This window comes from Peromyscus eremicus, chromosome 8a (assembly GCF_949786415.1).
Source record: "Peromyscus eremicus chromosome 8a, PerEre_H2_v1, whole genome shotgun sequence".
Lineage (NCBI taxonomy): Eukaryota > Metazoa > Chordata > Mammalia > Rodentia > Cricetidae > Peromyscus > Peromyscus eremicus.
The window spans coordinates 42,346,891-42,415,773 of NC_081423.1; the positions used below are offsets into that span (position 1 = coordinate 42,346,891).

At 51.0% G+C, this 68,883-nt stretch overlaps 1 protein-coding gene across 1 annotated transcript; it reads right to left on the reverse strand.

The window, feature by feature from the left end:
* Positions 1 to 12,140: 12,140 nt before the first annotated feature.
* Positions 12,141 to 58,423, reverse strand: Wnt3a (Wnt family member 3A). Its single transcript, XM_059270773.1, has 4 exons — positions 58,353 to 58,423; positions 42,782 to 43,023; positions 20,712 to 20,977; positions 12,141 to 14,185 (listed from the first exon to the last, which is right to left on the reverse strand). The coding sequence occupies exons 1-4, from the start codon at positions 58,421 to 58,423 to the stop codon at positions 13,706 to 13,708; spliced, it is 1,059 nt and encodes a 352-aa protein (XP_059126756.1). The 3' UTR covers positions 12,141 to 13,705.
* Positions 58,424 to 68,883: the final 10,460 nt, after the last annotated feature.

The window sequence follows — 68,883 nt, forward strand, 5'->3', positions numbered from 1 at the left end:
CCACTGTAAGAGCTTTTATTAGGGAAGGGAAAGGGTGGCCTATTGAAAAGAAGGTGTGGGGGTGGGGAGAGAGAGAGAGAGAGAGAGAGAGAGAGAGAGAGAGAGAGAGAGAGAGAGGTGTGCATCACCTCTGGTGATAGGGAGAGAGAACAGGGAGCCTGCTTTTATAGGTCACCTCGCACATGCATATATGGGCTTGTGTAGCTACACCACACGTGCATAGATTATGTGATCATGCTACGCACAGATTATGTAGGGGGTAAGCATTCTGCCTGACAGCTGACAGCACATGCATGGTCATGTGACTCTAGAAGTGGCTAGGAATAATAACAACCTCAGACCAAAAGGGAGGTGATCCTGTCTCTACGAATCCTCAGACTGAATGGCTAACATCCTGTCTCCACCTGCTTTATCTTTCTGTCTCCACCTCCCTAGTGCTGGGATTAAAGGCGAGTACCACCACCACCAGGCTCTGTTTCTCTTTTAGACTGGCTCAACCTCATGTAGCCCAGGGTGGCCTTGAACTCCTGATCTTCCTGCTTCCTCCTCCCAAGTGCTGGGATTAAAGATGTGTGCCACCATTGCCTGGCCTCTATGGTTAACTAGTGGCTAGCTCTGCCCTCTGATCTCCAGGCAAGCTTTATTTGTCAGAACACAAATAAAACATACAACAAGACCTCCTAGTCTTTTTCTAGGGCAGGTGTCTACTAGCCAGGACCTTCAGAAGTCAGAACACCCCCTCAGATTCCACAAAGACAGCAACTTAGTACAGGGCCTGAAGTTCCTCAACCACCTGCCGGGTAGCCAAGGAACACAGAGCAAGTAAATCCAGGCCTCTCTCATGACCTCTCCTGACCCAAATTACCTCCCCAACCCACTGCCTTCAAACACTATTGATAACGATTTGAGGGGGTAGGTCTCCAGCACACTTCCACACCATAGCCGCTCTTGTCTGAGTCCCACTGCTTACTGACAGGTACGTGCAAACCTCAGGGCTTCAAATGACAAGCATGCTTGTCCCCCACAATATCCTGTCTTTGGAGTCAAGGCCTTGGGCTGTCTCAGTAGCATACTTCTTGCGTTTCCATGTATCCCCTACCCGCAGTAGCCACAGAGTAGCAGATTGCTCACAGACAGCCATCTGGCCTGCTCATGTGGGCATTACCCACTAACTGGGCAGCTGGGAGCTCCATTCTGAATGTGAGCTGTTGCTTTAGTGACTAGTGCAGGGGCCAAAGCAGATTCCTGCTGGGGAACTCCTACCTAGAACCTTGGCTAAACCAGAGGAACATCACCTGGCACAGGCCTTTTTGGTGACCAGTACTTGGGCACTCAGGTTTGACAGGGCTGGGTTGAGGGAGCCTGAGTCTCTCAGGCAGGTGAGAGGCTCACAGTAGCCCTGGAGAAGCGCCCCCACATTCCACATCCCTCATTCATCACTCCCCAAAGTCCCATGTCTGGAGGAAGCCAGGCGTGGAGAATGTTGGCCCGTAGCTGCGGCTATTCGAAGCTGTTGGAAGAAATATGGGAGGCCGTGGGGCAGGACATGCACACCTACCTGGTAGCCTCCAGCCTGAGAATGCTCTCAGAGGCATGGTTAGGGTCAATTGCATCAGGGACCTGCGCTTGGGCCAAGGTCCTGGGGGACTTCCTGTCTTCCTAGCCAGTGAGATTTTGAGAGGGTCAGATGCCTAGCAAATGTTTCTCCTTGCAAGAAACCCCATGAAACCCCTGTTCTTCAGAGTGAAGCTCAAAAGTCCTTATTCTCCCTGGTGTTCATTCTCTCTCTCTCTCTCTCTCTCTCTCTCTCTCTCTCTCTCTCTCTCTCTCTCTCTCTTTCTCTCTCTCTCTCTGTGTGTGTGTGTGTATGTGTGTGTGTGCAGTAAAATACCTATAACAAAAATTTTTATGTCAGCTCTTTTTTTTTTTCATAAAAAAAATGATGAGACAGATCTTCTTTAGGATCATTGTGATAGGTGAAAGAATAACAGCTACCTGGAATTTGCACCAGGAAGGAGGCTGGAACTCACCTTTCACCTCAGCATCTGATTTTATTGTTGCTGCTGTGACTTTGAAACAAGATCTCATGTAGCTCAGGCAGGCCCCAAATCCTATGTAGTTGAGGATAAATTTGAACTTCTTTTTTGGTTTTTCAAGATAAGATTTCTCCGTGTAGTTTTGGTGCCTGTCCTGGCTCTTGCTCTGTAGACCAGGCTGGCCTCGAACTCACAGAGATCCACCTGGCTCTGCCTCCCAAGTGCTGGAACTAAAGGTATGTGCCATCACTGCCTGGCTAACCTTGAACTTCTAATGTTCCTGCTTCCACTTCGAAGTGCTGGGATCACAGGCATGTGCAACCATCCCCTGCTACTTTACTGGTGTATCAGGCATCCTAGGAAGCAAGGGATGGTATCTTCTCGTTTTTAATTTTTGTTACATTGGTTGCTTGATTGACTGTGTGCACGTGTGTATAAGCATGGGCAAGCATTTTGTGTGCAGAGGTCAGAGGGTAACTTGAGGAAGTCAGCTCTCTTCCTCTCACTCTGTGGGTTCCAGGTTTTCAGGCTTGATGGCGAAGCCCCTCTTTAGCTGCCCAGCTAACTCACCAGCACTCTCCCGTGGTTTGACCTTACACTTCCTGGAGAGCTGATTGTGTTGAGAGTGAGCAGGCTTCTGGCCATTGGAGAAAAGTCTGGCTTTCCCTTTTACTTGTGCTTACAGACTTCGGCCTTGCTGGGACCTCAGCGACCCAGCCCTGCTCTGGATTTTACCAGGCTCTTCTCTCTCCAGGGGAGCTCCCTCCCCTTCCTGCTGCTTTCTGCTCCTTTACAAGGCTGAACGGCTCTCTCCGCTGTCCTCCACCCCTCCCCGTCTCGCTTAATTCCATTGCCCGTGCACATTTGATGTAATTATTTGTTTTATTCTTTTTGCTGCTTCTGAAGTAGACATACCACAGATGCTTATTATGCCAGGGACCTGCTTATTGAACAGGTAGCAGATAGTTATTCCAGGTCAGGTGACGAATGAGAAGAGGTCAGAGGGGACAAGGTGGCTCAGAGAGGGGCTGCCTGGTAGTGGCCACACAGGCTAGACAAGGCAGCCCTTGGTTCTGTTGTTATCTAGTGGGATCTCAGCCAGACAAGACTGCCGAGTTCTCTGTCATCTGTCTGTCACGTGACTGCCTTTGAGCGGAGCAGGACCTGTTGAGGAGGCGGTCAGGCGGGGGCGCTCCTGCCCAGGCCACTGCACTTTAATTAAAACCAGCTCCTCTCTTTGACCCCACTCTGCCATTGCATTCTGCACTTAATTGGGGCCCTTCTGAGCAGCCAGCAGAGGTTAATTAAAAAGCCCAGCTGAGGCATCTGCACCCAGCACTCCTGCCAATGTGAGCCCCACCCCTAACACCTGTGCCCCAGGCTGGGTCTGTGGTAAAGTCTGGACTGTGCCCAGGGGCTGGCCCTTCCATGTCTCCTCAGGTGGTCTCCAGAGCCTGGAGCTGTCCAGTAGCCTTGACAGTGACATCAATCTCACATGTTGGGGGTCTTGAGGAAGCTCTTGTCCTAAGATCCTCTGGTGTTCTAATTGACTCAGTATCCCCACTATGGCTTACAGGTCTCGCTCTGGGGACACCAGACAGACAGGTCCTGACTCTCACCATTAGAGTCCAGATGCTGGATGTGACTTTGGGGTCACTTTTGGCCCACTCTGCCCTCCACCTTCGGGCTCAGCTGAGCCCCCACACCCGTCGCCTAGGATGAGCGGGGTTTCCAGCATTTACTTGGGTTGGCCACTGTGTCCCAGCCCACACTGGTTAGGGCTGTCAGAGAGGCCTTAGTCAGAGCCTCCCAGAGGGTATTGCAGAGGCAGGGATGGACAACCACATGGAAGGGAAGGGAAAGGGGGAGGCTGTGTTACCCGCACAGTGCTGCAGGCCAAGGGCCTGAGGGGCCCATGATCCCCTGAGTTTGGTTGCAGTGAGGGAAACAAGATGGGAGGAAAAGGAGGCAGAGGGAAAGACACGGGCCAGCAGGGACTTCGGTTGACAGAGGAGACAGCAGATGACTCCGCTAGAATCCGCAGGATGCCTGCCCGCCCAGAGCCAACACATCGGTCTAGACAGTCTGTGGGCTGCCGCTCAGGCCAGCACCCCCGGCAGAGCTGGGTTGTGAAATAGGGGTAAGGTAGGTAGAGCAGAAGGGTGGGTTGTGTGAGAAGGCCTAGTGATACCCGCACCTCCCTCGGGATTACTTCTGTCCCTGAAGAAGACGGGAAAGATCCCCAAGTGACAGAAGCTGGAGTATGGACCACATTGTAGCTGGAACGGATGTTTGCTGGCTGAGCTTGTGGCGTCACTGGGTGTCAAGCTGCAGCTGACTGGGACTGCAGTGGGCTCATGGAGGACACCCGACCCCAGGCAAGGCTCGGCAGCACTAGGCTGTGGGGTTCAGAAGCCCCTCCAGCCAGGGCTACTCAAGTATCACAGACCTTTGGTTCCGAACCGGCTGGCTCACGGAACAGGTTCGAATGGACAATGGCCTTTCTGCTCTCACCTCAGAGGTTCATCTGGGTGCAGAGTTGGGCAGGGTGCACAAGACTTGCCTGTGGTTAAAGCACAGAAGAGCTAGGGAAGGGGTACAGACTTGTTTCTTTACATTGATGACTTCCAGAAAGGGAGGGCAAGGTGACCAGAAGCATGTGCTTCCAGTACCCTCCCCGCACATTCCAGCGTGCATTGTCTGGTCACAGAGACCATGGTCAGGCTCACCGTTCTGTCCCACCTGCCCGGTGACATATACAGGGTCCTCCCCGCACCATCCTCATCCTCACCTTCTCCACCTGCATCCTCCCCACCTGCACTTCCTCTACTTGAACATTTTAACTTGCACCTTCCTCACCCGCGCCATCTGCAGCTACACCATCGTCTCTCTGCACGTTTCTCACTGCGCCTGCCTTCTCGATTGACATCTCCTCATCTGCACCTTCTCCACCTGCAGGGTCCTCTCCTGCGGCGTCTTCGCTCGCATCATCCTCACCTGCAAGGTCCTCTTTTGCACCTTCTCCACCTCCACAACCCTCATACGTCCCTTCTCCACCCACGCTGCCCACACCTGCCCCCTCTCCACCCGCGCTGCCCACGCCTGCCCCCTCTCCACCCGCGCTGCCCACGTCTGCTCCCCCTCCACCCGTGCTGCCCACGCCTGCCCCCTTCTCCACCCGCGTGCCCACGCCTGCCCCCTTCTCCACCCGCGCTGCCCACGCCTGCCCCTTCTCCACCTGCGCTGCCCACGCCTGCCCACTCCTCCACCTGCGCTGCCCATGCCTGCCCACTCCTCCACCTGTACCACCCTCACCTGCACTGCCCTCAATTGTGTCTCCTCCCTTCCATACTTGCCACATGCATTGAGCACCCATTGTATCTGTCAAGCAACCTTCCATTATATGATAGCAAGGACCTGGCAGGGCCTTCGTTTTTCGGCAGCCCCTTCCTAACCTCAGGGATGTGGGCTCCTCTGGCAGATGGGTCACTTGGAAATGCAGGCCCTGTGTTCAGCTGTGTATGTTTTGAAGCCCCTAGGGATGAGCAAAGTTGCAGTGACATTAGAATCGCCCCCCCCTTTATTGTCACGCAGGTCCCTGAGGTCAAGCTGGTACTTAGGATGTCCCCAGGGACAGTGATGGGTTCCTGAATGTGGGAAGAGGTGGGTCAAGGAATTGGAATCAGTTCCAGAGTCAGTTAGGAGCCATTGAAAATTTAGGATCCAGGGGAGAAAAGGCTAAAAGACCTGAGACTTCTTTCAGAGGTGGTGAGAAGACCAGTACAGAGGTCAGGGAGCATCTGAGGGACTGAAGGACATACGTGGGGGTCAACTGCAGTTAGACGAGTGATGTGTGTAACAGCTCCTAGGTAGGACAGTCTCTCACTCCATAGGTCAATGACTCATTTAAAGAACCAGACTGTGAGGTGCATAGGCTGAGGAGTTTCATTTCATCTGGTGGACACTAGGGAGCCATGGAATATCCTTGAGCAGAGGACACATGGGATCAGGTCCCCACGGCATATGGAATGCTGCCTGGGTCATGACACCCACAAGATTAGCCCCTGGTCCCCGAGGTGCAAGCTGGCACTTCACTTTATTGCCGCAACCCAGACCTGGACAATAAAAACAGTCGGGGGAGAAGCATGTGCAATCCCCAGGGTCTACTCCAAACTACAGACGTCAAATGGCCCTCTTAGAGTTTCGGGACTTACCCTTCCAGAGCTGTGTATCTAGTGGACCGGTCAAGGGTCAGCTTGCTTTAGAAAGACTGGTGCTGTGGGGTAGCAGAGTGTCTCATGTCTGTGCCAGGGATGGAGACAGGACAGAGGGAAGCTGCAGGAACATCCGGGCTTCCTGCAGCAGAGGGAGCCGAGGAGCTTGGGGTGAAGGGAGCCTGCTGAACCACCATTGCCAAGGAGCCTGAGGGTTCTGCACAGGCCTGCCTGCTCTCCACAGTGAGAGGTGAACAACAGGGGAAGTCCCCTTCTCCCAAGAAGCCCTCCCAGCCATCTGCTCAGGCTTGGAATTCCTCTGGCACCTGCCTTCCACACCCTGCACCCCACAAGCACCATACAGAAGCCATACATTCCTGTCTCAAATCTGTGAGGCCACTGGGTAAGAAGGGCCTATGTGCATGGATATTTTTTCCTCCCTCCCCCCTCCCCCCTCCTCTCTCTCTCTCTCTCTCTCTCTCTCTCTCTCTCTCTCTCTCTCTCTCTTTCTCCCCTTTCCTCCCTCCCTCGCTTCCTTCATCCCTCCCTCCATCTCTCCCCTTCTGTCCTATGGTGCCTCCTGCATGCTAAACATGGGCTCTGCCCCAGTTCCTGCAACTGCCAGTCTCCCCACCTCTAAGTAGCTTAAGGAGCCTCTTCCTGGAAGCTCCCCTGGATCAACCAGCAGGGCTGGGCCTGGACAGGGCATAAAGGGTGCCTAGTCCCCGCAGGACCCATGCCTCCTTCGCTTTCTCCTCCCTCCTTACTGGCCTGTGTTTGGGTGGACTAGTCCTGGGTCCTCCTCATCTTCACACCATAAACACCAATTTGCAGGGCTCTGAGAGCCAAATGACTATTTACCATGAGTTCTAGACGCTCAAATAAAAAAGAGAGAGAGGGTGGAAAAAAGACCAGAGCAAGGAGCTGGCTCAGAGCTAAACAGCAATTAGCACCTTCTGACAGCTTGCAGCTCCATCCCAGCTGCCTGGCCAGGCAGAGCAGGGCAGGGCAGGAAGGGTGGGCAGCGCCCAGGCTCCTGGAGTCCGGGCCCTTTCCAAAGGCTTCTTGCTGCCCTGGCCACTACTCCTTGTCTTGGCATCTGTGTGGCATCTCAGAATTAAAGACCATCAGGGGGCAGAAACAGCACCTTGCTGGGCTCTTCTTGGAAGCCTTCCCACGTGGCCCAAGAGTAGCAATGAGAATATAGTCCAGTTCAACTCTAGAGGCACTAGCCAACTGGGCTATGCGGGACTCATGCCTCTCTCTAATACTGGACTCCAGTAGGATGGTATGCTGGTCCCCTAGGGCTTCAGGGGCAGTAAGTGGGTGTACCTTGTTTCTACTCTGGCTCTGGAAATCGAAGGTCATTGAAGAGATGATGGTCCTAAAAAGGCTATGATCCCAGAGTGTGTTGTTCTTGGGCACCTCATGGAGAGGGTTTCTGAAAGGAAAATGGGGGACTCCTGAAGCAACCAGGCTGTGGGAGAAGGTGAATGACTGGTAGGAGAAGGTGCGACCTGGGACCCATGGCATGCTGCAGGGTACAGCCAGAGGGAGAAGAACCTGTTCCAGGGCACTAGCTGGACTCCAGGGAATTACCATGCCCCACAGTTCTTTCTGGGTAGTGGCTGGGGCATGCTTGGCAGGACTTGGAATTGATCCAGCTGTAAGAATCCATCACCACAGCCACACAGCAGCAGTGGGACATCAGGTCAACTGGGACCCATACAGCAAGCCAGGCTTGGCATCATCTGTGGGACATGCCAGGTCTGGGAGGGGTTCCTAGGGCTGTGGTACTCCTAATCTTTGTTTTCTCTCACCCCAACAGTGGATGGTTGGCTTTCAGGAAGGCCCTAGGGACTTCCCAGTATTTCTTCCTGGCTGCCTGTTTGTCCCCAGGCATTCCCTGGAGGAGACTATACCAGACCCTGCAGCCAAGACTGCTTGGGTTGAGAACTCCAACTTCTTGCCATACACTTGCCTACACCATCACCAATTATTCATGGAAAGCTAGTCCTCAGGTCCATTTTCTCAGTCCCAAGCCAGGTGTGGGAACCATAGCTGGCTGCAGCCCAGCTGTCCTGAGAGTAGGTTGTCTTGGAGGTCAGGCCATGGTGACAGCCTCCAGTCTGTCTCTGAAGAGAGGAAACTGAGCCCCAGGACCCAGAAAGTGGGCGTCCAGGGGAGGGGGTGACAGAAAGAGGGAGGGTCAGTGGGGCCTCAAGGTGGGGGCTGGCCACACCCTTTCCAGTACTTCAAAGCTACTGGGTGTGAGATTTGCAAGGGGATGGCCAAGCTTGTCCTGGCTGGGTGGGGCCCCCAGCCTCCGGCCCTTTTATATGGTTATTCGGGGGCTGTCTCAACTACCTGTGAACAGGCCCCCAGCTCATTTCCTCCTTCTTTGGGGCAGCGGGATGGGCTGTAAATTCACCAGAGAGGCAGCTTCTGAGGCCCACAGCTGCAAGCTTGGATTTGAGTGGGGCCTAGGACTTCCCACCCCTAGGCCTGGGGGTTGCCATTCATCCCATTTCTTTCTGCAAGAAGGGAAACTGAGGCCCAGAGAGGAGTGGAGCTTGCTTTTGCCAGGCAATGAGTTCAGGGTTTCACCTTCTAGCTCCCCATGGCCAGGCCACTATCTGGGGTCTGTCTCCTGTTCCCATGGGCTGTGGATGCTCTTATTCATGGGCTCTCTCCCTTTCTTCTTACACTGTAGCCATGAGGACCACAGCCTAGTGTGTCTCCTCTGGACAGCCAAGACCATCTTCATGGTAGTCTGAGAGATACTGGGCCTGTGGGGCTGCTGCTCAGAAACTGGCACCTAGATGCCAATGCCCACCTGGGTCCCTGGCATGCCCTCGGGCCAATGCTGTTTGGTGCTCCAAGCTTCCCAGACTTCTATCTCAAGGTATGTGGGCTCTGTAACCCTCTAAAGTGCTTTGTCTTCTGCCTGGGCACATGGGCTCTGCATCCCCAAAAGCTGTGTGGCACCTGGACCCTGCTAGGGTCTTGAGACAACTGTCCTCCCAGTACCCACTGGACTCTGACTTCTCAGGTCCCCGTGACCTGTTGGTTGTGCCACTGTCCTGCCGCCTCCCAGTCGAGTCTGTCCCTTTCATCTGGGCACTAGGGCAGCAGGTACCAATTAGGGTGGCTCCTGCCCGGGGTGCCAACCAGAGGAGCTACTCATCTGTCGGACCAGCTTAACTGAGGACTCTCATCACCGCCCTAGGGACTGATGGCTTTATTATTGTTAGCACCCGAGATGGCCCAGCAGGCTGAGTGGACTCTTCCGGAACCTGCCCCCTTGCCCGCTAGTGACTCACTCCCCTGAGGGGAGAATGGGCGCCTGTCCTTCTGCCTTGGCTGGCCCTGAACATGGCATCCTCTTTATAACGTGTTCACCTGCAGCTGGCTGGCCCCGCTGACCCTTGCCCTTACTGGGAATTCCTAGGTAGTCCTGCCAATAGTAGGTCAGGGCCTGGTGTACACCTGCAGCCCCGAGAGTGGGTGGCCTGCCTGGAATGCACCTGGAGGGGTACAGAAGTCCCCGAGGCTGAGGAGAGAGAGCTCTGTGTAGGCATAAGTGAAATTAGGGTGCCGACTGCCAAGATGCAGAGAATCAGAAGGCTAAAGAAGGGGTACCGACAGTTCGGAACCTGGGCCTTCACCCTGTTCCCCCATAAGCCCTGAACAGACCTGGCCAGCTCTCCAGGGGCCAGAGAGCTCCCGCACTGTACTCCTTCCCTGAGACCACTCAGCTGCCAGTGTCCCTCAGAGCCTGTGATTTTTTTTTTTCCAGTGCTGTGGTGGTGTTCAGGGCCTCACACATGTTAGAAAAAGCATTCTGCCACTAAAGTACACCTCAGCCCTTTATTTGCATTTTGAGACAGGGTCTTACTAAATTACTTTAGCTGGCCTTCACCTTGTTCTGTATCCCAGCCAGCCCTGAATTTGTGGTCCTTACCTTCTGTGGCAGCTGGGATCATAGGCCTATACCGTCAGGCCAGGCTGGCTATTCCTTTTGTACCCTACTAGGACTCTGGTTACCTTGATGTTTTGAGTATGACAATGTGACCAAGGAGGGCCTGTATATTGAGGTGGTGGATTGAGCTGTCTCAGGCCATGGATTGGCAGCCCACAGGTTGAATCTGTGCCCTGGAAGGGGTGAGTGCTCAGAGCATCCCAAGGCTTAGCCAGCAGGTTAGGTGGACAAAAGATGTACCTGGAACATGCAGGGGGAGCCATGTACAGACCAGGCACATGTCTGGTCCTATCTTTAGGCCCTAAGACATGGGGGCTCCCTCCCGGTATACTTCTTTAAGGGTACAGAGGAGTCTAGTAGGGTCTTAGGACTGCTTGTGACTGCTTTGAAGGTTTAAGGACCTCCTTAAGTGGCCCTGCCACAAAGCCAGTGGCAGGGTGCTCTGATAAATGGCATTCAGAGTGTAGTGTCAGCCAATGTGACATAATGTTGGGCTACCAGGCCTATGGGCAAGTTCATGTGGCATGTAGACAGCAGCCTTGGCTTTTAGCAGTCAGCATGGACCAACCCCACAGAGTCAACACAATGTTGGGTCAAGTGGGCCTGGAAGGCCCTGCCTGAGTCTTCCCTCACCCCACCGCCTCTTTTCCCAGGTCGGTTTTTTTTTTTTGGGGGGGGGGGGATGAGCTTAGGGGAGTTGAGACAGGATTTCCCTGTGTAACCACTCTGGCTGTCCTGGAACTCACTTGGTAGCCCAGGCTGGCCTTGAACTCACAGAGATCCCCCTGCCTCTGCCTCTCGAGTGCTGGGATTAAAGGTGCGGGCCACGACGCCAGGTCAACTTGGGTTTCTGAGAGGTAGGACCCTGCTGCTCCCAGCCTCCTCAGGACACTCATTGCTCTGGTATCGGACATCAGGACAGGACCCCGAGGTGTGGACGGTACAGGGATGGATCTGGGGAGCAGGGGAAGGAGCAGAGACATGGTAGGCCTTGCTTAGGCAGAGTCGTGGCCTTGAGAGAAGTATGGCTTTGAGAGAGGCATTCAGCCTCACTTCCGTGGTGCCCCTGAACCCCAGCCCTGATCACTTGGTTCACTGACAGGATGGTTCATCCTACCTGGCTCGGCTGAGGCCTTGGGCCCCTTGTGAAGGCAAATGGGAGGATGGTGGCTCCTGAACAAAGACCATGCCCATCCAGAGCTTCCTTTGGGTGGGAATCTCAGACACTTCTGGTGTCCAGCCCCATCTGAGGACTTGAGTGTGCTCCTCAGATCCAGTTGACCCTGCACTTAAAGGCCACCAGCAGCCAGCCAGACCACTGTCCTCGAATGCCAAGGGCTGCCTTACCCTAAATACAGTGATCTTGGACTGTCAGCTATGTGACTATGGATTAATGGGGAGATGGTTTGTTCCGTGTTTCTCCGGCATCACCAATGTGTGAGGGGTCGAGCTGCTTCTCCAGTGGCCGAGGCTCTTCTTCTGTTCACTGGGGCTACCCAGGTACCCTAATCACTGTCTGGATCCCCAGCTCCCTTACTTAAAGCCCCATCCACATCTGTCTATCCAAACTCTTCTATACCAGATTTTGCTACAGTTGACTGCTCTTTTCCTGACTTAGCTATTTCTACTTCTTCTTCTTCTTGGAATTCTGGGCCCACAGACTTCCCTGGAGGCTTGTTTATGGTCTCTCCTTGGTTCTGAGACCCAGCCCCCGAGCTGGTATCTTCAGGTCCCCAGCATAGTGCAGACACACTACAAATGACAGGGACAGGGAAATGTGAATTACCCTCAGGGGATCAGCACAGGATGTCCTACCAAACTCCGTCAATATGTGCAACTAATACATGTTAATAAAAGGGAGAATCTAGTACAAACCACAGACTTGGTTTTTTTTCTCTCTCTTTTTTTTTTTACTTTCCCCATTATTTGAAACAAACACACTATAAACTAAAATAATTTCTTTCATAGAAAGAAAAGAAAAAAGAAAAAAGTCACGTTTATCTAATTCCAGTGATGGTGGATATAGCAGCATTGGAAATAAAATTACAACCCCAAACGCCAAGTTCCAGGCCGAAGACAGTCACCGTGTAGAGCCTTTCTTCGGCACTCTTGGGGCACACTCCTATGTGGCCACATCCCCTGCCCTGCCTGGAGGTGGGGACAATTCACAGTGGCAGCACGTCGGAAGCTCTTGCGGCAGATGGCCTGCAGCATCTCACTTCCAGGCCAGACAGACGCAAGAGAAGCTTGGAGACAGGCTGGTGGCCAGCAGATCTGGTGGCCGTCGCCTCAACAGCAGGCTCTGAGGGTTGGTCTTGAACGTGGGGGTTGGGGGGGCTCCAGGAGACACCTTGTCTCTGCAGCCTGACTATGCCCTAATGTCCCTGAAGTTCATACAACTCAAAGTGAGGCCAAAATCTCTGAGCACCTTTGGGGCCTGGGCATCACTGCCAGATGAACTGGGAAGGTTTCCTGGGAGGAGATCTGAGTGTTAGGTGTCAGGGCAGAGAGGGAGAGGCTATGGTGGTAAGATGCCAGGCTCCAGGATCCTTCTTAGCAGACCCCATCCTCTAAGTACCCTCTCTACTCAGGATAGAGCTCTGTTCCATGCTTGGTCACTTTATCTCTGGGGGATTGCAAATCTCCCTCAGGAGAGATCTGGTAAGGAGGGTAGGAATGCCCAGGCAGAAGGGGTGCAGAGCTTGGGAGGGAGTTCCCAGGCATGGGAGTGAGATCTGGTGTCACCCCTGAGTTCTCCATGGCTCATTCCATCAGGAGATCCTGCTATGTACAGATGAGGCTTGCAGTTGGAACCGTACATGGGGACCGAAAAGGAGCCGTAGAGTAGCTGAATTGCCTGCTCAGAGCCTAGGCTTCCTTAGGATCTCCTCCCTCCCTGGAGTTTTGTTCCATGAGTCCTCGGTGAAGCCTTGCCTCACCCCAACGGAAGGGGGTCTCCTTCCTTTCTTCGTGCTCAGAAGTTCTAACCACTCAGGGTGAAGTCCCGCCCCCGCTGGATCCCCAAGCCCAGTAGGGCCCACCCTGAAGCACCCTCTCAATCTATCTAGAGCAGCGCCTCTGGGAGGAGGGACCCCAATCCCTCCCCGCCCATCCACGAACCCCAACTAGTTGAGGGAATTGCTCACCTGTACCGATCTGAGCCCTGTCGGGGTCAAGAGAGAAGCCCAACCCATATGGGGTAGGACCCCCGTCCCAGATTGGAATTCCATCCCTAGGTGGAGCCCCACCCTCGGTAGAAACCTGTATCCCAGGCAGGAGCCTCTCCGCTAAAAAAGGAACCCAGACCCCAAGTAGGAGCCCCGGCTGAAGGCAGAAACCGGGTCCCTAGATAGGAGCCTCTCACAAGGAGGAGCCCTGCCCTCAAGTAGGAACTGGATCCTCAGGTATGAAACCCCTACAAGTAGGAACCCTGCCCCCAAGTGTGAACCCTGCGCCCTCCGTTAGGAACCCTCCTATTTGCAGGTGTGCACGTCATAGACGCGTGTGCACTCCTGGCAGCTGACGTAGCAGCACCAGTGGAAAACGCAGTGGCACTTCTCCCTTCGTCGCTCAGTGCGCGCGTTATGGCCGCGCCCGCAGCACAGCAGGTCACAGCCGTCTATGCCGTGCGAGCTCACGTTGCAGGTGCGGTCGCGCGTCCCAAAGGAGCCGGTTTCAGGGTTCGGCTCACAGAAGTTGGGCGAGGCCTCATAGTAGACCAGGTCGCGCTCTGTGGGCACCTTGAAGTACGTGTAACGTGGTCTCAGGGTCTCCACCCAGCCACGAGACTCGCGGTGTTTCTCCACCACCATCTCCGAGGCGCTGTCGTACTTGTCTTTGAGGAAATCCCCGACAGTGCGGAAGTCCGGCTGCGACCACCAGCAGGTCTTCACTTCGCAGCTGCCGGATAGTCCGTGGCATTTGCATTTGAGGTGCATGTGGCTGGCGATGGCCTGAGGAGGCAAGCACAGAAGCCGGTGTCTAGCCCTGGTGTGACTCAACCAGGGGGTCCGCCCTTTGCTTGCAGCCCACCTACTCCAGAAAGCCCCTGAGACTCCTCTCTGTGGGCACTTAGTGCCTTCACCTTCCCTATGGTGACCTAGGTCTTCCCTGCCAGATCCAAGGCCTCAGGGGCCTGGGAGCTTCTTTCTCCGTGTAGGTCCCACTAATTCTCTTTCCAGGGGTGTTTTAGGATAGAGTGCAGGAAGCAGGGAGCTTCAGGTGGACAGTGTGGAGATGCTGGAGGGGCGGTGTGGGGTGTTGTCTGGAGCAGATGCTATGGGCTTGTTGCAAAGACTAGGAGTACCGAGCAGGGGCACTTAGAGTGGTCCCTAAACTCACAGGGTCCTGGATGAACAGAAGCTTTCCCTATGGACAATGGAGACCTTGCTTCTTCTTTAGGGGAAGGAGCAGAGTTGCTTCAAGAAGAAGGGAAGGAATCCTGCCTCCCTTTCTTTAGGGAAAGGAGTGGGGACAAGGGAGCGTACGACCACCAGAACTGTCTAGAGTGGCCCTGTCCATTGTCCTCAGTTTCCAAGCCCTCCCTACCACATACTCCCTGTTCCTTTGCTCCAGACTTGTAGCCTTCCCCACCCAGCCCATAAACATCTGCTCTGGACACCTCCTTGTGTCTTTCCTTTTACATTCCAAGAAGCATTGTCTGCAAAACACACACTGAGTCTTTAAGTCTCATTGTAAGAAAAGCATGCAGGATGTTGCATTCATAATTTCAACATCCACTGCACTATGGAAATAACAAGCTGGCCATGGGGGTAGCTACTGTTTAGATCTGGCTCTGGTCGAGGTTCTCATGCTGGATGCCTGGTCCCAAGTATGGTGATGATGCTAAGAACGTGAAGAGGTCTTCATTGGAAGGGAAGAATGTACACCCCTTGATAGTCTATAGCACAAAGTGACCACCACAGTAGACAAAGAGCCACTGCAAATGACCAGTGGGAAGTTTTGAGTGTTCGAACAGAACAAAAAAAAATTTTTTTTTCATTTTGAGACATGTTCTCACTATGCAGTTGCTGGCTGCTCTGAAACTCAGTACATAGCCCAGGCTAGCCTTGAACTTGTGGCAATTCTGCCTGTGCCTCCAAGTGCTGGGATTGCAGATATGCACCACCGTGCTCAGTTAAAATAAATTTTCAGGTGATAGGAATGCTTCCTACCCTGATCTGGTCATGATGTTTTATAGTCGCATATTGAAAGGCCTCACTGTACCCTGTAAGTAGGTTCAGTTATGATGGCAGTTAAAATAGTTTAAGTGGAGGCAGGGAACTGTTAGGTTGTTAGAAGCTTCCCTCTCAAGGACCTTGTCTGCTGCTCACCTGCTGCCCACTTGCTCTGTAAAACTACCGGGAGTCTGAGACACAGGCCATCTTCATGTGTCCCTTGGCCCCCTACCTTGCCTAGAGTGACGTTCACCTGTCAGACCCCAGGAGTCAAGAGCATGGGTCTCTCTCTCTCTCTCTCTCTCTCTCTCTCTCTCTCTCTCTCTCTCTCTCCTCTCTCTCCATCACTCCCCTTTGTTCATTCTGTATACAGTCTTGAATGGGAGGAAGGAGGAGAGAGGGTTGTGACAAAAGAGGAAGACCAGTCCATCATGATGGCACAGGACTATAATCTAAGTGGATGCTGAGGCTGGGGGATTGAGAGTAGGCGGCTAGTCTGAGCTACACAGTAAGACTCTTTCAAAAGACTCCAAGTGTATTTTAACTGGGTATTCAAAACTACAACTACCTGAAAGCTAAACCACCCAAGCAGCTCTGGCCGTGGTGTGCAAGGATTTGTATCGGAAAGCATCGGCTTAAGTCCTCGATCATTCTGGGTTCAGATCTGTTTGCGCCGGGTGGTGGTGGCGGCGGCGGCAGCGGCGCACGCCTGTAATCCCAGTACTCGGGAGGCAGAGGCAGGTGGATCTCTGTGAGTTCGAGGCCAGCATGGTCTACAGAGCTAGTCCAGGACAGGCTCCAAAGCTACAAAGAAACCCTGTCTCAAAAAAAAAAAAAAAAAAAAAAAAAAGATCTGTTTGCACCTCATCTAACTCTAACTCTCGGCTGCTTCTTCACCCTTCCTGTCGAACCGGCCCATGAGCATGGTCAAATAACACCATGCCCGGCTGGTCCAGCTTGTCCAATACCCACATTTCTCTCTTTCGAAGCCAGGCTTTCTGAGAGAGACTTTTTCCATCTCTCCTTTCTCAGTCTCTCTTGTTTTTGTTTTACTTGGTCAAAGATCTCCATAGCAGCTGAGACCTGCTGGTTAAAGCAGGGATCCTGGCCAGTGCTTGCCTGGCGTAATTCCTGACCGTGCAAGGCAGTGTGTCGAAGTATGCAGGGCGGCCCCAGCACTTGTCTGGCTGCTTCTTTATTTTTGAATGGAAGGTGTGTCTGTTGCTTTCTTATTGTAAAGTATTGAAATTTACTACTTTCTTTCACCTCTTACTGCACAGCCGAACCCTCTCCCTTTCTGCCCTAAAAACCATAGGATGATCTGTCCCTTCGGTAGTCATTGCCAATGGCACTGGCTGTGTTAGCAAGCATATTCTTTTTTTTTTTTTTTGGTTTTTCGAGACAGGGTTTCTCTGTGTAGTTTTGGTGCCTTTCCTGGATCTCACTCTGTAGACCAGGCTGGCCTGGAACTCACAGAGATCCGCCTGCCTCTGCCTCCCGAGTGCTGGGATTAAAGGCGTGCGCCACCACCGTCCAGCAAGCAAGCATATTCTAAGGTGACACTTCCTTTCCCACACAACTTCTGTTCCGTGGTTAACACACCCATCATGGGTCAGCCCTGTATTTTCTCACCTCTAAACATCCTCTTAAGATGCCCAAGCATCAGGGCTGGGGATGAAACTCAGTTGGTGGGGCACTTGCCTAGCATGCGGGGCATGAAGGGCCTGGATTTGATCCTTATCGTCTCTCACAAACCGATTATGGTGGTACACATCCACAGTCCCAGCACGTGGGAGGCAGAAGCAGGAGATTGGAAGATGGTCACTCTCAGCTACAGAGAATTCAAGGCTAGCTTGGAATACATGAAACCGTGTATCCAAAAACAAGAAGGGCTGGCGAGGTAGCTCCGAGGGTAAAGGGCTGGCCGCTAAGCCAGCTGACTCATGTTCCTTCACAGGGAACTACATGGTGGCATGAGAAAACTGACCCTGAAAGTTGTCCCCTACACACACTGTGGAACATGCATCTACACACACACTAAATGTAATAAAAATATTAAAACAATCCCAAAAAAATATTTACTCATTTCACCTTCAAGACATCTTTTTGCCATCCGGTAAATTTTGTGAAATGGTGCTGTCTGAAGACAAATCTTCTCTACTGTACCACTCCCTTTCATAGAGTAGCTGGGAACGAAATTCCTGATTTAAAATCATTTCGTCACTCAGAATTCTCAAAGTGTTCCTCTATTTTTCTCTAGCTTCCAATGATGCCTTTTTGATACCCCTTTGTTTGCAGGAACGCCAAGTATTCTCTTTGAAGCTTGGAGGGTTTCTCTAGGTTACAGGCTCTGAATTTCATAACGTCTCTTGGGCAAGGGGGCTTTCTCATTTTTTTTTAAGGTTAAAAATTGTGTGTGTGTGTGTGTGTGTGTGTGTGTGTGTGTGTGTGTGTGTGTGTGTGTTTGGGTGTTTGTATGTATTCAGGTACCAGAAAGGGCAGCAAGTGTCTTGGAGCTGGACTTACAGCCAGTTATGAGCCACCCTGTATAGGTGCTGAGAGCCAAATGCTAGTCCTCTAAACTAGTGGTTCTCGACCTTCCTAATGCTGCGACCCTTTAACACAGTTCCTCATGTTGTGGGGATCTCCCCTCCCCAGCCATAACATCATTTTCGTTGCTACTTGATAACTGTAATTTTGCCACTGTTATGAATCATAATGCAAATATGGTCTTAGGTGACTCTTGCGAAAAGGGTCATTCCACCCCAAGGGATCGCAACCCACAGCTGAGAACCACTGCTCTAAAAAGTGCATCAAGGGCTCTTGACCCCTGAACCCTCTCTGTCCGTCTTTCCCCATCCTTGCAGCAGGGTCTGTCTCTGCTAGCATCCTCTTCACGCCCTCCCTTGTCTCCCATGAATATACCTCACAAAACTCTCAATGAAATGTTTGCTCTTGGTTTTTTTACATTATTATTATTGGTTTTTGGTTTTTTGTTTTTTGTTGTTTTTTTTTTCCCCGAGAAGGGTTTCTCTGTGTAGCTTTGGGTTTTTGGTTTTTTAAGACAGAGTGTAACAGTGTCACAGTTCTGGCTGTCCTAGAACTCACTCTGTAGACCTGGCTGGCCTTAAACTCACAGAGATCCACCTGCCTCTGCCTCCCAAGTGCAGGGATTGAAGACATGTGCCATCACCACCCAGCAAATTTTTTTAAAGTACTTAAGGCCAGGCATGGTGGCACATACCTTAAATCCCAGCATTCCAGAGCAGAAGCAGGCAGATCTCTGAGTTCAAGACCGGCCTGGTCTACAAAGTGAGTTTCAGGATACCACCAGGATTACAGAGAGAGACCCTGTGTCAAAAACAAACAACAAAACCTCCACCATGTATTCATTTGTTATGTCCATATGTAAATGCACACATGCGTGTCACAGGGTGTGAAGGTCAGAGGACAACTTGCAGGAGAAGTCTGTTCTTCCTTCTACTTTGTGGGTTGTGGGGATCCAACTCAGGTTGTCAGCCTTGGAGGCAAGTGCGTTTATCCTATGTAGGCACCATATTTTTAATTTCTAAGAGCTCTCTCTTCTTTCTCACTCCTTTTTAAAATTAACACATTGTTCCAATGTCGCAGGGGCAGTGTTTGATCTCTTGGGGAGACTGATAGTTTTTGTGAAGTTTTTTTTTTTCTTACAGTGCCTATTTTATGCAAATTGTTTGTTTTTTTAAATAAAAGGATTTTTTTTTGAGACAAGGTCTCACTATGTAACCCAATCTGGCCTCAAACTCACAATATATCCCAGGCTCAAACTGATGATCCTCCTGCCTCAACCTCCCAAGTACTAGGATTGCTGGCCTGAACCATCACATCTAGTTAAACTTTTGGTTTTTGTTTGTTTTATTGTGCACTTCCTGGAAAATTTGTTTTATGTGTTTTTGTTTTTTGTTTATTTGTTTGTTTGTTTTGGTGGGGTTGGGGTCAGGGTCTCTATATGCAGTCCCAGCTGTCCTGGAACTCTCTATGTAGGCCAGGCTGGCCTCAAATATACAGAGATCCACTTATCTCTGCCTCCCCAGTGCTAAGATTAAAGACTTGCACCAACACTCACTATAAAGTGATCCCACTGCCATGTTTGAGAAACCCCCTCCATTCATTCTGGGAGAGCTGAGTTCCCCAGAGGAGAATATCCTATCCTTTGTCTGAAAGATAAGTGGATTGGAGCTAGTGTTGAGCTTTAGAAAGAGGTGGAAATGCCGGGCGGTGGTGGCGCACGCCTTTAATCCCAGCACTCGGGAGGCAGAGGCAGGCGGATCTCTGTGAGTTCGAGGCCAGCCTGGTCTCCAAAGTGAGTTCCAGGAAAGGCGCAAAGCTACACAGAGAAACCCTGTCTCGAAAAACCAAAAAAAAAAAGAAAAAGAAAAAAAAAAGAAAGAGGTGGAAAGTCTGAGGGTCTGAAGTTACTGATGTACAGAGGTAAGTTTCACTGTGATAACTTGTCCTCAGGCATGCTTGGCATCTCCAAATGTCTGCTACAATGAAGGACAGGCAGGTGCCTGGCCACAGGAGCTGTGCAGAGGAGCCAGCAGTTATGAAATGCATGCTTGCTGACTTGCTTGCTTTTGGACTGACTTGTTGCTTTTGGAGACAGGGTCTCATGTACAAGGCTGGCCTTAAACCTTATGCAATAGAAGCTGACCTTGAATGTCTAATCCTCCTGCCTTGCCTCCACTGAGTGTTGGGATTACAGGCCTGCACCACCATACCCAGTTTAAAATGCCTGTAAAATACACTTTCAAGAAATGTCTCTGTTTTCACCTCCGTAGTCAGCTCTGTTTCTCAAGATAGCTGACAGACATTCCTGGGTGGTGCGAGGTCCCTCTTCAGTCGATGACTCAGTTCTTGGCTCTGCTATACCACTGAGCACTACCTATCTGGACACTCGTGCTCTGAGAAGGGAAGCAGGGCTGTATGTGAGGGACACTAAGCATATTTGAGGATAAGCAGCTGCAGTGAAACTTATCTATGTGTGAAAGTTCAGACCTTCCCCTTCTCCTGAAATCTCCGCATCAGCCCCTGAAGTCCAGGGATACCCAGAAGAAGGTAAATAAAAGGCTATACCCAGGTATAGCCAGAGGAAGGGACCTTGAACAATGCTCTGTTACCATGTTTCCCTGTTCTGCTCCAGATTCTCACATTCCTTTGATAACATATTCCCCCTCTCTCTCTCCCACCCTGTTCTGCCCCTGTGGGCACCCCAAGGAAAAAGCAGCTCTTGCTTTGGAACCCTGGGGTTCTGTGTACATACCTGGCGCCCAGCCTCGTTGTTGTGACGGTTCATGGCAGAGCGGGCATCCGGCCGGTTCTCCCTGGCATCAGCAAACTCCCGAGACACCATTCCGCCAAATTCAATGTCCTCGCTACAGCCGCCCCACTTCCAGCCCTCGCCCGGGGAGCCCTGGAGGCGGCTACTGCACCCACAGATGGCGGCTGAGCCCTCTGCACAGGAGCGTGTCACTGCAAAGGCCACTCCAGCAGAGGCAATGGCATGGACGAAGGCTGACTCCCGGGTGGCTGCAGAGGAAGGAGATGAGGGTTATGGAGGCCAGGTGAGGAGGGCCGCAGTCCAAAAGGCAGGAATCCCAAAACCAGGGCTGAGAAAGGAGAACTCAGTACACACAGGATCCTACCATTGTGCTTCTAGGGGGGCTTCTGAAGAATATTGGCCCTAATCACCAATGCCCCAAATGTCTTCCGTAAGTGCATGCATATCTCTCTCTCTCTCTCTCTCTCTCTCTCTCTCTCTCTCTCTCTCTCTCTCCTCTCTCTCTCTCCTCTGTGTGTGTGTGTGTGTGTGTGTGTGTGTGTGTGTGTGTGTGCGCGTGCGCGCATGCAAGCGCCAGGGTTTTGTTAAGGTAGGGTTTTACTATAGAGCTTTGGCTGGCCTGGAATGCTCTAAGTAGATCAGACTGGCCTCAAACGCACAGAGATATGCTTGCCTCTGCCTTCTAAGTGCTGGGATTAAAGGCATCAAAGGCATCATCATCAGGCCCAGCCCTTAGGTTTTTTGTTTTGTTTTGTTTTTTTTGTTTGTTTGTTTTACAGTAATTTCAGGTCTTACACTGAGTTGGTGTTTGTGTGTAGAAGGTAAGGGTCTGGTTCCATTCTTCCATGAGTGGATATTGATATCCAGCTTCCTAGCACCATTTATCAAAGGGATTGTTCTTTCTCGAATGTATGTTCTTCATACATTTTGCTGAAAAACAATTTGGTGTAAAAACGTGGATTTATTCCTTGTGTCTGTTGTTTTATGCCAGCACTGTATGGTTTTGGTAATGATAGCTTATGATAGCTCCGTAGTATGCACAATGAGATATTATTTAGTCACAAGTAAGAATGAGATTCTGCCACTTGCAACAAGACTGACAAACCCCAGAGAACACTATAGGAAGTGAATGAGCCAGACACAGAAAGACAGGTGTGGAATCTAAAAGCCTTCATTTCCTAGCAGGAAGTAGAGTGGGCTAGCTGGCAGAGGCCAGGAAGGAGAGAGGTTGATCACTGGGTCCAAATTCCAGTTAAAGAGGAGGAAAAAGTTCTGGTATGCTACTGACCAGTAGTATGAGGATAGTGGAAAATGGATTGTATTTTAAAAATATAGCTTAAAAGGGATTCTGAACATTCTCAATGAGCATGCTAAGAACCCTGATTGGATCATTTTAAATGTAGTCCTATACTGAAATATCACACAGCACCTTAAATACATAATAAAATATAATAAAAATAAATAGGAGCTGGGTGTGTAGCTCAGTTGGTAGAGTGCTTGCTTAGCATGCACGGAGCCCTGGGACCTTATCCCTAGTACCACATAAACTGGGAATAGTTGTGCACTCTGTACTTCTAGCATCAGGGAGGGGGAAGCAGGAAGATTAAAAAATTCAAGGTCATAGAGGCTAGCTTGGGCTACATGAGACTCTCAAAAAAAAACAGATAAATAAAATAAAATATGATAATGTGCTCAGTGGGTAGAGAACCAGGTTGGCATGCCGAAGTACCCTGGGATCAAGCCCCAGCCCTGGCTGGAATGAGATGGTGAAGGTGCACAGGTCTATAATAGAATCCCAATCACTCCAGAGGTGGAAACCGAAGGGCAGGGCTTCAGGTTCAGCCTTAGCCTCAGACAGTTCAAGGCTAACCTGGGCTACATGAGACCCCCCACAGACAGTTCAAGGCTAATTTGGGCTACATGAGACCCTGTCTCAGCACAAGAAAAATTAAATCTTTAACACTATAAGTTAATATTGAAAATAAAAAAATAAAAGGTAATAAAAGATTTTTAAACCAGAACTCATTACACACCTTTAATGCCTGTACTTGGAAGACTGAGGCAGGAGGATTGCTTTGAGTTCAAGACCAACTAGGACAGCTCTTCTTGGTTATCAACTTGACTATATCTGGAATTAACTAAAGCTGAATCTGCTGGATATACCTTTGAGGGAATTTTTTGATTTGTTTTTCAAGTCAGGGTTCCTCTGTGTACCCCTGGCCGCCTGCCCTGGAATTTGCTCTGTACAGCAGGCTGGCCTTGAACTCAGAGATCTACCTGCCTCTGCCTCCAGAGTGCTATGATAAAAGGCATGCACCACCACTGCCTGGCTTTTTTTTTTTTTTTTTTAAGACAAGGTCTCTCTGCATAGCCCTGGCTGTCCTGGAACTCACTGTGTAGACCAAGCTGTCCTAGAATGCACAGAAATCTGCCTGCCTCTGCTTCCTGGGTGATGAGATTAATGGTGTGTGCCACCATGGCCTGGAATTTTTCTTGATTGGATCATTTAAGGTCAGAAAACACACCTAAATCTGGGCTGCACCTGGTGGCAGCCTATATAAAGGACACGGAAGAAAGCTTCGCTTTTTGCCTGCTTGCTCTCTCTCACTGGCAAGTCCATTCCTTCACTGGGGTTAGAGCTGACTTCTTTGGGACTCTTATGTATACTGAAGACCAGCTGAGACATCCAGCCAACTGTTGGATTCTTGGACTTTCTGTTGGAAGACAGTCATTGTACTAGCCAGACCATAGCCTGTACGCCACTCTAATAAATCCTGTTTTAATATATAGAGAGATTCACCCTGTCACTTGTGTTTTTCTAGAGAATCCTGGGTAACACACTAGGGTTCCAGAAGTACACAGCCTGGTGCTCAGTACCACGTGTCAGAGTGCAATGCAAACAAACCAATAAGGTGCTATCTCATGCAAGCACGGGACCAGTCAGGAGAGTGAAGAAAACCCAGCCTTGCACAGGAGGAGGGTGGAAGGAAAATGTCCATCATGTGAGTCAGTTTGGCAATACAGGGCCTTACCAGAGGCTTCAGTTACCCATAGCTTGTCACGATTTGAAAACATTAAATGGAACATTTGGGGGCCTAGAGAGCTCGTGGGAGGCTGCTTGGCTAGCATTTGAGAGGCCGTAGTTTCCAACCCCAGCACCACATACACAAGGAAAAGTCCATAAAACAAACCCAAGTTTTTAAGTTGCATATTGTTCTGAGCAGTGTGGTGAAGTCTCACACTGTCTTGTGCTGTTCCTTACTAAGACATACCTAACCACTGTGTAGAGAATAGTCTCTCAGTGGTTGCCTGGGGATCAGACAGACAGTTGCCAGGTTCAACGTCACAATGCTTGTGGCTAAAGTCACTCTTGTTTTACCTAATGGTGGCTCTGAAACTGGCAATCTGGATATGCCCAAGGAAAGCCACAGAGTAAGAGAAAACTCTCAACTTAATAAAAGGAAAGAGCAATCACATGCTGAAGTTGTAAAGACTGGTACGAACAAATCCACGGTGGAACTCAGAAGGAGGAGGAGAGAAGAAACTCACACTAGCTTTGTTAACACCCAGCTACAAAAACATGTAGCCCAACAGCTCATAAAGAAAACTTATCAATGAGAGAGACGTAAACCACCACAGCTAGGCTGTAGCCGTTCTGTTTGGATTGGCCATTAAATCTTACTGTGTCTAACGTATATGAAGCTTTATCACAGGTGAGCATATACAGGAAAACAACAGTCTAGATTTTGGTGTTATCTCTGACTGCAGGCATCCACTACAGGTCTGGACCAGGGGCCTCAGACTGAGAGGACAAATCACACAAATGGATCTTGAAATGATCAATCAGCTCATATTGACAAAAAAGGCAGAAAAAACCCCAAAAATCAGAGGTGAATAGTATTCCATTTTCTATATACACACAAAAATTTCATTATCCATTCATCTGTTGATAGACAATTAGGCTAATAAGTCTTTGCTATAGTGATTAAGCAGCAATAAACGTCTGGGGTGCAAATATTCTCATGGTAGAGTTTGGAGTTCTCTGGGTATATGTCCATGAGTGAAACAGTGGAGTCATATGGTAGTTCTAGTTTTAATTTTTTGAGAATCCCCAAACAGATTTCTATAGTGGCTGTATTAATTTGCACCTCCTCCAACAGTGAATAAGAGTTGCTTACTGAGAGAAGGCATCCTCTCCTCTACTTGACACCAGATACAGGTGTGCCGAGTGCTTGCTATGTGATAAACATGGTGCTCTGAGCAAGAGGGACATGCATCAGATACATTGACTGGCAGAGATTTTACAAACCTATCTAGAAACCATTCCAGACTGAAAGCCCCACAGGCCTGCAGGGGGAGCTACACACAGGCTCTCTTGGACTGGGGACCCTCTGTTAGAAGTGGGGTGGTGTCACTGAGCTCCTGGATAGAAACTCCCAGTCACCTCTTGAGATTATGAGAGTCTTCACAGAGAGTTGTCCTCAACTCCTCCTCCACACACAGGGAGCTGTCATTCTAGGAGACAAGCAAGTAACGACTTCTCATGCTTCCACAAGCCGTAGCTAAGAGGTTAAACTCGTGGAGCTCTGTGTGTCCCAAAGCCCAAATAGGCAGGGACAGAGGAACTGTGAACAACTACACACACACTCAGACTTGCCCACAAAGTTAAGCATGCATCCACACAGAGATCGAAGAACTCACATTTCCTTTCATACTAAGAACACAGTGTGAGCTGTGGTTACCTCTAGCTGGCTGGCCAAGACCTCTCGGAGCCGCTGGCCTTCTCTGTGGGCTTGCACCTCTGCCTGGATGGCCCTCTGCAGACTCCAGCTGTTCTGTTCCTAACCTGGGGCATTGTCAGAGCCTGGACAGCTACTGCAGCCACCTAGGAGCACAGCCTCTTCCCACTACTTCCCAGAGGAAGCCGGCTGGCCAGAAACAGCCACTCTGGACACTAGAATATAGGCACAGAGTCCATCTTCTACCAGAACCACAGAGAAGCTCCCAATTGGACTGCCACTCAGCCTTCAGCTGCCTCTACTAGTCATGCACACAGCTGCCCAGCTCTGTGCCCCGTGCCAGTGTGATGTAGGGCCCTCCTAAGGTTATGTAAAGCTTCGTCGCTGCTGGTCTTGTGTTCCTTTTCTCAGTCACTCACTGGCTTCTAGCCATAGTCAGGCTTGTTCTTCCCTGGACGAAAGCTGCCCCTGTTCTGCTCTGCAGCATGGCAGCCAAGGTCCTGGGCACTGTCCACCCGACATGTGGCCTCTGGCTCCCTGAAATGCCAGCTGTGGCTATTCCTCCACAGGAGTTCAGTCTGCTTAGAATTAATTTCTAGCCCAGATCCTTCCCAAGGGCAGGGTCTGTATCTGGTCCACTGTTTATTTCCATTCCAGAACACAAGCTACCCCTTCCATATCTGTGGTATCAGGGGAAAGGGCAGAAGTCCTGGGCTGGGGCAATAAGTCTACCCTGGGGAGGCAGAGCCCAGCTGAGACTCTTCTGCACTGTGTGTTCTTGAATGGAACCAGAACAGACACTCCACTCTTTCCCAGCATTTTCTTTGGGCAGGGGTAGGGTGGGGTGGGGGGGGTGAGTGTGTGGTTTTTGAGACAGGGTTTCTCTGTGCCACAGCTCTGGCTGTCCTGGAACTCACTTTGTAGACCAGGCTGGCCTCGAACTCACAGAGACCCACCTGCCTCTGCCTCCTGAGTCTTGGGATTAAAGTCATGCGACACCACCACCCCAGCTCCAGCATTCCTGAAAAGCCCTCCACCCTGTTTTCCTCTCTGAATACAAATGTTCAGTCCAGGGATGGCCTGGAGCTGAGGTGCCTGAGAGTAAACACGAGCCTCACTAGACACACCCACTCACCCTCCTGCCCTCCACTTAGCCCTATCCTTATTTTTTTCTTCTATTTCTTTTTTTAGGCAGGGACTTGCTTGCCTGCAGCTTACTGTGTAGCCTAGGATGACCCTGAACTCCACAGGTGCTGGAATTACAGCTGTGTGCTACCACACCTAGTTTTAAGTAGTGCTGGAAATGGAACCGGGGGATTTGTCCATGCTAGGCAAAGACTCTACCACCTGGGCTGCATCTCCAGTGCAGCCTATTTTATCTTTGAAGGAGCCAAGCCACTCATGGTGCCTCAAAGGCTTTAGCTCCCTCTGTCTTTCTGCACAGAACCTGAGTCTGGGGCCAGGGGCCTTGAGCTACCTTCTCTTGGGTGCGACTCAGAATTCTACTTCTCTGTCTGCACCCTCACATTCCATGTCTCCAGGCAGTCCTGGATTACCCTATCCAGCCCAAGTGTCACCCCAGTGCCCCTCCCCCTCCCTTCTTGGCTCTAAAAGATAAGGGCCAACACTCTGGGCCTTGCCCTGGCCCTGCCCAGAACAAGGGCTTTAGGCTCCCTTGCTTATCAGGACCCAAGCAAACAGCCGGGAACTGGTAGACACACTTGAGGGGAAGGGCGCTCAGGAGGAGGAGAGAGCCGCACAGAGCTTCAACTTCAAGCGGACAACAGTTCATTCTTACTCAGCTCTGTCACCAGCAAGCTGGAAAGTGCCCCCTTTCCACCAAGCCTCAGTTTCCCCTAGTGTCAAATGAGGAGGTGAGGGAGGCTGCTGATCAAGTCAGGGCAGGGCAGGCTCTGGAGCTGACTTTCAACTGGCTGGGGAAGAAATAAAGACCAGAAGCCTCTACAGACAGGTCCAAAAACTCCATTTGGGAGGCCAGGAGAGAAGCTGCAGGCTGCAAGCCCACAGGCCAGATGAACGTACACTATGGCAAAAAAGGATGAATGAGAGCTGCAGGCACGGATTGTTAAGCAGCTTCCTCCCCCCCCCCCCCAAGATACTGGTCAGTTAATTATGAGGGGAAATGTTGGAGAAATCTGGCACATACCTTTTGTTTGTTTGTTTTGGGATTTTTTTTTTTTTTTGAGACAGGGTTGTTCTGTGTAGCCTTGGCTGTCGTGGAACTCACTCTGTAGACCAGGCTGGCCTTGAGCTCACAGAGATCCACCTGCCTCTGCCTCTAGAGTGTTGGGATTAAAGGTGCGCACCCCCACCACCCAGATGTTTTTTTTTTTTTTTTTTTTTTCAGGTCTTCATAGCCCAGGCTGGCCTGGAATCTGTGATCCTCCTGCCTCCCTCTTGTGCACTTGGATTACAGAAGTGCATCACTGCACCCATCTGGTAGACATCACCTGAAGCAAGGGATGGAGTTTACATTCCTAGCAGTGAATAGATACCTTCTACCTCCCAAGAAGTACTATATTGTCTTCTAGATTTTCTTGCTATAAACCACTTGATGGTTGGGAGGCAACTGCTAAAGCCAGATTACGGTCCTTCCTACAAAACAATGATCTTGGCAGTGAAGAATGGAGGGATAATGGAGCTCAAGGGACACGGAGGCACAAAGTGGGTCATCAAGTCGGGCTGCCTTTCGTGATAACTCTGTCTGTCTGCCTGTCTGTCTGTCTGTCTGTCTGTTTGTTTGTTTTTGCTTTGTTTTTCAAGACAGGGTTTCTCTGTGTAACAGCCCTGGCTGTCCTGGAACTCACTGTATAGACTAGACTGGCCTTGAACTCACAGAGATCTGCCTGCCTCTGCCTTCCAAGTGCTGGTATTAAAGGTGTGTGTCACCATGCCTGGCAAGATCACAGTTTTGATGAATACAGTATGCCCATAATTTCAAGGATCTTGGGAACAGAGAGGAAATCCATTACTTTCACTGGATTCCTACAGGGTTTTAGAAGAACACCGTGAATGAACACTGCTCCAGAGCTATCTCCCTTGCAGAGAGTGAATGGGAACAGGGCTCTCCCACGATCCCTGGGGAAGACACAGTGGCCCAGTCATCACAGCAGAGTTCTCTCCACAGCAGCGCCTCTGTCAGAGGTTTCAGTTTCTGTTGACTCAGCAGAGGTGGCCAGCATAAAGGTAAAGGCTTCTGGGTGAGGAAAGTGTACCTCACTCCTGAATCTGTTCAGGCAGTAGCCAGATGAAGAGGTGGTGCCCACGGGCTACTAAGCCAGGACTCTTACAGACAAGTGCTGCCGATCTGGGGGAGTCATCTGGGGCAGAGCTGAAATGCGTTTTGGGGGCTAGAGATTCCTACTGTCTTCAGACCCTGAAGGAATTGTTCTACCAGAGAAGCAAATTCCAAGCCAGGTGTCACGGGTCATGCCTGTAATTCCAGTATCAGGAAGGCTGAGGTGGGAGGGTTAGGAATTGAGGTCAGCGCCTCTTCAGCCAGATCCCAATTCTCCTTGAAGAAACAATCTCAGAGACTAGCCTTGCCGTGGTCTTAGTGGGTTTAAGCAAAGTATCACTTATCTAGGTTTCCTGCATTTCCATTCATCTGTTTCATTATTTATCATCCATCCATCCTCCACCAAATAATTCAGTTATCTGTCTACTATCCACCTATCATCTACTCATTATCCACCCACCATTCATCCATCTATCCACCCATCCATTATCCTCTATTCCTCCAGCCACCTACCACCCATTTGCCCAACCACCCAACTATCCAGAATATGAGAGTCCATAATGAGCACTAACTAGGCTCAGAACTAGAAATGCAAGATGAGTCATTTGCAAGGTGTCTGTCTCAAGAGCCAGGTATGAGCTGAGCATGGTGGTGCATTTTTTTTTTATTTTACTTATTTCAGTTTTATGTGTATTGGTGTTTGGCCTGCATGCGTGTGTCTGTATGAGGGTGTTGGGGCTCCTGGAACTGGAGTTACAATTGTGAGCTGCTGCTTGGGTGCTGGGACTTGAACCCGAGTCCTCTGGAAGAGCAATCGCTGTTCTTAGCCACTGAGCCATCTCTCCAGCCTTCAATGGTGGTGCATTCTTAATCCCAGCAGTTGGAAGGGAGAAACAGGAGGATCAGTTTAAAGTCATCCAGTGTCACAGTGTGCGTGTGCGTGTGCGTGTGCGTGTGCGTGTGCGTGTGTGTGTGTGTGTGTGTGTGTATGTTTACTGAAAGCACCTACTATTAATGGGTTGATGTTAGTCTGTATCTCCAAATCCAATAGTACATTTTTTATGAAATTGGGAGCACCAAAGTTTGGTGCATATATGTTTAGGATAGTATGTTATGCTATGTATGTGTTCAGGGCTAGCTAACCCTGTTGAAGCTACCCTACACAAGGCTAGAACCATAGAATCCCAGGAGACAGAGGGGTCACCTTACCTATGCCACACTGCACAGTACGCCCACCACACTCCTCCAGAGACACACAGAAGGATTAGGATTACCAGCCTAGCCTGAGTGTGTCAGGCACCTCCCTCCAGATGATGCCCTGTCCTCCTAATTTCCAGACTCCAAATGAGAGCTCACTCCCCTGCCCACTGGTAGGAAGAAGGAAGACGAAGGCCGGTCCTCTTAAAGCCCAACTATGGCACAGTCATAATTGCTCAGACTGGCCAGAGCCTGCTTGCCGTGGGAGCACCAACTCGCTTGGGAGCTTCAGTCTCCTGTCACCCTGTGGAAGGACAAACCATCCTTCCCATTCCCATCCTGATGTCTGAGAGTGCTTCCAGAACATTCAGTGGGTGGGCACCCCTTCCCCCTCCAGCGTTCAGCACAGCAGGCTGAGGGCAGACAGGGGGATCCGTGCAGCCCCAGGCCCCGCCCTGGCGCCTCCCCTCCGAGGTTGCCCACCGTCCCTCCTTCCCCAGGCCCTTTTCCTGGCCTCGAGGAGCCGGGCGGCCCGGAGGGGGTGTCGCGGTGGCATTTGGTAATCACACGGCGGCACAAAAGGCCCCGGAGCCACCTGAGAGCGGAATGCGCCGGTGCCCCACCGTGGCCGCGGCCCCTGACACCGCCCGGGCCCGCGCGGCCGGGCGCCTGGCTGACCTGCTGGGGCTGATGAATCCGGCTTTGTGCGACACTGTCACGCCGCGTTAGCCCCACAATGGCCAGCGATATTTTATATGAATTTCCCCCTGGCCGGTGATTAGGCGATCGCCGGCCAGTCATAGCAACCTGGAAGTATGCGCTGCCCGCCGCGCCGTCGGGCGCGAGGGGAAATCCTCTTTCAGACGCTTTAATTCAACACCCCGAAGGGCGTGTGAATCGCCAACAGCATTTTCACTTTTCCCTTGTGCTTAATCTTGTCGTCCTCGCAGGGACATTGTGCTCCGAGCCGAGCTCAGTGGGATGTCGGCCGGGGTCCCCCCTCCCACAGCGGAGAGTTAATGATATACCGGAGAGGCCCCCAGAGCCAGGGGAGCCCCCACCCCCAACGCATCGTAAATGGTAACACTTTCGGATGGGGGGGGGTCAGGGGTCGCAACCTGGATTTGGGGACTCTGCTTCCCTAAAAAGCTGCCCTTTCTGTCCCTCCAGAGCCCTAGGCTCCGGTTGTCTCGCTGGCTGGCCCCATTGGAGCTGGTCCTTCCATAGGCTGAGCACACACAGAGAGGTGGAGGACCACCCCCTGAGGGGCCACGATGCTGAGGCCAGTCATCAGGAAGGGGGCTTGCCTGGGGGAGGGGAGGGGACCAGGCTGTGTTCCCTGCTCAGACCCCAAGTAGAGCGGGGAGTAAGTTGGGAAGAAAGTAAGTTCCTCCTTGGGTTGGCCAAGGGCAGGGATCTCAGTACCCAGCAGACACTGAGAGTCTAAGGTCCATAAGCGCCCACCTCTGCCACCTGTTCTGACTTCAGAGGTCCTGGGGACCCAACAGAAGTCCTGTCATTATGTGGTGTGAGTGTGGCTGGCCTGGAGGTGTGTCTCAGGAGGGAGGGGTGGACCACACCCAACACAAGGTAAGAGGCTCAGGCTGGAGACACTGTCCAGGTCAGTGTGGTCCAAATGAAGACTTCACACTGAATAGGGGTTGCCTGCATGGGCAGCAAGCCCCCTGGAGCCCTTAGGGGCCAGTGGAGACCACTTCCACTAGGGCTACAGAGCTGCAACCATGGGTAGATTAGGTCCTTCCTTCATAGGGAAGCCATCTAGGCCCAGGAACCTCTGAGGACCCCTAGGCATGGCCATCTCAGTATGCAGGCAGGTAGAGACCCCAGTTTCCACAGCTGTGGGCTCCAGGGTTCAGGCCATGCTCCTTTATTTCCTAGATGCAAAAGTCTCACTCAGCCAAAAGAGTCTGTCCCCTTACAAGGCCACATGTTTAAGAGCCTGCTTCCCGGACTCTGGGCCCCATGTCCTCTGCACCTCCCACTAGCCTCCTAGCTGGACCAGCTGTTTTGTTGACCTTCATCCTGTGAACCCTGACTCTGGACAGGCTGGCTCTGCCCAGTTTTTGCCCGCTTTCAACCATCCCACCCATTTCACCTTGCCGGAGGTCAAGTCGGGAGTCACCTAGCGCATGCCTCCAAGTGTCCAGGGCCTGCCATATAAACTGCTCATAATCATCCTGTACTCAAAATTCTTCAAATGCTTCCTGACCCAAGGCAGGTAGCTCCCTGCTACCTTCAGGTGCAGAGCAATCTAGAATCCAGCTCAGCATCGGGGGCTGGAGCTTCCTTAGGCTCAATGTAGCACCTGGATCTTAGGCCAGGCAGATACAAGGTGGATGGTATTGGGTCAGATGTGAGCACACCCTTTGCCATGTGTACACACAAGCCCCCATTCACACATGCATGCTCAGTGCACACACATATGCACAGTATACATGGACACACCCACATAGAGACACTTGGGTACCCACATGTGCATATACAAAGCATGGGAGCGCACATATACTCATACATCTACATACATATATGCAATACACATGAATGCACACACAGGTGCACAAATGTACATGCACACTGGCACGTGCACACACCTGCACACATTTATACACAGCACACACATTTATCTATTCACACACATACCCATGGAAGTAAGGCACAGCTACACAGATACACACTGACACAAGGCCGTGCACGGCCCACATGCAGACATATTAACTAACATGCACACTAAACACATTCACAAGTGCACATGCCCACCTAAGACACTCATGCTCACGTGCGTATATAAAACACATGCACACACATTTGTATATAACACATGGGTGCACAATCTCACATACATGCATACATGCATGCAAGAGGCTGGCTCCTTTCCTCACGGCTGGCTGGTAGATGTTAAACTCTGTTCAACAGAGGCCACCTCGGCAGGGGTGGCCAGGCACCCCTGTGGTCCCTGCCACAAAGCCTAGGGTAACCTTTGACATGATTAGGGTTGCCCTGACCCTAATCCAATCAGATTGATTACTTTGAGGCCAGCGGGCAGGCAGGGGGTGGGGGGCACAGGGCTTCTGGAGCCAGCCCTTCTGGGGGCACATGGAGGGTTCCTTCCTCCCCTGGCCACCAGAAAAGAAGAACAAGAACCAAGGAGGGGGACACGGGGAGCGGGGCATAGGGAGAGGGACATGGGAGGGGGAGGATGGGGCTTTTGGGGAGTGGAGAGAACAGAGTGAAAGGAGAAAGCAGCACACTGAGAGGGGCTAAGACACGTTTGCAGAGGGCGGTGCAGGGGTGCAGGGGTGCAGGGGTGCAGGGGTACAGGCTGCTCTCCAGCAGGAAATCCTCAGGTGCTGCCAGGGAAAGTGGATGGGATCCTGAAGCCAGAGAGCCTAGGCTCTATCCTGAAGGCGGCTGCTAGGAGGTGAGGTAGGCAGAGGAATGTGGGCAGGTGCAGCCCTTGGCCCCAACGCTGACATGACTATCTGCTCTCTAGGGCAGGACCGCGTACCTGCACCAGCTGCTTGTCCCTAGACAGCCTGGTGTGTTTGTTCAAGAGCCTCCTGGGGACACCCTCAACACCCTGCAGCTCCTCTACCCTCACCCAACAATATGAGTGTGATGGGGTAATAGCCTGTCTCCTTCCTTCACCCTGTATCTACTCTCCTCACAGGCTCCTGCCATGCCAGAAACCGTTTAATCACACTGGTGAGGCCTGCTGCCTTCCTGTTCCTTCTCCTCTCACCCCTGGGTCTCCCCAGGGTGATCACCTCACTGTCTGCCTGGAGAGTTTGGGACCAGGCTGATGAAGCTCCTCTCTTGCCCCAGTTTCCTGACTTGTAAAACATGTACCACAATGTTGGCCTCAGGTAAGTCTTAGGATTCAACCGGCTACGGATGTTGATTTCTCAAACAGCTCCTGGGAACTACTGTCTATGCACGCTTAAAGAAAGAGAGAAAAGGAGCAAGTTCCTCATGGTCCAGACTAAGTGCCATCTCCCCAGGGAAGCCTTCCAAGATACCCTCGGGCCCCAGGACCTTGTCTTGCAGCACCAACACACTCATATGCTAGAGCACACCTGGGTGTGCCCATAGAATGCAGATCACATGCACACGGGCTGTGCGCACCGGCAGTGTGCGATGAGGGGTTACTATCATATATATACTACACCCACTGGAGAGCTCCTGTCATGTCCCAGCTCTGGTTCTGGAAGATTTCTGGATCTTTCTAGAATGTGCTCAGCCCTGGAGAATTTGCCCTAGAAACCAAGAAAGGGGCACCGCCACTAGCTCCAGCCGCTTGTGAAACTCTGGTTTCTTCCAGTTCTGTTTCCCATAAAGTGTAAGGAAGGAAGATGAATGGGTGGCTCATGCCTGTAGCCTCAGCTACTTGGAAGGTTGAGGCAGCAGGATTGCCTGAACTGGGGCATTCAAGAAGAGCCTGGGCAACATAGTAAGGTGATATCTCAAAATTAATTAAAAATGAAATTGAGTCGTGTGCTCATGAATTTAGAAAACTTTTTTTTTTTTTTTTTTTTTTTTTTTGAGACAAGCTCTCACAATGTAGCTCTGGCTGGCCTGGAGCTTGCTATGTAGACCAGGCTGGCCTCCAACTCACAAAGATCCACCTGCTCCTGCCTCCCAAGTACTGGAACTAAAGATGTGTACCACCTTGGCCCATCTAAAAACCTTTTCATAATAGATTGTCATAGAATTTTTGGTATAATTCCAAAAGATCGAAAGAATGGATTATTTCATACAAACAAACTTCTCTCAGCACTGGAAAGACGGTTCAGCAGGTAAGAGTATGTACCGCTCTTGCAGAGGATCCGACATTAACACGGCAGCTCACAATCGTCTGTAACTCCAGCTCCAGTGGATCCAATGACCTCTTTTGGTACAAACACTTGTACACATGTGGACACACACACACAAATAACATACACACACACACACACACACACACACACACACACACACACACACTAAAAGACGCTTCAGGAGCTTGAGAGATGTCTCAGCCATTAAGAGCACTGGCTGCTCTTCCAGAGGCCTCAAATTCTGTTCCTAGCACCCACACGGTAGCTCACAACCATCTGTAACACTAGCTCCAAGGATACAACGCCCTCTTCTGGCCACTGTAGGCTCTGCATGAATGTGATACATATACATGCAAGCAAAACGTCCATATGCATACAATAAATAAATAAAATCTTTTTATAAAAAACCTTTATTTTATCTTCTTATCTTTGTATAAAGGCTTCTTACTCCTGAATGTACAAAATTAAAAAATTGGGTAGATCCACAGTTATCACTGTCTGTGGTAACAGGCTGAGAGCAGTCCCTCTAAGGTTAAGAAAATGGGATGCTCACTCTGGACATCAGACCAAGGAAGCAAGGAATGGAGTAAAGAGCATCCGGAGTGGAAGGAAAGGGTGAAATCATCCCATGTGTAGAGCAGTCCAAGGAATCAACAGGAAAAAAACCTGCCAGAGCCTATGAACAACTTCAGCCAGGTCACAGAACAGCTGGTCAATTGTACAGCACACAGCTGTATGCTGCCTCCCAGTAACCAACAATCCAAACACAAGAGCGGACAAGTAAACAAACAATGGTGAGCTGGGGGCTCGTGGATGACAGAGGCGCGTGGATCTCTGTGAGTCAGGAGCCTGGTCTACAGATCGAGAAAGGCCCGTGGATCTCTGTGAGTCAGGAGCCTGGTCTACAGATTGAGAAAGGCGCGTGGATCTCTGTGAGTCAGGAGCCTGGTCTACAGATCGAGAAAGGCTCATGGATCTCTGTGAGTTGGAAGCCTGGTCTACAGATCGAGAAAAGCAGGATGGGACTGAGAGACAGTAAAGAGCACTTGTTGCTCTTGAAGAGGACCGAGGTCCAATTCCCAGCACCCACATGGCAGTTCACAACTGTTTGTAACAAGGGATTTGGTGCCCTCTTGGGACCTCCTTGGCACCAGGCATGATTGTGGTGCACAGACATATGTGCAAGCAAAACACTCACACACATAAAATTAATTTATTTTAAGAAAGAGAAGAAAGAGCTAGGTGGTGGTGGTACAAATCTTTTTTTCCTATTTATTTATTTTATTTATAAATTTATTTATTTCTATTTTATGTACATTGGTGTTTTGCCATGGGTGTCAGATCCGCTGAAACTGGAGTTATAGACAGTTGTGAGCTGCCATGTGGGTACTGAGAACTGAACCCAGGTCCTCCGGAAGAGCAGTCAGTGTTCTTAACCATGGAGCCATCTCTCCAGCCCCATTGGCATACATCTTTAATTCCAGCACTCAGTAGGCAGAGGCTGGTGGATCTCTTTGAGTGTGGGTTTGAGGCCAGACTGGTCTACAAAGCAAGTTCCAGGACAGCCAGGGCTTTGTTCCACAGAGAAACCCTGTCTTGAAAAACTAAACCAAAATCAAATGCACAAACAAAACAAACAAACAAACAAAAAACGCAAGAAGAGAATGTCATTTACAATGGAACAAAGATGAAAGAAATGCTTAGGAACAATTTCAAAGGCAATGTACAAGACTTATAGATGGAAACTATCACGTGTCACTGAAGGGAAATGGGACCGTGAGTGAAGGTATCCCATGTTCATGGATCAGAAGACTTAACACTGTTAGTGTGGCAGTATTGCTCCTCCTCCAGGCACTACACAATCCCTAAAATCCCTAAGCATTTTTACACATGGGAGTTGGAGAGACAGCTTAGGAGTTAAGAGGACTGCCTCTTCCTTCAGAAGCTCTGGGTTCGGTTCTCAGCATCACATGGCAGCTCCCAACTGTCTATAATTCTAGTTCTAGGGGATTCGATGCTCTCTTTTCTGTGGGCACCAAGACGACAACATGATACACACACATGCATGCAGGCAAAATATTGATACACAAAAATAATGAATAAGTCTAAAAAACTGTTACAAGTGGATCCTAACATGCATAAGGAATATAAATGGCCTCAAATAACCAAAACAATCTTGAGTTAAAAAAACAAAACAAAACAAAACAACAAAACACTGCAAATCTACAGACATGGAAACAGCATGGCACTGGTATGAAGATGGACATACAGACCAATGGAACATTGAAGATGGACATACAGACCAACGGAACAGAGCAGACAATTTATGTATAAATGCGTGCACATAGGGCCAGTTGATTTTTGATGAATGAACCAAGACCATGAGGGAACAACGTTCTCTGCAACAAGTGCTGTTTGAATAACTGCATTTCCACGTGGAAAAGAATGAAACTGGATCCCATTCTCACACAATAAATAAAAATAATTAACTCGCGGGGGGGGGGTCAGGAGGGGGAAGAAAAAGGGAATCTGTGGCTGATATGTAAAATTAAATTAAATTATAAAATAAAAAAATTAACTCAAAAAGTACCAAATAGGGCTGGAGAGATGGTTCAGTGTTCAAGAACACTGGCTGCTCTCCCAGAGGACCTGGGATCAATTTTCAGCCTCTACATGACAGCTCACAACCATCTGTAAGTCCAGTCCCAGGGGATCTTCTGGCCTCTGTGAGTACCAGGTGTGTGGTACACAAATATACATGCACATAAAATACCCATGCACATAAAATAAATAATTTTAAAAAATTAAAATGAAATCATAGACTTAAATGTCAGAGTTAAAGCTATAGGACTCTACCTTTTTTTTTTTTTTTTTTTAAATATAGAATCTCACCGCATAGCCCTGACTGGCCTGGAACTCACTATATAGATAAGGATGTTCCTGAAATTACAGAGATCACTGCCTTCCAAGTTCTGGGAATAAAGCCACGTGCCATCACATCTGCCTTGAAGCTATAAGACTCTTACAAGAACATGTAGTAAAAACAAGCTTCTGTAGCCAGCATAGGGGTGGCACACGCCTTTAATCCCAGCACTCAGGAGGCAGAGGCAGGTGGATCTCTGTGAGTTCCAGGCCAGCCTGGTCTACAGAGTGAGTTCCAGGACAACCAGAGCTACACAGAAAAATCCTCTCTCAAAAAAAAAAAAAAAAAAAAAAAAAACCAAAACCATAAAACCATAAAACCAAACCAAATAAACAAACAAACAAAAAAAGCAAACACCCATGACCTCAGGGTCAGCAGTTTTCTTAGAGATCAAAAGCCAAAGAGAGAGTTGGGGAATTGCCATCCAAGTTAAAACTCTTGCAGGAGGGTGGGGAGACAGTTCAGCAGCTGACAGCGTGTACCGCTCTCACAGAGGACCCAAGTCCAGTTCCCAGCACCCACACTGGGCAGCTCACAACTGCCTGTAACTCCAGCTCAGGGGGATCTGAACGCTGTTCTGGCCTCTAAGGGCACCCTCCCACAGGTTCACAAACCCATACACAAACACACACATGTTACACACTAAAATAAAAAAACTTAAAAAATGTTCTATCTATGCCTGTTTTGTCTTCATGTTTAGAGGCTAGAAAAGAGAGCGGGATTCCATGAGATTGGAGTTACTGATGGTTGTGACTCTCCATGTGGGTTCTGGGAATCGAACCCAAGTCCTCGCGAAGAGCAACCAGTGCTCTCAACAACTGGGCCATCTCCTCAGCCCCCCAAAATTGATATTAAAAAAAATTCTGTGCCTCAAAGGACACCTTCAAGAGAGTTGAAAAGAAAGCCAAACATGGGAGCATATACTTATTAATCTCCACTCAAGAGGTGGAGGCAAGCATATTAGGAACTTAAGGCCAGCCTGGGCTGCATGAGACCCAGTGCCAAGGATAGAGAAAGAGTCCACAGAATGAGAGAAAATATTCACAAGTTATATAATGGATGAGGGGCTTGCAATGAAGTGTTGCCTGCTGAAAGACTGTTGAGAGGTGATTGATGATTATATAGTATATGCATATGTATACATGTCTGTATGAGTCCTGTATATTATATATTATTTATATTATATATGTATTTATATTATAGTCTTTCTATTATATATAAAGGACTCTTAAAACTAAATAGGGTCAACAAGATGGTTCAGTGGGTAAAGGAGCTGATGATCTGAGTTCAATCCCTGGGACCCACATCATAGAAAGAAAGAGCAGATCCCTATTTTCTGACTTTCACATATGTGCTAAGGTATAAATATTAATACACACACACATACAAGCACACAGAAAAAGCAAAACTGTGTTTAAAAAAACCCTACAAATAACCAAAACCCAAACCAAATACAAATAACTCTATTAAAACACAAATAAAAGAACTGAAGAGATATTTTTCAAAAGGGGACACATATAACTGCAAAGTTCTAGAAAAGACGCTCACACCCAGTAAGGCGGCTACAAGAAACTAACAATAACAAGTGCTGGGGAACTGGGGAACCTGAATCCTCAACCCCATCTGCCCGCGATGGGAATGTAGAAGTTCATTACTTCCTCAGTGTTAACATGGTTGGTAGGTCACATGGGTCCCCTCCTTGCTCCTGTGAGAGACACACCTCGGCATCATGGGGCTGGAGGTAAATGTTGTAGTTAGTGATAAGCCCAAGGTCTCACATGGATTGATCTTAACAAGATGTCTAAGTTACTATCACTGTGATAAGATGCTCAACAGAAAAGAATGTTTTTGGAATCCTCCAGCTCAGGATTCCAGCTGCTTTAGTCCATCCCAGAGAGGCTCTGTCTGTGGTAACGGAAGCCAGGCTTGTTCACTGCAGCACAGACTACAGACTGGAACCTTCAAAGGCCAGCCTCTCTTACCTGCTCCTGCCAGCCAAGACCCCAGGTTCTAAAGGCTCCACAGCCTTCAAAAATAAGGTCACAAGCTGGGGACTGAGTGTTCAAAATGTGAGTCTGTGGAAGACACTTCAGATTCCAACCACAGGTATTAGGAAATGTTAGACACCTCACCCATGCAACACAGCCATCCTTGTTCACCTGCCGTGGCTTCAAGTGGGACAGGCTTCCTCCTTCTCCCCAAAGTCCCTTCTGCTTTCTTCTTATCTGGAGAAGCAAGGTCCTGAGAACCCCCACGCTGGGCTTGGAGTCCCCTGTATGTGATACACATGTCTCCTGCCTGGGCACCATGGCCATGACAAGGCATGGAGACCCATGTAAGAAGCAGCTGCTCTGCATTCACACTGAACATCCACACGTGCATGCCCCACATACATGTGCACGTGCACCAAACCCCAGACGCCACCGTGTGCAGTCACATATGGATTCACAGGTGAGTGCAGCCCCATCCTGAAGCCACGTGTGCATAGGCATGTACACACCACTGCCGCAATACTGTGATGCTTTGGAATGAAGTGTTTGCCTGCTGAAGAGCTAATGAGAGGTGATCAGATCCTCGGCTGGGAACTAATGAACAGATTGGACAGAGTCATAATACTTTGGTGTATTAAAGAGACGCAGCCTAGTTGGGGCCAGAGGGTAGAAGCATGCTGGGGGCATGCCCCAGAAAGATATCCTCATCCCTGGGCCCTTTCTGTTGCTTTCTCTGCTTCCTGGCTCCAGGGAAGTAAGAAGCCGTTTGTAACACATTCCAACCACCTCATGGCTGCCCTGCCTGAGGCAACCGAGCCACGTAACCATGGGCTGAACTCTTTGAAACCATGAGCCAAAATAGATCTTCCCTCTTCAAATCGTTTGTATCAGGTACACTGTCACAGCAAAACAAAAACAAACAAAAAACAACAAAATACACAATGCGGCTTGTACACAGCCATGTAGGAAGACATGTGTACACACTAGCATTTGTGTTGTTGCACAGGCATAGAATACACAGGATGGACCACACGTACACACACTATATGCCATTTTCGGTAAACCGCATCACTCTTGGGACCCTAACTTCCCCTGTCTACAGCAGTGGCTGTTCCTGTGGGGAGTAACTGTGTAATTAGCCTGACTCGAAGCTCTGAAGTTGCAGGCTGCAATTACTTTCCCATTTTATAGATAGGGACGCTGACACTCCTGGGAGTGAGCTGATGGATGTCACCAGGAAAGGAAACCAATGGGGGGTCATGATGTCAGGTGAAAGGGGGTCAGAGGAACCATAGGGTCAGGGCTGCTGGCATGACGTCATTCTATGAGGTGAACAGCTGGCTTGAGAATGGAGGCTGATAGAACTGGGCGGAGCTACACTAACAGCAGATTGCTGGCAGTGGAAGGCAGGGAATCAAAGTAAATGCACCCCAAAGGCTCCTGGCGCTGTCTTCTGCTTTGTCCTGACTGGAAGGAAGGCTTTAAACACCTTCAAGGTCACAAGGAGACCGCCACAGGTGCCCAGCCCCAGCCCCCTCTCCGCAACACTGTTCTCCTTGAGGACAGTGTCCAGTGAACCTGCTTCCAAGCCAGACTCGCAAAGCCCTGGTTGCTGTTCCATTCTGTACCTCAAGTGTGGGAGCATCCAGCAGATAGATGCACAGGGTTGGGGCAGTGGTGTGTGTGGGGGAGCAGGCAGCGGTCACAAAGCGGCTGAGTGCATTTTGGCCTTTGCAGCGAGCACCTGAGGCTGGGTGGCTCATGAAACACGGACATCCATTGCTCACAGTTTTGGCCTACCCACTCCACTTTGCTTCCACAGGGGAATGATGTCCTGGGCAGCAGAATTAGGTCAGGTCAAAATACATTCTATATGTGCATGAAAATGTCCTCTTAAAACCCAGTACAATGACTATATGCCTACAGAATAAAAGAAAAGGAAATGAAATTCACAGATGACATCATCCTATACATATACAATTTTACATATAAAATTCTAAGGTGTACACACACACACACACACACACACACACACACGCATACACACACACACACGCATACACACACACACACACACGCATACACACACACACACACACACACACACTCACACACCCACACACCATGTAATGGAATAGTATTCAGCCATTAAAAGGAATGATGTGTGTAGCAACATAGACGAACTTTGTAAACCTCACACTCAGTGAAAGGAGCCAGCTACAAAGGGCCACAGAGAGCATAATTACACAGAAAGGAAATGTCCAGAACAAGAAAACCACAGGGGCAGGAAGCAAACCAGTGGTTGCCAGGAGCACCGCATAATGGGCTTGGGGCTTCCTTTTGGGATGATGGAAATATTTTGGAATTAGAAGTGGTCGTGTCGCAATTCTGTGGGTGTGCTAAGTGTGCTGAGATTCTATGTTCTGAAGTGATTTAAATTATATATTTCCCTCCTTTTTTTTTAAGGCATGAAAGCTTTCATTTGGTGTGTATTCTCTCTCCTTCTGTCCCTGTTTCTCCTCCATGTCTTTGTTTCTCCTTCTCTCTCTCTCTCTCTCTCTCTCTCTCTCTCTCTCTCTCTCTCTCTCTCTCTCTCTGATTCTGTCTCTGTCTCTCTCCTGAGTCCCAGAAGCCACAGAAAGAAGTCTGTGCCCCAGTCAGCGCCCTCTCTCGCACCTGGTGCTGGGCCAGCCTCACGTGGACCTACATGTGGATGGGATGCACCAGGAAGCAGAGCCAGCCCAGCCCCTGACCCTCGGCAGCCAGAGGTCAACACATGGTAATTATTGCCTTAACCACTACACTTTAGGATAATTTGCTCTTTGCCAGCAGCTAACCAACACCCAGCCCTCCTGCCGTTTTCTCCTTTCCAAACCAGCCCAGGGGCCCCCAGCCCTGCTGGCTGGCATACCTCCCCCCTCCCCAACACACTCCAAGCTTCTCTCACCCTGTGGGTCCCCCCCCCCCCCCCGCACTCTCCCCTCCCCCCGGCTCCCCAGAGGCTCTCCTGAAGCATTAGTTGGGAGGAGGAGGGAAGAAGCCCAGCCAGGTGGAGTTTGGAAGGCCTTGTGATGCCCACATAGAGATGACCCTAACCTCCCAGGGTACCTTTGTCCAGAACAGGGCCAAAGATTGCCAGGCTGTTGCTGACGGTGGTACAGTTCCAACGCCGGCCTCGGAACTGGTGCTGGCACTCCTGGATGCCAGCCTTGACACCTTCAGCCACACTGGGCATGATCTCCACATAGTTCCTGCAGAAGCGAAGCTGCTTGGGCACCAGACCTGGGATGCTGGCACAGAGGATGGGCTGAGTGCTCAGGGAGGAGTACTGGGGCCCCACAGCCAAGGACCTGGTGGGAAGACAAGGCAGTTAGTGAAACCATCTCTGGAAAGAGACACTTTGCTATGTATATATGCTGGGCCTGATGCTGCTTCTGCCATGAGGGACACCTAGAGACAGGATGCTGTGGACCATGTACCTAAGATGAGGATCAGATGTCAAGCTGTCACAATTTGCTGTGTGCAAAAACCAGTCCAAGCATTCCTGCTCTGTAGAGGTCCCTCAGGCTGTGGCTCAGGCTTCTGAAGGCACTGGAGGATACAGAGACTGATGGAGAGTACAGGATGAGGATGGTTGCTAAGGGGTCTCAACGGATCCCAGAGCAGATGGTACCGGTCTTCCCTGAGGAGGGGCACAGTCAGATCTGGGGGAGGGGGAAACACCAGCTTCCAAGGCAGGGCATAAAAAATTGTACTAAATTAATTCCTTCCCATGTTGGACTATTCACCCCGAGATATAAAAGCAGATGTCCTCAAAGTGTGAGGAGGGGATGGGGAGAAGGCTGTTGGTAAAGTGTCAGCCAGGCAAGCATGAGGTCCTAAGATAGGATCCTTAGCACCCATGTAAAAACCAGGTTGGCATACACCTGTAACCATAGAACTGAGAGTGAGGGGGCATAGAGACAGCTAGTCTAGACAGTGAGGTCTGGGTTCAGTGACAGACTCTGTCCCCAAAACGAAGGTGGAGAGTGACAGAGGAAGACACCCAACATCAACCTTTGGCCTCCACATACACACACACACACACACACACACACACACACACACACACACACACACAAACACCATACCACACCCCCCACACAGGCACATTGGCTCTTTTGTATGAAATAGCATGGTATTTGCACACAGTCTGAATACCCCTCAGTATACACCAAACCTAGAAGACAGTGATACTAACACAGTGGAGTGTCGCACTATACTTCACAGAATGCTGATGCAGGAAGTCCACACATGTTCAGTACACATGCAGTCATTTTTCCAAATATTTTCTCTTTTTTCCCCTGTTTTTTATTTTTTGTTTTTGTTTTGTTTTTTTTAGACAGGGTTTCTCTGTGTAGCCCTGGCTGTCCTAGAACTCACTCCGTAGACCAGGCTGACCTGGAACTCACAGAAATCCACCTGCCTCTGCCTCCCGAGTGCTGGGATTAAAACTGGGCCACCACACCTGGTTATCACCATTGTCTTCAGAAACACTCACTATCAGGACTCATTCTGTAGCTGAGGCTAGCCTGGGACTGGCTATGTAGTCCAAGCTGGAACTTAATGATCCTTAGACTCCTACTGCTGGGATTACGGGCATTACCACAGCCAACTTTTCTGAACCACAACTTAAAAGAAAGACTGGCTAGGTCTCTTTGGGAACTGATGATGAGGGAAGAAGAGAGTTTTCTCACAGCTACGGTGGCCCCAAATGATGCTCATGTCCCATCAAGTGCACTTCCAGTCCCAACTCACGGTTTTCAGGTTCCCAACCACATGTCCCTGGGGTCTACTCCCCACAGAGCTGGCCTCTCCTGTCTCCTGAAACACTCAAGAAACCTGTGTCACACGCTGCCACATGTTTGCCCTTAGTGCAGTCTGTGTCCCCGTGTGCACCCCATGAGGGAAGGGCCTGCCCTTTGCTCCTTCAGCCTTTCTCTCTTTGGTGTGGATAAGGCCTGTGGGCTGGGTGGGTAGGTTTCTTACGTGCACACCTGCTTATGATAGGTCCCATGTTCACAGGAAGGCCAGCCCTGGTTCAGGCTGGGGACTGCTCCTGCTCTCAGTAGCTGTGAGCCTTTCCTCTCTGGGCCGCTGACCTGTTTAGTCTGGCTCAGAGGTGCCCCCTTCCTCGCCTGCAGTAGGAATCAGCTTATGTTCTCTTCTCCAGGTGCAGACCATGGCCGTCTGTGTGCCCTTGCTGGCACTAGATGGACTGTATGGGCACCTTTGAGTATGGGGTGAGCAGACACTTGGCGAGAAAGAGAGAGAGAGAGAGAGAGAGAGAGAGAGAGAGAGAGAGAGAGAGAGAGAGAGAGAGAGAGAGATCGAGATCACTGTCCAAGGTACTGGCCTGAGGGCCAAGATGTGCGCATATGGAGTGGACTGAGATCTGTGCTCTTTACCCTCAAGAATGGCCCTGAGAAGAAGGGCCTGGTCAGGTTCCCAGAGCAGAGAGAGAGAGAGAGAGACTAGACCAAGGAGGAAAACCACTGCTGTGCCTTGTCACCATGCCACTTTGGCTGACCATCTTAAAACCAGAAGGTCCCAACGTGTCTTGTCAGGCTTTCCTCCTGTGATAGTGGATCCGGAAGGACTTTGTCTCTCCTTCTGCCATTCCTCAGCTCTCCTCTGCACCCTCCCACCCCCCACTGCACCCACACTCATCCACCATTCCTCAGCTCTCCTCTGCACCCTCCCACCCCCCACTGCGCCCACCACACTCACCCACCATTCCTCAGCTCTCCTCCACTGCGCCCACACTCACCCTGAGACTCTTCCACCTGTGGGAAAGCAAAATTTCCTCTTGGCCTGGGCAATGCTTTTCTTTCTTTTGTTCTTTCTTTTTTCTTTCTCTTCTTTTTTTTTCTTCTTTCTTTCTTTGGTTGTTGAGACAGGGTCTCTCTACATATCCCTGACTGTGTTGGAACTCACTATGTAGACCAGGCTGGCCTAAAACTCACAGAGATCCGCCAGCCTCTGACTCTTTCTTTTTAAAAACATTTATTTTTGTGTTTATTTTATGGTATGGGTGTTTTGCCTGTGTGTTTGTGCATCATCACACTTGTTTCTGCAGTACTGGGGATCAAACACAGGACTTCATACATGCTAGGCAATCATTCTACCATTGAGTTATAGCCATGGCTCCCAGAGAAGGAGTAAGGGCATCTACCTATCCATTCAAAGGAGGGATATCTTCACTCCCAGATGCAGTTAACTAGGAGACTTAGAGTAAGAGCTTCTTAAATAGCAGAAAATGAGAACCTGACCATGTCTGTCTTCACCATAGGAATTGCCCAGGGCCAGTGGCCAGTTCCCAAGAGTGGGTGGTCTCTGCTGTGAGATGCCAGAAGCCAGGGCTCATTCTGGGTGCTGATGATGTGGGGTTAGGAGATGAGGTAAAGAAGAGGATGCTGCAGAGGCACATAGCTGAGAAGCTGCTGCAGGTGGCATGGAGCTGTCAGACCTCAGCTGCTTTCTCACCTTGTGGGAGTGGCCCCAAGGGAAGGCAGAGAGGGGACTTCCCAGGTTCATGGCTGCTCCCAGCCCCCTTCCTGGGGATGCTGAGTCAGCCTGCTCTGCCTCCCCTCCTCAGGGCAGGTCCCTGCTCGCCACCTCCCCTAGGAGGCCAGGGTGTGGGCAGCTCCAGCAGGATCCTCCCGGCTCTCCCTTGTGGATTTAGGGAGGTGGAAGAGAGCCTTCTCTGGACCCAAGGGCCCCTTAAGTCTCTTGAATCACAGCCTGGATCATTTCTCGTTCCATGGGAGCTGGACCATCAGGAAAGCCCAGGCACAGCCTTGTGGGAAGAACGCTGAGGGCTGAGCAAAGGGTACCTGTTGTATGATGGAGAAGGCAGGGCAGAGTCAAGGAGGTTCATTGAGCATCTGGATCTCAACTGGGCTGTGATGGTCAATCTAGTTTTAGTTTGTTTAGTTACTTTTATTTATTTATTTATTTTTCTGTTTTTATTTTCTGAGACAAGGTCTCATGTATCTCAGGCTAACTTCCAATTTGTTAAGTTGCTAAGGATGACTTTGAAAGGTTCATCCTCCTGCCTCTACCTCCTGAGTGCTGAGATCACAGGTGTGCACTAGCAAGCACTCCACTAACTAAACTACAACCTGGAACTCACTCTGTAGACCAGGCTGGCCTCGAACTCACAGAGATCCACCTGCCTCTGCCTCCTGAGTGCTGGGATTAGGGATAGCTGTACAAAGTTAAACATCGATTTATTGATTTATTTTTCTTTATGTTTTTGAGACAGGGCCGCACGTATCCCAGACTGGTCTCTAACTCTACATGCAGCCAAGGATGACCTTGAACTTCTGATCCTCTCCAGCACTATTTCAAGTGTCCTCCCAGACATTTGGCTAGCTTACCATTTCCTGAGTGTCTCTCTCCTCCTTCTCCTTCTCAGCTAGTGAGACTTGCCCTTGTCAGGCAACCACTACTGAGGAACAAGCTCTTGTTCAGTAGCCCAGGCTAGCCTCAAACCCATGATTCTCTAGGCTCAGCCTCCCTAATCTGGGATCCCAAGTGTGTACCACGCCTGGTTTACTCTTTCTCAACACCAGCACGAGGGGAAACTGGCTACAGCCTAAGTGCTGTCGTCAAGACACATTCCAAGAGACATTTCAGTGGCTAAAGGTGCCTATTGCCAAGTCTGACAAACTTCAGTTGGATCCTTAGAATCCACACCATGGAAAGAGAGAACCTAAAGCTCCTAAAGCTGTCCTCTGACTCCCCCACCCCCATAAGCATGCTGTGGCATGTGCACAAGAACAAGTAGACACATAATAAATAAATACAATTAAATTAAAAATTTTTAAAAAAATCTAAAAGAAATAGCCCAGAAGGAAAGTGGAGACAATACAGGCACGAGGAACCAAACCAATTGAGTTATAGGAAGAAAAGCAAGTTTGTGTTTTGTAGGGCTCAGGCTACGGTGTGCTCTAGACTTGTACATACTGTACACTGCCACAGCACCTGTAATCTCTTCTCCAGATATCATCCCCACCGTGGAGGGATCTACCTTCCTATCGGGATGTTAGCAACTGGGGCTGTTAACAGCAGTGTGTCGCCTCTTTTCATAATTGAAGGTGAGGTTTCCATTGCAATGAGCAGAGCTGGGAATGAGAATTCCATTTCTCATTCCATTTGGAACATGGGCATGGGAACTCCACACAGTATCCAAAGGCTGCACTGGACTATGACTCCAGGGTTCGAATGTCCACCAAGTCTCTCCTGCTGTAGGCTGAGAGGCTGGACCACTCTACACCTAGAAGGAGACAGCTGCTCACTAGGACAAACAGCTTCTTTCTTCAGTCCCCTATCTTCAGAACCTCTGCAAGCCCAGAATCTGGCAGCACTCCAAACTCTGAGGTGTCCTCATAGTTCTGAGGTGCAGAACTATGCCCAGAAACTCCTATCAGGACTTTGGAGGCATACACTGAAGTCTGGAGCTCTAAGTTCGCCTAACCATGTGTGCATTCAGAAGTTGGCTCTGAAGCATGGAGTTTGTCTCGAAGTTTCTGCCTCTGAGACCAAGGAGTCATGTTCCAAGACCAGAGAGGGACTGTCAGGAGCTACCCCAAGCCAGCCAGCCAGTCCTGGAGAGCTCAGTCCCACAAACACAGAGAATGACCCTCAACAATGCAAGTGAGGTTAGAAGGAAGTGTCTTCCCCAATCTGACACCTGTGAGCTACAATATTTCCATAATTCTGTGAGTATCCGTTCCACTTTGACAAGAACCAAAGAGCACATCACTGTCCTTCTCATTTGAACTAGATTCCCCTACTCTCCCCTGAATCCTAGCAACCAGACCAAAAAAAAAAAAAAAAAAAAAGGCATCTCTGAGAGATGCCACCTTCTAGGGCACATGCCACTACCCCATTGGCTTAGCCTGTGGACAGCTGTCCCTTCTCAGGACCTTTCTTTCCACAGATCACCTCACATGGTATTTGTTCCTTTAAACCTCTCATCATTATCCCTACCCTGTATCTTCCTGCCCTCTGCTCCAGTTCCCCCGGGACCACTGGGTGGAACTCATGGATGATGTCTTCATAGACCCTGTATGTGACTCCCTCCAGCTAGACAAACTAGGACAGGTGCCACCCAAGGCCACCTGGGACAAGAAACCAAGGTTCGGTGAGTAGAACCGGTGCCAAGATTTCAGGTTAATATGGCAAAAACAGCAGTTCCGTTACATTGGCTCCCAAGGGCACACCTTCATGCACTCATGTTCAGATGTGTACACATGCGTCAGAGGTCAGGGGTCAATCTGGTGTGTTCCTTAGGAGCTATGTGCCTTGTATTTTGTTACAGGGTCTCTTATTGGAACTTCTGGCTCACTGACTAGGCTAGGCTGGCTGGTCAGTGAGCCCCAGGGGTCTGTCTGTCTCTACCTCCTCAACACTAGTATTTCAAAACTATGCCACTGTATTCTGCTTTTTATGGGTGTCCTGAGGATCAAACACAGGTCCTCATGGTTGTGCAGCAGGCACTTCTGATACTGACTGAGCCGTCTTCTGGGCCCCAATACACTATGACACTCTTAAAATGTGTTAAGCTCCAGTCCAAGCAAATTAAAATTTGTGAATGAATCCAATATAAAGAAATGCATCAAGCAGAGGCCATGTATGGCCACCATGTCACAATGACACGGAATTTTAAAGGTGACCTGCTTCCGCCATAGCACCACTTCCATCCAGGGAGAGTCCTCAAGGGAAACAGGGGTGGTGGCCACAACCGTCAGGTCTCATCTCACTCATGGTGCTGGTCTATCCTGGTCTGCCCTTGGAAACTCCTGGGGCCTCCGTTTCCATAGCTGAACAGGAGGTGACTGGGTTAGAGCATGGTGGGCCTGGTGCCAGAAACATGCGTTTGTTTGTTTGGGTTTTTTTGGGACAGGGTTTCTCTGTGTAGCCCTGGCTGTCTTGGAACTCACTCTGTAGACCAGGCTGGCCTGGAACTCACAGAGATCCGCCTGTCTCTGCCTCCCGAGTGCTGGGATCAAAGATGTGCGCCGCCACCACCACCACCACCCGGCCAGAAACATGGTTTTTAAACTACTGATCTGAGGCTTCTTCCAGCTCGATGTTCTATATCTCTAATGACACTCCATAGACGAGGGATTTTCTAAGGCTTGAGTTCAAGGGCAAAGCGTCTGACCATCTTCCTGGGGTCTGAAGGGCCTTTCCCACCTGCTCTTCTGCTTTCGCTACACCATTCTCCCAGGAGTTAGTCACGGACATAATTTCCCCTAGACATCCGGAATTCCGCCGACCTCTCTGGAGCCATTGATCCTCCTTGAAGGCCAAGACATATCAGGTCTAAACCCCCAAGAGATACCAGGGGCTGAAGAAGAGACAGGAACCAGCGGAACCTGAGCCCTGGTAGTAAGCCAGTCAGTCACCCTTGCCTGCTTACAAGACCCCCAAGAGATGGCCACAAGCCAAACAGATAAACTGGTGGCCTTCATCCTGCCCAGCATGAACCTAGTCTTTACTAAGCCCCTAGTGCCCATCCTGGCACATAGATGCTTCTGGCATGTGTAGACCAGTGTCCAGACAAAGACAGACAGCCTCATTTAAGGCTTCTCAAGGGACCCTGTGTCCCCAATCTTTTGCCCAGGAGAGTATTGAGACTAGGAGACGCTGTCATCCGTCACTCCCAATCCATATCCAGCTCCTCCGGCTGGGAGGTCACTGTAAGGTCTGAACCCTGCCTTGGGGTGATGGAAACAGCTAGGCAGGAGGGCCCTGCCTGGGCCTGGGGAGAAGCTGGGAGGCCGGCACGCCCTCACTGCACCCATTTCTCTGCACCTGGCCTTTGTGATTCACTACAGGAGGAATTCATTCCATTTCTCCTCTCTCTGCCAACCAGGGTGGAGGACAGCCTCTCGGGAGAAGCCTACACTCTCTACCTCCAGCTAGGATTGTAACTGTCCAACTGGATGTCACATTGCAAGGTCCTCTGGACACCCGCCCTTTCCCCCTCCCAAGTTAGAGCGTTCCCTGGGTCCCAGCAGAAAGACTGGCAGTTAAAGTTGGGCAGTGGACTGTGACCTCTGAGCACTACAGACCCCATGTAACTGCCAAGGCCACCATCAGAAAGTTCCCCAAACGCAGATGTTTAAACCGAGCCTTAGAAAGCAGGTCTGAAACTTTTGAACCTTACAAAAGCATGTATCTGTGGGTCAAACAAGAACAACCCACACCAATGAAAATACCTGTGTCATGCCAATCAGATCACAGACTCCGCTTGCCTTCACTTTCATTAATGCTGTTAATTTTTTTATTATTACTTAATCACAGTTTTGAAAGGAGTAGGCATCGCCTTCAACCTAGAGCACGCAGAACGCCGTTTTGGAATACAGCCCCATCCCTAGACTCAGGGTTTCATCCTGTGGCTGCAGCCACGTGAGCCACGCCTGCAGCCGGCAAACACTAATGGTTTTTCTCCCCCCCCCCCCTCCCTTGCTCCTGTTGAAAGGCCGGGCACCTGGCCAGGGATATAGCAGAGACGCTGGCTGTGACATGCAGGGGAGGAAGGAGGCTGGTCCAGGACTGTGAGCTGGGCAGCAGGCCAGCCTAGCCTGGGCCAGCACTGGCCTCCCTTGGCCAAGGGCCTCCAGCTTCTATTTGGTCTCAAGAGAATTTTCCCACCCTTGTGTCACGGCTCTGGTTCCACGTTAGCTAGTGTTGAGCCTGCAGGAGCAAGCAGGGGACCCCCTGCCATTTATGATGGCCGCTGGTGGGCAGACCGAGAGGGGCGGTGTGAGGAGGTGAATCGGCAGGGGTGCTGAAGGTGGGTTGCATTTGGACAGGCATAGGTGAGGGACCCAGGCTGCAGTGCTTACAATTAATTCCCTTGCTTACTGTGACACCCTTCCCTGTCCTGGGCCTTGGTTTCCCCATCTGTCCGATGAGGTGGTCAGACTTTATTCTAACAGGCTTTAAAATAGGAGTGGGGCATATAAGCTGTCTACTCCAGAGTCTCCATTGCTTTCCTGATTTCAGAGGGGCTGAGTCACATCCAGCAGACAGAGCCTCTGGGGCCTCTCTCCTGGGGAGGCACTATACACTGGTGGCCCCGTTACCTGCCGGTCTGGGACTGTCCGCCTCTCCTTGCATCTGGATCTGGTACAGGAGGTGCCTCGTTTGCCTGACTTATCTCATCCTCTGCAGGAAGGGAATCAGGCACAGTAAACACTGGGTTGGATCCTGGCAAAGTGGGATTCCCAAGGCTCTGCCCAGGCCCAGCGGGAACAAGGAGGATCATTGGTAGAGGTCTATGCTGGTAAGGGTCCTGGGCCAGTGTGTTGCAGGCTGATGGAGCATCCATACTATTCAATTTGGGCTGGCCTTTCTCTCTGGAGTACTGGGTCTCTCAGTGGCAATACCAGGCTTCCACTCTCATACCTGAGACCCAAGGTATGGGGCTCACTCTCTCATGGATAACCAAAGCACACTGTCCTCTCTTAAATGGGGCTGCCCAGGAACCAACCAGATGAAAAGCTGTGTTCCTGAGATCCCCAAAGATCAGCTGTCTTCCCCCAAATAGACAGTATCCCCAGGAAGTAGAAGCCCTCTTTGAGACTCCAGCACTTTCTGAGCTGGGGAGGGGTCCCAAGTCCTCACTCCAGGCTCCACAGGGCCCTGCAGCCTTCTCAGCCAGCTCCTGTCCTGCCCTGCCGGGCCAGCAGGATTACTGACACATACTTTGAGCGAGTCCTGGCAGGCGGCAGGCTCCCGCGCCCGGCGGCCATGTGTTTGCCAGCCTCCCTGGGCGGCAGCGGCACGTTCTGCTGGTGAAGGAATGTGGAAGCGCCAATGTATCAGACACCTCCAGGGTGTCACCTGAGGAGCCCCGGAGGGAGACCTAGGCAGAGGCAGAGGCCAGGTACCCCAGGTCTCAGGGCTGGAAAGTCGTCATGTGGTGGGATGGGGGAAGGTATTTGAAATATTAAAATGTGTCCCTATGTCCTCCGCGCTCAGGTGCAGCATCCGATTTTCACAGGAAGGGCTCTGTTCATTCAACACAACCTTACTGATTGGCTGAAGAGGGCAAAAAGCAAGGTCAGGAAGAAGAAAGGAAGCCATCCTGATAGCTTGACCAGTGAGTCTGCTTGATGGAGTCACAGCCTTGATGATAGGTGTAGGGAGTGTGTCATTTCCAAAGGAAGAGGAATGCTCCTGTGTACAGGTGGCCCACATGGCTGAGGCCTCTCTGGCCATGGGCCTGTGCCTCTCTGAGATTTAGTCCCAGAATGCTCTACAAAGACAATATGTATCCATCAGCTCACTGCGAGGACATATTTCCTGCAGGTGCACATGACTGAGTTGAGGGCTTTGTCGACTTTAAGGAGGGCTGCGCTGTTAACAGCCTCCTGGACGTTTCAGCCTTTGGAAGTGAAGGGGAGTGGCCAGCTCCCTTCCTCAGCCTTGGATTCTGCAGCTCATCATCTCCCAGACTGCAAGATTGGTACCAGGTCAAACCCTCAGGAAGCCTTTTCCCACCGTGAATCCATGCCAGTCTCCCTTCAGTTAGCTACTCCCTTGGCTGCAGCCTCCTTCTCCAGAGGACTGTCCAAGATCCAAATGGTCCTCCCTGAAGCCTCTCAGTCCAAATGCCTAATTCTTCAGCTTCCCAGAAAAGAAGCAAATGCAGACATTTCCAAGGCTGGGCTGGCAGTCCTCACACCTGGGTCCCAGGGTATAGGTGGGGGAGGAACTCTGCTCAGGAGTGATTTCAGGTTGCCACACAGGCTTAGATGCTTCCTCGACCAACCAGAGGAGAATCTGACTTGTCAGGGAGCTATCTTCAAGCTTCTGTGACATCACCAACCTCTCCCTCCACCACACACACACACACACACACACACACACACACACACACACACACACAAATGCACACGAGTGCGTGCTTTCATTTCAGATTGTATTTCTTCACAGATAAGTGGCTGATCTTTCACAGATGGGATCTGGTTACACATCAAGAAGCATTGATCATATTCTGAGGACCAAGGTGACAAAGCTGAGTCCTGTTTCCTGAATTCTGGACCACACCAAAAAGAAAGATGGTTGCATTGCCAGGGAACTGAAATTTTCTGACCCTCCAGGCCAAAGGTTTGTTCAAGGGACCAAATGTCTGTGTATGTGGGGTATACTCACTGCTACTATATTGACTCACCCTTTGCTCTGGACACAAAGGGGTCTGGGAAGCTTTATGCAAATGAGATAGAAAATCTTTTTAAGGGGGCGTGAAGCAGGGTGAAAGAAAGACACCCAGCCTTGGAGACATCCTCCCATAGCATTTGGAGGGTGTCGGCACCAATGTCTGGAGGAGCTGGACAAGCTGGGCTCTGGAAAGGGCTGGGTTTGACTATTCCTTTGGTGGTTAATAAAGAACGTTAGGTGATTGGCAGTTCTGGAGCAGTTGAGGTACTAGTGGTGGTGGTGATTTGCTTAATGTCTTGCTTTCTCTTGCTTTGTGAGTTGTATGTTAGTTACTGACCAAGAAGAAGTGGGGAAGGGAAGGAGGGAGGGAACAGAAAGATAGAGAACTGAGACAGAGACGGGTAGAGGAGGAAGGAGCAAGAAGATCCTCATGTACCCACCACCACCCCATGGGCCACACTGCTGTGTTCCCACCCTCCCTGGGGGTGAGAACCGAGGCCATGCTTTGTGGGCTGGACTGGGATGAGACTCATAAAGAACAGCTCTGGGAGTGGGGTCTGCAGACCTGCCTGTAACAAGTCAAGAAATTTAGCTTGACTCTTCCTCAGTCTACCTGTCTCTGCCCAGCTGACCTTTTTTATCGGCTTGTCTGCGCCACACAGCAGCCTACTCACTGTGGCTACCTGATGATTCTACATGTACCACCCATCTCATCTGTAACCTTCTCTCTACCTTATCCCCACTCCCAGGGTCACAGTGGGTCCCCCCCCCATTATTCTCTCTCTCACCTTCTCTGTGTGTTCCACCAGGAGACTTTGTCCCCACTGTGGGGCAGACTGCTGACAGTCATCACCAGGCCACAAGGGGATAGGAAGTGGGCTAAGGACACTGGCTTCTACAAGCTCTCTGTGCCCAGCAGCGCATGGGGGTATGGCTGAAGAACCCTTAGAAGCCATAGGGACCTCGGTGCTGAGAAGAGGAACTAGAGTTGGTCTTAAAGAAATGGGACACAGCACACAGTCTTGGGGGTACCAGGGAGAACCCCAGAAAGGAGATTGTTAGAAGCTACTGAGGGGCTGTGAGAGAGCTGGGCACTGGCCCCACCTGCTCTGCAGTGTGGCTTTCATACTCAGGAGCCCAGGGTCCAACAGGAACTTGTCCGTAGGAGAGGAGCCCAGAGGCAGAAGGGAGAAAGGGCATCTGGGACCGGGCTCTTCCACCAGTAAAGGAGCAGGGAAGCAGCCACCTAAACGGGAAATTCAGGGGGCAGTGAGGGCATGGGGTAAGCGTGGGGTGAGAAGGGAGGCCAGACGTGGCCAGGGAGGGTGGGAACACAGCAGTGTAGTGTGGCCCATGGGGTGGTGGCGGGCACAGAGGAATTTGTAAATTTGAATAAAGTCAATTCCCCTGACACGAGATTAGCTCAGAGTCTGGAGAGAAAGGGGGGGGGCACAAGGCTGACCCCTGGGACAAGAAATAAGAAGAAAGCAGGAGGAAGGGGGGTCAAGGAGAGCAGCACATCTTAGAATTCTTCCAGTGTCCATAGGGACTGTCCTCTAAAGGAATCCACATTCTTTTAGCCTCATGAACCTCTCTTCCCCTGGGCTCTTTGCAATCAGTTCTAATACTGTGAGAAGAGAAACTGGAAAGAGGAGCAGGAAAGGCAAACAAACCCTCCCCGTGGGCCTTGGTCTGGTCCACTTGCCTGCCCCTTGCCCCAGCTCTTGAAGATCCCAGAAGAGACACTCTTGGAGGTGGTACCTTGATGGGCCTGTCTCTCTGTGGTATCACGACTGGCACTGGGGCTGGACATACCATCCCTCAGAGCAGGTCTTGGGGAGGTGGTGGACATTTGCGGTCACCAAGGAGCAGAGAAGAGCTAACTTTCTCCTCTTCTCCCTCCTTCCCCCTAAGAGCCACACCAACTTCAAAAGCCTGATTGCTCCTGATTGGAGATTTCCTGGTTTTGTTTCTCCAGGTGAGGAGGTTTTCTGCCATTCACTTTCACTTTCATAGGTGAAGGGAGTTGGGGACCAGAAAGAGGGAGGGAGGCACAGGCCTCGTGGAAGGTGAAGTAACAATCAATGGGGAGGCTGAGCATAAATGTAACAAATCATAGGGAAAAAAAGAGAAAGGTTCCCAAGTCCTCTATGATATCGTTCCCCACGCGCCCCCCCCCCCCTGCTTTTGGGGCTATGATTCATCTAGACCCGGAGTGTGGGCAGGAGAAAAGAGGAGACACTTGAAGCTTGGGTAGGTAGAAAACGCAAAGCAACCTTTATTAACGAGCCAGCTATCACGCCGGCCGTATAAAAAGTGCCCGCAGCCATTGCTACTCTTTTCGGGGGACTCTCTCCATTCTGCCAGCATACCCAAGCCAGCTGACACTTAGAGCCTGCCAGGGCGGAGAGGGAATGGAGGAGGCAGGAGGGGAACTCGGTCTTGTCCCCAGGAAGCCAGCATCCCAGAGTGAGGGGGGCTGCTTCTCAGGAAGCAGAATTGTTAAGTGTGAGAATCCGACAGAGAACAAAGTGGGAGTAGGGGGTGGGCGGAGAGGTGACTCTTGTCACCCACCCCTATGAATACCAGGTGGACTTCCGTATCACTTTCCGAGGCCAAAGGGCTGCCCCAGTCCTTTGATGGGAGGGTTGGGGAGGCTAGGGGGCCTCACTTTTTTCACACCCCTCCCCTCTCACCTGGAGAATGCCGGGTGCACCCGAGGGGGGGTCTAACAGCCCAGGTGAAAAGGAAGCTATACTTCTGTTGGGCTGGGTGGACCCGGCTAGAGATGCCCCCCCCCAACACGACCTTAGGGACAAAAATCCCAGGGCGCGGGGTAGCTAGGAGGCTGGCGACAAGGCCCTTCTTAATGGGAGTAGAGCGGGGGCGAAGGCGCTTCCTCTTGAGCCCAGGAATTCAGCGGCGGCGGGTTCTAATTAGAAGCCTGACGCAGGAGCTGCCAGCCCGCGGGGCTCTCTCGGACGCGCTGCCCCGGGCTCCCAGCGACCCGTAGGACGCGCCTCAATGTGTCCGCGCTCCTAGACGTGCCGGTCGCAGCCCGCGCTCCCGGAGGCCACAGGGCTCCACAGGTGCTGCTCCGGGCCGTAAAGACTCACGTGAGCCGAGGCTCAGCTAGATCCCTGCAGAGCGCGTCCGCTGCCCCAGCAGCCTCTCCAGCCCCTAGCCGGCTCCCGGCTGCTCACCCTCCATCCCTGCAGCGGCGCGATCCCTGCATCCCCACCCCAGGCTCCTCAGCTCCTCTCCTGAAGCATCTCGAAGAGAAAAATGATTATCGGATTAGATGTACTTCGGCTCGCTGGGTCCCCCCTTCCCCTCGGCATAATTATTATAATTCCAGGCAAGCTGTCGGAGAGTGATCCTGGGTGTGTGTGTGGGGGGGGGGGTGCGCATGTTTGTGGGGAGGCTTCTGTCCAACTGAGTCTCCACCAGCGGCGCGCCCCGGCCCCTTGGCGCCCGCATTCCTCTCGCTCGTGTTCGAGAGATCTGCGCATCTGATCGTGGCCTTAAGTCTGAGCTCCATGTAGGGAGGAGGGTTGTCACACACCCCGAGGAAGGGGCGCCCCAATTTCCCCTCCTCTCAGGGTACGTGCGGAGGACGTGGGGCCTGAGAACCAGGACCTTTCCTTTACTTAACCTCACTCCATCCCCAGGCTGAGAAGGTTCTCCTCGTAGTGTGCCCTGTCTGGAGAGGAGGATGCTGTCCAGCCTCTCCAGGACAGGGTCTCCGAAGCCTCTCACTCCGGGGAAACTCAAACCCCTTACTTTACCTATTGCTCATCCCTCCCCGCAGCAGCGTTTCCTTGTCAGGGAGATACAGGCTCTGGACAGCAGACCGACCCCTACACCCCGACAGCCACGAAGAAGCGACAGCGACAGCGTTGGGAAGCGCGCAGGGCTCCCCGGCTGGCCCCGGTGCGCCTTGCCGCAGGCTCCGCGCCACTCCCCGCCCGGTCTCGGACTGTCTTTACGTAACTGCGCTGCCCCGAGCTGTTCAGTCTTGTCTCGCCGACTTTGTTTTAAAGTGTGTGTGTGTGTGTGTGTGTGTGTGTGTGTGTGTGTGTGTGTGTGTGTGTAAAATACGGTCCCTAAGAAGAGTCTCCCTCTTCCTCGCGCTGCTTCCCTTTTACACTCTTTCCTCGACCATCGCCTCGGCGTTAGTGTCATGTGCTGACCCGCTTTCTGCCATTCTTGTTCGACGCCAGGGACAGCATGGACCTCCACTGCCCTCCCTCCCCGCCTGCCAGGGGAATCAATGTCCCCGGAAGCTCCGCCACCCGCGTCCCAGCTGCGGCCCGAACAGGTCCAAGTGGCAGCCAAGGAAAACAACCCGCCCGCCCGCAGCCAGTGCGCAGAGCAACGGTGGGGGCCCTGCCCCAGGGGGCGGCTGCCCTAGGGTGGCACTGGGGCCGGGGCGAACGCAAGTAGACTCACTCACCACCAGATCGGGTAGCTGCCCAGCGCCTGCTTCAGGCTGCAGAGCACTAGGAGGTATCCGAGAGGAGCCATCGCGGGCTTGAGCGCGCAGGGCGGGGAGTCCGCCCCGAGAGCGCGGGCGCCGGGGCTGGCCCGGCCCTGGGAAGTGGCGCGGCTGCAGAGGCGCTGGGCCCTCTGTGGCAGCGGGGTGCGCGGGGTTCCCGGGTGTGCACCGGTACGCGGGCTCCGAGGGCGGCGCTGCGCCAGGTGGGCCGGCGGCCGGGCGGCGGGCCGAGGCCCTGGGCGGCGCGGGGCGGCGGGGGCGGGGCAGCGCCGCGGGGGGCGCCCGCCGGGGCTGGGGCTGGGGCGGGGCGGGCGGGGGGCGGGCGGGGCCCTGGGGGTTTGGAGCCTCGAAGCGCTGGCCCCTCCCGCGGCCGTGGGTGCGCTGGGTGCTAGGGTGAATGATAACGCGCCCGGGACTGAGGTGTTGAAGGTGTGTGCAGCGTGCCCGAGTATGTCGGTGTTCATGGAGGGGAGCTGGGGTGCGCGCGGGGTGCTGGGGCACTGCAGGTATGGGCCAGTGTACAATGCGCGCCGGGGTGCACAGGGTGTTAGATCTGCCCAGGTGTGCATGGGGTGTTCTTGTGCATGGGGTTAGTGGCCTTCCAGGGCCGCGCTGTGCCAGCTGGGAATTGCACCACTGCATAGTCCTCCGGCTTGGTCTTGGTTCTTCCTGGATCTCAACCCATCGGAATCACTGTGCCAGGCCCTGGATCTCCAGCTCTGGGCTCCCTGAGCTCAGGGCAAAAAAGACACACAGCCCCAACTCCAGCGCTTTTTTCCCCCCTTTTTTTAATATTCTGCCACATCCTGTCCTTTGCTCTTGGCAGCGTGGAAGCTCCTCTGGTCCATCACCTTGCTTCAGGAGTCTGTCTGTAGCCACACCCCCGCCCGGAGCAGGGACCACTGTAGACCCTCTGGACAGGTAGCAGTTAGGGACTCTGAGCACAAGAAGTGATCCTTCTACTCTCTCCCTCGTATCCAACCAGGAAGAGAACACAGAAGCCCATTGGAGGGAATTTGCTGTTCTTGGGCTCAGGCTCTGGAACGGCTTCAGTTCTGCTCAAGGCAACAGCTCTAGTTCTGCTCAAGGCAGTAGCAGTCTACTCAGGAAAAAACAAACCCACCACCACCACCACCACCAAAACCAAACTGACCATTTCGGCAAATCTTATTATTTTGCTGACTGGACAGGCAAAGAGAATTTTCCAAAGTCACAACACTGATTCCTCCTGACTGAGACCATTTGCAGAATTTTGTACCCCAGGGAAAGACCCTAGGGAGTTTTGTAATTTGAGGATAAGGTACAAGTTTGGATGCGCCCCAGCTTCTCCCTGGGACACCTAAAGGCATAACAGGTAAGAGACACCTCCCACCAGGGAGTGGTCCTCAGCACTTGAGGCTGTAAGAGAAGCTCAACAGGAATTTTGTGGCATTTTTGATTGAAGAAAGAGCCACCAAGGCAGAGCAAGTTTCAGACTTGTGCACTTCTAGAGCCCTTGGTCTTGAGTTATGACTCACCTGGTGGCTTGGGGTTGGGAGCATAAAGTGGTCTCTGGTGGAGGTGGTGCATGGTGGGGGTACCCTGAGCAGGGCTGCTTCTCAGAGCGGGAGATGGCCAGCTGTTTCTGTGAGTTTAGTATAGACTGGAGAAGAAACACAGTCAGGCTGCTCCCTGTAGCCTGCCTCCTCCCATCTATTGTCCGTATTTGGTTACCATCAGTAAAGGAAGCTCATGAGGTAGAGGATGCCATCCATGGTTTATAGACCCTGGCTCCAGGAGTCACCTGGAGGTGGCGTCAGGAGACCCCAAGTTTGGAGTGAGAACTATCCTTTTTCTTCTGCACCACCACTGTGAGGCCGCTTAGTCAAAGTGAGTGTGGCCTTTGTCCCCCCTTACTAGTCTGTGTCACTACTGGACCGAAGAAGGAGGGAAGCACTCTGGAATGAGGCAGGCAGCGAGGAGAGCTGGCTCATCAGTACTTTGGTCTCTCTCTCTCTCTCTCTCTCTCTCTCTCTCTCTCTCTCTCTCTCTCTCTCTCTCAAAGTGAAAATCCCACCCAGTTATCAAATTGCTGGGAGAACCTGGACTATGGATGATGTAGGAGCCTGAGCCCAGCAGAAGCCTCCCAGCTCCTTCACCTTCCCGGTGCTGTGGTCTGGGGATTAGAGCATTGGTGAGCAACACTCCAGAGGCTGCTGGCTCTCCAGACACAAAGGAGGGTGACCCTGAGTACCCACCAGCAGGGTGCATCCTTGTTCTCCACAGAACTTTTTTTAGATTCCACCAAATGAGGCATGTAGGTACTGATACCTCAGGCTGCTCTCCTGCTCTGTTTCTCTATCTGTCTACGAAGGTTTCTCTGGTCTCTTAGTTCCTTCCATCTTCTCTAAGAGACCACCTGTATTCCACCTGTGGGTGGTGGGCACCAAAGGGCCAGCACCCCACCCTCCTGCTGGTGCAGGAGGAGCCAGAACGGAGAGCCCATGTGAGAACCGAGCTCTGCCCCTACCAGGGCTTGCAGGTGGCGCTCTGTCCTGTTGAGCCTTCAGGACAGTGGAGCAAAGCGAGCCAGGGCAGGTGGGAGCTGCTTTGGGGCTGGGGGCATCCAGGACAGTTCAGGGAGAGGCTTTTTTTCGACTCCCTGTGGTAGTGTTGGCCCCTACACAACCAGTCAGAGGGAGGAGAGAACAGAGAGGAGGGGAGCCAGAGGACCTTGGTTCCCCAGGTTGGGGGGCAGAGAGAAGTTTGAAGGATCCCTAGCTCTCCAAGGACCCTGTGCCAGGTGTGCTCAGAGTTTATATGTAACCACCAAGCTAGGAGAGGCCCTGCCTGCCCTTTTCTGGATCTCGTCACTAGGCAGAATAGCAGCCTCCATGGAGCCTGGAGATGGCTTGTCCCTTGGTGTGGACCATTGCAGTAGAGGGATTTTCTACTCCACCAGAACCTCTGGGATTCTCTTTTCCATTCCCCCTCCCCCGTCTGTATTCCTCCTTCCCTGGCCCGCCGCTTCCCTTTCCCCTTTCCTTCCTGCCTACCTTCTCTCTCGGACCTGGAATTCACTCTGTAGTTCAGTCTGACCTTGGACTTGCTACCCGCTCGCCTCAGCCTCTGTTTTGCAGGTGTTTCTTTCTTGCTCTCTGACTAGCAGTCTGGCTTTGGAGGGCTGTGCGGTCCACAACACACCTGCATTTTGTCTCTCTTACTGGGAGCGCTCACATTGTCTGTGGTTTCCTTCTTATCTGGGGATCAGGGGGTTTCTAGGAGCGCCCTCTGCTGTCTCAAAAGGAGCTGTCCCTTACCAGCCAGTGTGCTGCCAAACCACACATGTAGGGGGATAGAACATCATCTGTAGCCTGCTCACAAGGGTGGGCCCTTGGTGAATACAATATGGTGGATGCTGGACGGTGAGACCAAGTCTCTTTAACCATAGACCTTCCTAGAGGCCACGGCTGAGAGAGCTGAACTAGGGTGGGACAGAGACATGGGTGAGGACTCTGAGCCAGTATTGCAAATGGTTTGTGGTGACCCAGGGCCTTTGAGGTTTTTCTATGGGAACCACTTTGGAGCTGAGCCTCAAGGGACTGACTGTGGCTTTGATGAGTGTATGTATGAGCGATCCTGGAGGAAAAATCATTTTTGTCCCAACAGTTGGATTAGTGAGCAGGCAGTGTGGGATTCCAAGGGCAGACGAGGCAGCCCCTTCCATCCCTACCCTGCAGCCTGTCGGGTGCTCAGTTCTTTCCAGAACATCCCTCTCTGATCATGTGGGGTCCTTCTCTCATGACCTTTTCACAGGAGTGGATCCCCTAAGCTCAAAGACAGAAAGTTGCAGAGTATTTTCTGTATCTAGGCTAAAAGAAATACCTAATGGCACTGGGTGGCAGTGGCGCACACCTTTAATCCCAGCACTTGGGAGGCAGAGGCAGGTGGATCTCTGTGACTTTGAAGCCAGCCTGGTCTACACAGCGAGTCCCAGGATAGGCTCCAAAGCTATGCAGAGAAACCTTGTCTCGAAAAAGCCAAAAAAAAAAAAAAAAAAAAAAAAGATCCAAACAATGTTCAGAAGTTACCTTCAAAATTCCACATAGACCGAAAAAAATGCATTCTGACGTGTGTGTGTGTGTGTGTGTGTGTGTGTGTGTGTGTGTGTGTGTTGCTGGGGACCAAACTCAGCATGCAAGCACTCTGATATTGAGCCATACCCATGGTCAACATGTTATTTTAATATTTTAATTTTGCCGGGCAGTGGTGGTGCACGCCTTTAATCCCAGCACTCGGGAGGCAGAGGCAGGTGGATCTCTGTGAGTTCGAGGTCAGCCTGGGCTACAGAGTGAGTTCCAGGAAAGGTGCAAAGCTACACAGAGAAACCCTGTCTCGAAAAACCAAAAAAAAAAAGTTATTTTATTATTCTATACTTTTATGTATATTAAGTGTTTCCCTGGAAGTATGTATGTATATCACAATCACATTTGTGCCTGGTACCCAAAGAGGTTAGAAGTGGGTATCAGATTCCCTGGAACTGGAGTTACAGATGTTTGTAAACCACCATGTGAGTGCTGTGAACCGAGCCCAGGTCCTATGCAAGAGCAGCAAGTGCCCTTAACCATAGGGCCATCCTTTGAACCTCCTTATTTTTTTTTATTTTACATGTATGGGGGTTTTGCTGCATATATATACATATGTGTGTGTATGTGTGCCATGTACATGCAGTGTCTGTAGAAGCTAAAAAGAAGGTGTCAGGTCCCCTGGAACTGGAGTTACAGACAGTTGTGAGCCCCCATGTGGGTGCTGGGAATTGAACCCAGGTCCTTTGGAAGAGTAACCAGTGCTCTGAACCCCTGAGCTATCTCTCCAGTGCTGAGCCTCCTTATTTTATTATTTTACGTATGGGGGTATTTTGTTTATGTGTATGTCTGTGCACCATGTGACGGGTGCTGAAGGAAGCCAGATGGTGTCAGATCTCCTGGACCTGGAATTACAGATGATTGCAAGCCACCATGTGGACACTGAGAATAGAACCTGGATCCTCAGAAAGAGTTGCCAGTGCTCTTAACCACTAGCCATCTCTCCAGCCACACAAGCTACTTTAAGTTCATTTTGTTGTTGTCTGAGACAGGGTCTCTTTATGGAATCCTGGCTACCCTGGAACTTGCTGTGTAGACTAGAGTGGCCTCTAACTCAAAGACACCTGCCTAGCTCTGCCTCCTGAGTTCTAGGAGTAAAGGGATGTGACAGCGCACCTGGCTAATTTCATCCCCCAGTAACTGTAGTTCCTCACTGACCAAAACCAGCACTTCCATTTCTCCACACACTGTAGAGCCCACAGGCTGCTGTGCCCACCATCTTTGCTTTTAATGGTGGCTGCAGCCCAGCCTTACAGAGACAAAATCTCTGAGAGGAATTTGGAACCATCAGTACTAAAATGAAACGTGCCTGTAGCTAACGGAGATACCCCTCCCTGGACAACAGAAGACGTTCTACACCACACTGGGAGCTTTCTGGGGCACCCTGGGCTGCCTTGGCACACACTCTGAGAAAGGCAGCACTAAAGCAAGCAGATGGGACTGTGCCCCAGATGCATGGGTGGGTGGGGCTGAGCGGAGGAAGAAAATGGTACGGCCACATCTGCTCCTGGATCTGTCCTGGAAGACTGAACTTTCCGGACCCTGGACTCGGCTCTCCCTCTCCCCACTTCTACCCTCCAGTTAAGTCACTTGGCCTGTCTGTGTGGATTGTTCTGTCCTGTTGATGGTGTGTTCTTCTCTTCATAGCTAGTGAGCTTCCTGTTCATCTGTTCATTCTTGCACCTCCTCTCCACATCCTTGTCTCCTCCCCCGCCCCCCACTCATCTCCTCAGGAACCAACAGTAATGTCATTTCCACAGCTGTGTCTGTGGCGATCACTGACATGGGTATGCCTTTGCGGGGCCTCTGCAAGCAAGGCTCCCAGCTCAGGAGGGTCTGTCTTTGAGGGTCACCTCACTCTGTCTTCTGTGCGAGGCTGCTTGCGTGGTCTGTGTCCAGTCTGGACCCCTTCTCCAGTGTGCGCTGCGGTTGTTCCCAGCTCATGCAGTGCTTTATTCAGGCTGGACTCTTGCTCGCTGTCTGGTTTTGTGTGGGACAGGTACAGCCCGGCAGCTGTTCCACTTGTGGTGTCACGCCCACCAGCTGTCTGGGTGTTGCGCTTCCTCAGCCATTCCCCTTCCTTCAGCCTCTCCTCCTGCTGACCGAGCTCAGTGTGTTTCTCCTATCAGATTGTCTGTTGCTTACATTGGGGCTGCTCACCCTTCCTTCCTTTCTTCCTTCCTTCCTTCCTTCCTTCCTTCCTTCCTTCCTTCCTTCCTTCCTTCTTTCCTCCCTCCCTCCTTCCCTCTCTCTCCCTCCCTCCTTTTCTTCTTTCCACTCATTCTCATTTGTTTTGAGATAGGGAGCTCCTGTAACCAAGGCTGATCTTGATGTAGCTGTGGATGACTTGACCGTGATGCCTCTGCGTCTGGGTGCCTTCTTTCCTTAGTTTATAGTAATACTTACGGTCACCTCACCCTCAGTTAACAACAGTTCAGAAACACCACGGGGAAACTCCAGAAATAAACCATTTGTGAACTTTATTATCACTCCATGTGTGCCGAGTGATGAAATCTGACTCTGTCTCATGTGGAGTGGGCATCACCTCATTACCCCATTGCCCAACATCCCCACACTGTGGACTCTACCCGCTCCTTAAGTCTGTTATGAGATGGACAGCGTCCACACCAATGGGCTTCCATTTAAGTGGCCCTTTCTTTCCTCAATAGCCCAAAAGAGTAGTGATTCTGGAATTCAAGCATGTAAAAGAGAAGCTAGAAAGTGTTTCCTTTAATTAAAAGAGCAAAAGTTATCAATAAGGAAAGAAAAAATATAATATGCTGAGGTGGCTAAGGGCCACATAAGACCGAGTCTTCTGTCTTCAGAACTGTGAGGGGGGAAACAGCTCTGTTCATTCTGAGTTTGGTTGTTTAGCTCCTAGTATGCCCAGTTTGTAAATTCAACTTCATCACAGGCGTGAGGGGGAATCAATACATGTAGGATTTGGTTGTTGATGTTATTGGTTTCACGCGTTCATGTTTTTTTTTTTCTTAAAGCGTTTGTTCCCCTCCTCTAGTTCCGACCCCATGTTCTCTTGGTTCTTGGGGAAATTCTTAGCACAATACAGGTTTCCAGTGAGAAGGTTTCTCCAAGGCCGTGGCGGTATGAGAACAGCAACCACACTGTGTCTAGGCTTCATGGTCGTCACGGGGCATCTGCTTTCCGATGCCCTGGAGGTTGTCCCCATCTCTCTGGAACTCAGGCTGTTTGAGGGTTACGCCTCATCTCTCTAAGATGGGGATGGAGACCCCAGAAGATGAGCAGTCTTCAGCTGCATGGTGGGATGTGCTGGGTGGATCACGTGAGGTTTCTCTGGTGAGGAGAAGCTCCTGTGATGGTTAGGTTGATTGGACAGGAACTAGAGTCAGCACAAACTCTGTGAGGGAGTTTCTAGGTTAGACTGACTGAGGTAGGAAGAAGACCCTTGTTAAATGTGAGCAGTGCCGTTCCATGGGCTGGCGTCCTAGACTGCCTAGAAAGGAGACAGTGAGCTGAGCGTTCACTCCTTGCTTCCTGGCTGCTGCTCCCACTCTGGGAGAAGCTGCCTCCAGCTCCCACCATCATACCTTCCCTGCCACCATGGACCAAAACCTCGAACCGTGAGCCAAGCAGTGAGAATGGGAGCTAACACAGCCGAGGAGCTGATGCGAGCCCACACCATGCATGGCTATTCGGAGTTGACCCCTGACACACGTATTTCCAAATAACGATGGTAGAGGCAGTGCTCAGTGGCTGGTTTCTCCCCTGCTCTTCCTGGAGAGACTGTAGAGAAGAATGAAGCTTCTCTCTCTCAGTTTTCGCCTCAATGTGGGCTGTCTCCTCTCATGCTCACATCTCCAAATGGTCCCTGTGGAATACTATTTTAGCTTTATCAGTTTAGATCCTGTGTTACTCTGTCTTCTGTTATAACATGGTAACACTGGCTGGGTAATTTTGAAAGAAAAAAAAAAGCTTATAAAAGGGTCATGGTTCTGGAGGGTTGCAGCCAAAAGGTGCCTCTGGTAATCATTTATTCATCTATTATCTATCTATCTATCTATCTATCTATCTATCTATCTATTTGTTTATTTATTTAATTTGTCTCTTCAAGCCTCTCTCCCTATTCCTATAAATTCACTGCTATTCATTCACAGGGCCCGCTCTGGACCTTATCTAGCCATAATCACCCCCCAAAGGCTCCACCTCTGAACATCTCAGTCAATTAGATTTCTACTCTCTTAGGACCCCACAATGAGGATTAAATTTCAAGCCTAGTGAAACACCCTCAAATCATACTGAAGATATATCAGACATCATGGAAGTCACCAGAAGCTCAGGCCAGCACCTTCTCATGTAGGGAAATCAGGCTTACAGTGAGGTGGTAGAGTAAGGAGAAATAGTCTAGATCTGAGTCTGGGGGTCCCTACCCCAAGGACCCTTCTGTGCTTTACACACGCTTCCGTCTGTCTGCTGGACGTCCGGGTGTTTTGCAGCCTTCTTCTCTTCATTTAGGGCAGAGTCTCTGAGAGCAAGCCCATACTACCCTCACTGTGAGTGGCCTGGACCCCCCTGCAGATGTATGGCCTCGTGGATCTCCACACAGAAGAGAAAACCAAGTGGAGTCTCAGCGCTACGAGTGCACGACACCAGCCTTCAGCTTGCCTGTGAAGCTGGCATCAAATCCCTCGTCATGGGTGGGATGAGCTGTGAGATCCTGTGGCCCGTGCAGCTGGGTAGATGCAACCCTTGAATCCTGGAATGTTATGATTATCGAAACAAAGAGCCATAGGTGGAGTATTGCAGAATGATTTTTAAAAAATGGAATTTGGAATTTAAAAAAATCACAACACCAAGGCTTTACAGAATCCTAGACTTCTGTCACAACAGGTCCGAATCTGTAGACTCAGGTCTGGAGCTCTGGTCCTCAGGCTTCAGCAGGAAGTTGAAGGCATTAGACCACTCCGTCTTTCTTAGTGACAGGGTTCTGCTTCTCAGCCAATACTGCCACCACGTGGAGATGCCCGGGGCAAAGCAGCTTGGACAAGATGCACAGCATCCCTTTGCATGGAATCCACCCCTTAAGTTATGGATGGATTTGGTGGGGTCTCCTCTTCGTACTCTCAACATTCCCAGGGTCCGAGTCAGGTTTTGTGTTGTGTAGATGATACATCTTGTGACAGTGTCGACCCAAACTCCTCCCTGCTGTGTGCCAGGCTAGTGTGAACCAGATCAGTCCCCTTGGTAGATATAGGTGTCACCACCCTGGAGTGTAAGTCAGCTGACATTCCTGCTATACCCTAGCTATGTATGTATGTGCAAACAAAATGGAGCCAGTCTGCCAAAGAGGCGTCAGCAGGCTCCTGTTCACCACAGCACCATTTGCAGTGGCCAAGAAACAGAAGCAACCCACGTGGCCATGACTGATGAACCGATAAGAAAAATGTGGTACAATATACTCCATCTGTTGGCCATAAGAATGGGTGTCTTTTGTGATATGAATTGGATTTGAGAGTGGTGTATAGAGGAGAAAATAAAAATGTTTCTCTTAAAGCAGAAGCGAACAGCACTGGGAAAGTCCCCCTTACACTCTGACTTTCTCCTAGCCCCATGATTAATAGGCCAGACCTGCCTCAAGGGGCACAGCGTCGTCATCGGCGCCTGAGGCCGAGGTTCTCCCATGCAGGTAGATTATGTGGACCCTGGTCCTAGAGAACAGGAGTGTGGGGCAAGGGGCAGACAGGAGAAGAGGAAGAATCATCGGACAATTGACTTATCCGTGGGCTACCATCTTGATTGAGGGAGACTAAGGTATCACGACCTTAGCCCTCCATTTTCAGCCTGTGGACCAGCCATTCAAGAGCAGGAAGAAAGCTAGGCATGCCTTTATGGTGTGAGCTCAGCTTGGAGATCCTCCTGCCTCCATAGCCTGGAAGTTGTGGGCCCAGCTTGTTTGGCCAGAACAAAAACCAAGTTGGGGGCCTCCTTACCTTGCCAAGGTCAGATTCGTCAGGGGCAGGCACCAGCTAGGACCTGCAGGGGGCAGTGTTGTCTCCTGCTGCAGTGGACATGGTCTCTCTCAGTAGGAACACTTCTAGCCCAGAGCTAAACCCAGGGGGAAGATCAAGACACAGGGTGTGTGTGGGGGAGGGGGTGTGGTCAACACGGCACAACATTCATATCTGCAGAAGATAGGGCGGTGCCGTGTGTTAGAGACTTCCCAAATACCTCACCGTTAACGCACACTACATCCCAGAAAAGGCTCCGTTCTTGCCTACCAATGTAGCCTCCACCCGACCCTCTCCCCGCCGCCGCCCCCTCCCCCTGACCCACCCCCGCCCCCCAGCCCCCCTCCCCCGACACAGTATGTTCTGAACTTGAGCCCTGGT

Coding starts and splice junctions, on each gene's coding strand:
- Wnt3a (XM_059270773.1), bottom strand. CDS start 58,423: ATGGCTCCTCTCGGATACCTCCTAGTGCTCTGCAGCCTGAAGCAGGCG. Junction 43,024..58,352: donor GGCAGCTACCCGATCTGGTG/GTGAGTGAGTCT, acceptor TCTTCCCACCAG/GTCCTTGGCTGTGGGGCCCC. Junction 14,186..20,711: donor ACAACGAGGCTGGGCGCCAG/GTATGTACACAG, acceptor TTGCCTCCTCAG/GCCATCGCCAGCCACATGCA.